Source organism: Pinus tabuliformis, chromosome 1_2, assembly GCF_031772625.1.
Source record: "Pinus tabuliformis cultivar Carrire ecotype Pingquan chromosome 1_2, CPIR1, whole genome shotgun sequence".
NCBI classification, from domain to species: domain Eukaryota; kingdom Viridiplantae; phylum Streptophyta; class Pinopsida; order Pinales; family Pinaceae; genus Pinus; species Pinus tabuliformis.
Genome location: NC_142298.1, coordinates 626,477,163 through 626,549,251, shown reverse-complemented (window position 1 = coordinate 626,549,251; position 72,089 = coordinate 626,477,163). Strand labels below are relative to the sequence as shown.

At 40.6% G+C, this 72,089-nt stretch overlaps 2 pseudogenes; both read right to left on the bottom strand.

The window, feature by feature from the left end:
- Positions 1 to 12,933: 12,933 nt before the first annotated feature.
- LOC149207188 (cation-chloride cotransporter 1-like) lies at positions 12,934 to 65,139 on the bottom strand (annotated as a pseudogene).
- A 303-nt stretch (positions 65,140 to 65,442) lies between these two features.
- On the bottom strand, positions 65,443 to 67,354 carry LOC149207187 (cation-chloride cotransporter 1 pseudogene; annotated as a pseudogene).
- Positions 67,355 to 72,089: the final 4,735 nt, after the last annotated feature.

Sequence of the window (72,089 nt, the reverse complement as noted above, 5' to 3'; positions counted from 1 at the left end):
AAAAATTAAAGATAACAAATTGAATACTTTACACACAAAATTGAAGGTATGGGCTATCAGAAGAAGTTCCATAACAACTAACTTTATCCAGTTTGAAGCCTTACCTTTTCTACTAGAACAAAAATCATATAAATCTTGAAAGCTTCATGTGAATGTACCTTCATCCATGTTATCATCCTTAGAAAAAAACATTAGAGATTGAATCTTATTATTATAAATAGGGCTTGATAAGTAAGATGCTTCCAACCAATCATAGATTCGGTCATGAAATCGAAAACAATCCTCTTGAAAACCCTGAAATCCTTGAGAAAATGAATTTTCAATTAGTGGCACAGAATCAAGTGGAGAATCTTGTAAGGGAAATTAAATATGATCATGTTTAGAAGGCTTATCAATATCATGAAGGCCTGACATAACCATCAACAATAATTGAATTTCTTCAACTACTTGACAAGTATATGAAAAATAAAATAATGAGTCATAGGAATTTATGGCCTTGATGGAATTAACAAATGTAAGATAATTTTCATCATATACACCAGTGGGAGTATGATTAGATGAAATACAAGTATTGAGGCCAACATTATGATCAGATGGGCCAGTTAATGCATTGAACTATCCCTTATTCAAACATGGGGATGGATTGATTTGAGCCTCTTCACAAATTATTTGAATAATAGAATCATTCTCCTCAGTGATGGAATACAAAAAATCACTACCTTATATCCGACTAGTAGAGTTAAATGTGAATTCCAATATATGAAATATGAGAAACCAATTAGGATACAATGGATTAACATGTGTTGAATTAGATTCAACCTTTATATCGACTTGAGACATTAATTTTTCAAGAAGAGGAATTCGATTCACCAGATAGCTAAAGCACACTAACACTAAAGAGGATATCTTGTGCTTGAATGAAAATTATTAGCATTACAATATTCTTAATAAATACAACGAGGTGATTATTTGCAGAAGCATATAATAGATATGCATCCTTCAGGTGATGGTAATCTTTGTCATGATAATCAAAATGATCATCTTCATTGGTTTGTGTATCCCTGAAAGGTATACATTCCAATCCTGGATTTGATATGAGATATTTTCATGATGATGAATCAACCAAAGATAACTCTCTATTTGATTAGAAACAAGATCTTGAAAGTTAGGAAAATTAACTTAGATACTATGAAAACCTTTCAAGAAGGAGTTTACATCTAGTGAAACAATGTGAAGATGAGAATTATGTGAGAAAATCCATATCTGACCTAATGTGAGGACCTCATCAAGATTACAAGAACCTAAAATAACCATCAACAAAATTTGAAGTGCCTTGACTCGCTGACAAGTATCTGAACTTTGAGATGTTAAATAATTACATTTTGAGACATGAGTCAGAATGCAAATTATATGTAGATAGCTACTATCATTAAGTCAACAAGATCACTATTATCAAGATGGAATCCATCTACATCACTAGTTTGATCATATTTTTCTTCCTCACGAAACTGATTACCTAAGTTGCAAGATTCTTCTAACTGCAAATCTAGAGACGTATAAATTAGAGAAATATCATGAGAAACCTAATTTGAAGAGTTGTGCTCGTGCAAAATAGGAGATTGCAACAAATGGAATGCATGTGCAATGATTTGATTGTTCTCTTCTTCATCATGGATGACCTCATTTCCTTGTGTCAATTCAATATTCTACTCATCACATTGTAGATTCAAAGAGAATGGAATGTCTTTATCATGAGTTAATTCATTACAAATAGTAGGACACAAGGGATAATGAGTTGAAGAAGAATTACTCACTGGAGAATCTTCCTGAGAAATCTAAATATTGGTTTATGTACCTAGGTAATCCTCACCACATACTTTAGCTGAATCATTGTTTTCAATATGATGGTTTCTTAGGGCTTCAGGTTCATTAAGATCTTTGATTTCATTTGATTCACTACCGAGATCACTAGATTCTATATTAGCCAAGAATGAAGGACTATCATCTTGACAAAGAGGACTTTGAAAAGGAGAAGAGAGGTCAAAATTATTTTCACCTTTCTGCTCCTCTACCTATGGAATACGACCATCTTGTACTTGATCAACATTTAGACCATCAAATTAAGAATTAAGAGTATTTGAAGTGCTAACTCGTGGTGGAGATTAATTAAGCGGTTCAAGGCATGAAGGATCATGAAATGTAGATGATAGAGGATGACAGGTATCCCATGAATTAATATCACTTTTAATGATATCATATTCAATATTTCATTTATGTACATTAATGTGATCTGGGGAAATCAAGGGAATAGTCTTAACCTTAGGTTTCTTGTGCGTAGAGTATCAACCAAGAAGATAAAATGAGGATGGGATGAATGGATCATCAATCTAATTTTCATACTTCACAACTTCAACAATAGTACCATAGACAACCTTTTTAGGTAACTAAAAGAGTAGAGGACAAGGGATAGAAGGAACAATAGGTTCCTCCTCTGATATTGGAGGTGTCTCATGATTAATAAAAGTTGGGAGAGCACTATTAACCAAGGATTCAAATTCAGATTGTTTCAAGGAGATTTATGCCAAGTGCTAAAAAAATTATTTGAAGAAATCCCAATCCATATCTTCTTCAATAAACTCATAACATAGGTGAAGAAATATATTAGAAAAATCCTTTATTGATTCATCAGAATTCATTCTAAGTTGATTAATTATTTTATAAAAATATCAGTAATCATACATTTCAAAGGCTTGATGAAGCTCCTTGAAGAGTTTTTTAAATGAACGAATAGATGAATATGGTAAAGTATGATACCACAGTTTTACTTGACCTTCAAGAGGACGATAAATAATTTACAAGCAAAATCTTCACAATTAATTTCATGAGATTCAAAAAACTTAAGAAAATGAGATGTATCTCCAACTATGGATATTTCATCCTCAGTATCTTAATTGAGACAAGTTGCAAAAATTTCCATGGGGATTGAAAGATTAAGATTGGATCTATTAGAAAAAAATCTGAAGAGCATGATTTGGGAATGAGCCATGCAAGATGGAAGATTCAAAATAGACTCAATGGGCTCAGCTTGTCATGTGGCCCTCTTTCTAGTGCCAATTGTTGATGGTGTTAAAAATATGCCAACCAAGGGTGTCTCCTCAATATGAAGTCCCAATTAAACCTCACGTCATTTGAAGTAGGATCCCTAACCAGAAATACAGTTGGTTGCCATTATCCTTAGGAAATTTCCTTGGATACAATTATCAACATAAGAAATTATACAAACAATCTTTGGATCAAGCAAGTAAGTTGACACTATGAGGCATCCAATTGCAATGTATATAAGGTACTTTCATGGTAAGCAAAGAGAGGGTGAACCTCTAGAAGAACGTAATAGTACTATCCTAAAAGGGACACACAAGAGCATGAAATAATCGTTGATTAACCTGCAAATTAGTTCACAATATAACAACGATGATGAAATAAAGTAACAATGCAAATTCAACGAGATGCATACAAAATCCAATGAAATGGTTCATTTCCATTAGTATTTTGTAACATAAAAATATACCACAAATAATGAAAGAATAGTCTCACAATAATTCATGACATATGCATGAAAGTGTGTCGACTCTGAGAGATTCATATATTAAGGGAAAGTACCAAGATACACAATTACGATTCTAGCACACTAGCCCCAATAATGGAACATTAAGTCACCACTTTCTCCTCCAAAGAAGAATATTCTCTCCTATGCCAAACTAGAGAAGCCAAGGTGAAAAGTTCAAAGTCCAAAGTAACTTTTTTTGAGCTATGAAGGTGTAGTTATAACAAATGAGGTGACTCTTCACTTCCCATGTGACTATTGATCTCCCTCATGACTCTTGAACCTCTACTGTGAATTTTCAAATTCCTAAATGAACTTTAAACTTCTAATGACTATAGCACTTTATAGTGACTTTTCACATTCCATGTGGGGCCCTTGGTTTTCCACACATTTTACATTTTCTCATTTTTTGAAAATACAATAATTAAATTCCATAAATTATTAGGCAAGATACATTGACACGTATGACTTTTTTATGACACTTGGAAAAGCCATTAATTGGCATTGATGAGATAGAACTTCATTGTGATGTGTCCAAGACAAGCCTTTCTCCTAGGTGCCATATTTGTATCTTCTTCATGAAGGATCTCCACTTTTTCTTTATCTTCTCCCTCTAAAGTATTTAGATGAGTGTAAGAACCTTCCAAGTTAGCATGAGTTGTTATATATGGTTTTTGGTCCACAATTCCTTCATGTTCTTCATGATGGTCCTCTGGTGCTTCTTCTCTGCAAGTGCTCTCTTGTAACCTCTCCTTAGCTTCCTCCTCGAGCATCATCCTATCATGTCAAGATAAAAATACTTACAAATGAAATTCACTCATGGCAAGACAACATTAGGCCCCAAAATCTCCTAGTCTATCTTGTTCCTTATGCAACATGTTGATCAAGCTGGGACAAAGTGAAGCACTAAGAAGGAGGCTTAGGTATTGCACAGTGTGGAGTTATAGGAGGTAGTGATGAAGGTCTTGTCGTTGTGACTATGTAATGCGTAGCAGCTAAGAGTCTGGAAGTGATAACTACACAGTTGAGGGATTAAATGATGCAATGAAGCAGGCTTTCTCACTAAGATTACTCAATGTGAAGTTCAAGGAATATTGATCCAAGTGATTTTGCAGTTGTGTAGGTGAAGGAGATAATGAGGCCTGACTATTGACTAATATTGCACAATGCATGGTGGAAGACTGACTAGGAGGGAGAATTTCGTAGTTTTTGGGTACAAGAGGCAGAGAGTGACCACTGTGATTTTGTAATGTGTAGTTTGTGGAGGTAGTGACTACACATTGCGTAGTTTTAAGAGGAAAGGATGCTTCACTATGACTTAAGACTATGTAGTGCACAATTCTAGGAAGAAGTTAGCAAGTTGCAAGGACAGTCAATACTCTAAAAAAATCCTAAGTGTGGGATCATTTAGACAAGAGAAATCAATACATGCAAACAAGTCTTGAAAGATGACCTCACACTCAGATAACATCAACACAAGCCAAAATAATGCTTAGTACCCAAAATCAACAAGCATACCATGAAATGACAACAAAGTGGCACTTATTTCTATGTGTGATAGTTGAAACGTAACTTTGGAACTCTTATAATACAAGTTACGATACAAGTGTATACTACATCTAGAAAGTGAGATAAGTTGTAGGAAAGTGTCTAGTGCAAATCGTTGTGATATATATGTGATCAGTTAATGTAAAAGAGTGTGATAGAGTTTCCTCTAATGATGTACTAAGAAGCAACAAATGTAGCAGTGAAAAAAAATCAAAAGTGACACTTGCAACAATACGAAAAAAGTGAAAACAACACATGCAAAAACTAGAAAAAGTGAAAGTGACACATGCTATAGTGAAGAAAAAAAATGGATACTTGATAAAGTAAAAGAAAGCAAAAAAAACATTCACGAAAGTGAAAGTGACTCTTTTGAAAGTGAAGGTGCACAAAAACGATAGTTGAGAAAACTCACTAGAATGATGATACAATTACAATTAGGAGAGAGAGAGATTGCCAATCGAGGCTACGCACTAATTGTCAACATGGATCAGATAGTTATTATTCTTATCAATTTCAAAAACATTGTCATCAGAAATTATGAAATTCTATGGATTTGTGCAATGCCTACCACTAAGAACTACACAATTAGTATCTCTAAGAACTTCGCAGTCACTATCTCTATGGACTGTGCAAGCATTATTTTCAAAGATTGTGCAAACACTAGTTCCAAGCACTATGCAAGCATCATCCTTGAGGACTATGTAATGTTTGTTATCAGATATAGACATTGATTGTTGAGCTTGCATAGGAAAGGTGTGTTTATGAATACATCAAGAACTATGAATGTGTAAGAAAGTGGTTTAGACATTTAGAATCTCATAAGAAGACTTAAAGACTTAGAAAAGCATCAACCACTCATGAAGAAACTATGATTAACTTGGAATGAGAGATATTAGGATCAAAATTAGGCTAAAAAAATAAAGTGAAAGAAAAAAATTGGAGGATATTTTTCATAGCGACAATAGGCCCTTAAGGCATCCCTTATCAGATCATCCCTCATTCCTCCTTGTTGCCCATATGCAATATCCAAATGGTTAAGGAAACATATATTTGTTGGCATCACAGTGTGCATGGTTCTAGCTAGATGATGTTTGCATTGGTTCATGAGGGTAGCTAGATCATGTTGGCATTGATGTCAACCCTTTGTAACCTAGTTGATGTATTGATGTAATCCGTGTAGTATGTTTGCATCCAATTGTGTAGGCATTGAGATGGTTGTGTTGGAATTTGATGTCAACCTTATGATGTTACACTCATGATGGTTAGATGATGGAGATCTATATGTGATGGAAATGATGGCTCAGGTGTCATTCATGGTGTTGAGTTGGCACATTATATGTGTTGGCATGTTAGGTCTTCATGCTTATGTTCATGGAGATGAATTGTTATAGTGATGGTTTTGCCTCATGTTGAAAATGATGGTGTTTAGATGCTACAGTGGTGTGCACATTTGTTGCAACTTGTATAGGTGTTTGAGGAGAGTGGAGGACTTGTTGGTAGTCTTGTCAAACCTTGTTTGCTGGTTTCTAGGTCCATTTGGTTGTGTCACTTGGGAGACACGTTTGGACTATTTGGAAAAGTGTCACAAGGCTTGGAAGTGATTTGGAGGCATGCACAAATGCTATAGAAGATGACCAAATAGGTGGAAGAGGTTAAGATCACAGTTTTTTATGTTTTTCCTTATAGTGTACCCCAGTTGCATGGAGATAAGATTATGCATGCAATTGAAAGGCCCAAGTCATTGGTTGATATTTTTGTGCATGCAGATGCACTCAAATTTTAAAAATCTTATCCATGCGAATGAAAGGAAAGATGAAAAATCCTTTGGATTCCTCGTGCAAATCAAATGAAAATTGGAGTGGAAATTCCAAGAGGTTTCTATATTAAGTTATAAAGGTAGAGAATGGTTTGAAACGGACTTTCAATAATGTGAACACCTTTAGTGCTAGTGATGATAGTTGATTGATTTGTCAAGTTTGTACACTTTTGATCCCTGCCCTAAGGTGAATTTCGCCCAACACATTTTATATACACCATTTTGGAGTTATGTTATGGTGGATGAAATTAGTAAGTGAGTGAGAAGGTTGCAAAGAAGTAAAGAATGATTCAGACCTTGGGTAGAGCACAAATACTTAAGTGTATTAGCTCTAATGGTAGTAGAATGAGGAGAACTATTTCCTGAAGCATATTATTGATGTAGAGTTTCAGATGTCACATAAAAGGTGCAGATAGCTACAGTATTGATGGAGAGCTTAGAATAGCTCCAAGTTTATGACTCTCACATTTCATTTGTAGGTTATGATAGTGCATTTGGAACATAGCCATTTTGTTATGATGCTGATTGTATTATGCATAAATTATAGTTTGGAGTGTGGGTTTGATATTTTGGTTGAGTGTGCAATTTTTTTTTCTTGTTGTTGATATTATTTATTTTTTGTTGGATGGATTGTGGCCACTATTTTTCTAGAGTGGAGAGAATATGATTATGGTAATTTTATTTGATTTGGTGATGATGTATTGCTTCTAGAGTTCATATTACAGAGCTAAATCGATTTGAGCATAAAGCCTTGGGATGAAGTATGAAAACAAATGAAACGAGGTCCGCATAGAGTAGAGGAGTAGTGACTTCATGGGTGTGGAGCAGTGATTGTGAAGTTTCAGTGAAAGGAACAATTTCTTGATCCAATGCTTGTTGGATAGTCGAATCAGAGTTGGGCGAGGATCATTGATTGTGGTGGCCTTCAGTGGATGGTAGTCCATAGATCTATGTGAGATCATAGTCTTTCGAGATGATCAATAGAAACGAGTCTCCTGGGTGATAGGAGTCAGCTAATTATATATGAGGTTGAGTCTCCTAGCTGATGCGAGTCAACAACCTATGTTAAAGACATATTTTGCTTAATAGAAGATTTAGAGTAGTGTAGCAACAACAAGGGTGGTTTTTTTATCGGTGAAGGGTTTTCCACCACATATTTTGTGTATCTTGTCTGATGGTTTTTTTGGTTGTTTTGATGGCTAGTTGTGTATAGTTTCTCTCATGGTTGTTGGATTTAGCTACTTACATTATTTATATCCTTGTGATGATATAATGTGTTACTGGTGAATATATGTGATTCAGTAGAGAAGTTTAAATTGGTGAAAATTTATAATAAGGCACACTTCTTATTCAACCCCCCACCCTCACTTCAGTAGTTCTCAAAGGTTTCCAACAATTGGTATTAAAGCAGGGATCTTGGTTACATCTTGAACATTGGAGAGTAGATATGGGGTTTGTTAGCAAAAATTTGAAAAAAATATCAGAATGATTGTCCTCATTGCTACAAATTATAAGGCATGGAACAAAAATGTTAAATCTCAATTATTTTCTAGTGGATATAATATTTTGAGATTAGTATGTGAAGGTTGTGGCAAGGATCGAATTGCAGATGAATTTTTAGTAGGATGCACAAGCTAGAGTCATAATCTACAAGAATCTTCATGATGGTGATTTGAAGAGGTTAGATTTGAAATATGCCAAGGAAGTGTGGGACAAGCTATAATTTTTATTTAGAGATGATACCAACAACAATATGTAGAATGAGAAAAAGAGAAATAATAAGAAGGGTTGTGATGCAGGAAAGTGTTCCCTCTGCGGACAAAGGCAACCCCTCTAGCCCTAGAGTGGTTCTAGTCACAAACAAGGATAGATCAACAATAGCTTTCCTTAAACAGTCATAGTTGGAGGCCTACCTCAACCGGTGGTAAATGGAGTTCCGTTGTGCTGCTCCGGCTTCTGTTTCCTTCTCCTAATGAGTAATCAACCTGAAACAATGCAAAGGAAATACAACAAAGCACGTAACCGGAACAACAATGATCTATTTACTCACAAAGTCAAGAAGTCATGAGCTATCTAGTACATTACATACAAGACATAGGAAAACATCATTGATTGCATTAATTATGAAATAAGAGTAAGCTTACAACCAAAGTCTTGACGTCACAAGCCTTCTCAGAAGGGTCCAGCCAGCATGTTCCCCAAGCATTCACTCTTTGAAGATGGATCTCCCAACATAAGTCTCTCTCACTCACAAGTTTTACACAAGATTAAAGGCACTTCACAACCTTCCTCAAGCTATCAACAATCCCACACTTGTCACACTCACACCAACTATCTAGCAAACTCACAAGCACTAACAGTACTATCAGCAATCACTCCAAAGACTAAGAACTCCAAAACCAGCAGCACATAGCAATGGTGGGAGTTTAAATAGGAGAAGGAGTCTCCATGAAAGGTGGAAAGATGAGCTTATCTCCAAGGAAGGTAGCACAAATGACGGAACAGCCATCCCAGAGAAAGGAGGGTTACATAAACTAGGCCAACAACCAGGTCTGGAGTCATCTGGAAGGCTGACTGTTGGAACAAATTCGCCCAATCTGGATCATCACGGGCACATAACTTGTCTTCCGCGCTGACATCACTATTGAATAACGTAGCTAGTCAAGTTATCGCGGAAGATTACAAGCGACAGTCACGCTGGCACATAAAATCAGACCATCGTGAGAATCACGTGTACTTCCACGATGGCAGTGCTTCTGGACTATTTTGGAGTGCCCTTCAGCACGTTTATTTAGCCAATAGATGCGATGAGGCAGAAACCTTTGGAAAAGTGGGTCATTTGGCAACATCAGAGAGCATTTATCTAATATGAGCATGAATGATTTTGGACCCATGACACAATAGGAAGACTAGAGTGAAGATAGTGACAAATTACTGTGTAACAGATGCCCCCTAAATTATGAAGCTCGAGAGAGAGGGAGGGATGAAATGCTTTACGAAACTGACTGAGCTGGAACATGATCTGGAAGAACTTGCACGCAAGTACAACTGATATCTCTGGTAATGAAGTACATGTAGTCTAGGGATGGGCGCAGCCATCCAAAAGACATACGAAATAGGTCTGTGGTATGGACGCAGCCATCCAGCTAATGAGACCATAATGGTGATAAAGGTATGGCCGCAGCCATCCACGAAGACTCAGGTATGGTTGTAGACATCCATCAATGAGTCATGTAATCATAAACCAATCCACGCAGCCCAAACATCTATAATCTAAGTTCGACGTCTTGAACCCACCTAAGCATAGTACAAATTCTAGCATGCGAATAGATGTGCTGAGGTCGAGCATGATATAAAATTGCTTGATTACTGGTTAATGATGAAAACCGTTAACAAGCGTGAGAGAAACTACCAATAATGCCAATGGCTCTCAAGGTACTGTCTAGCACAATCCACGAAGTGTGAAGAAGGAGCTGAAGTCGAACACTCGTGGAATCACCCAATCGACGACCAATGATGAAAGTCGACCGTCGGGTGTGAAGAACTTGCCATTGAGGCATGCAAGCTCTAAGGTACCAAAGGGGATCTCTAGATCAATCTCCTAGATAATGAGCTAATGTCGACAGGAGACGACCCATTGTAGGAAGGCCATAATGTTTCCCCCATCAACGACACGAGATAAGGAACAATTGGTAGATGGAAAAATAGAATATCAGAGGAGAAGGCGAGGGTGTAATCTACAGAAGGATTATACTCTTGAACATGTCGGTGACACGAATCTGAAGGGTGGCAGCATTCAGATACCAAGGGATCAGAGGCACAATGGAGATGGTGTCAATCAGATGGAATGAGGCTGAATGGTAACCCAAACCCGCAGAAGGCCAAATGACAATGTATGGATGTCCCAACCCGACAAGAAGCAAAAGTGTCGATGTTCAAGGGTGACTAGTTGCATAGACAATCAATGATAAACCTGTTGTTGAGTCCAACCTAGTAATATTTTAACGAGCCCTAGGAAGGAGAAGCTTGAGTCTTGTCATGGTGACGAGTCCAATGTCATCAGGGTTTAACAAGTCCGACATAGGTAAAACTCGGACTCTTTTTCATGTTTAGAGAGTTTGAAAAAGACACGGAAAAGAAAACTCCAGGGGGGTCCTTTTTAATATATTTGTGTCTCTCGAGCCCGAAAAAGTATAAAACAATACTCGAAAGAACCGCCTGACCATTACGATCGAGGAGTTATTTTCATAGGTAGTGACTTCGACCCAACAAAGTAGAAAAGCTGTCAGAAGCACGTCGTTTTGGAACCAATAACGAGCTTGAAACGACAAAGGCCCGACAATCTTTTCGTGTTTACACGGTCGGAAAAGAGCTTAAAGGCGATCGCCTCTTATTTCTTTTAACGAGTCCAGAGGAAAACTCAGCAATATTTTCATTTTTCAAGTCGGAAAAGAGCTGAAAGCAGACCTCCATTTTTATTCTCTTTAACTAGTCAAAAAGGGAAAAATACTCGACAATCTTTTCATCTTTTACGAGTCAAAAAAGAGCTTAAAGGAGACTCGTCCTAGAGGAACGAGTGGTATAAAGGGTAGCAACTGGTTCCGGCAATGGTGGAACTGCTCAAAACATGTAATGGTCAAGAGGCTGGCTAATAAAACCACTCATTGCTACGGTTCCTTAGGAAAGGAAAAACAACCAAGTGAAAGCATATGATCGGCCAAAGAGATGGTGGTAATGGAATGAAACAACCAAGGCTCATCTAGCAGAATTTAGTGGATAAAAATGGCAATCACGAGATGTAAATTGGGTATAGGTTCATTTTTACACAAGCTTGAACCATGGAGAACTCTGCTTGGATTCAGTTTCATGTTTACACAAGCTTGAAACGAAAAACTATGCATGTTATAAGTTCACATGCCCCCAGCATAATGATGCAAATCGAGGTACATTCCCCCCAAGCTTCATTGCATTCAACGAGGTGGATGGAATGAAGGTTCACTTTCGAGATCTTGGAAAGACTCGACTTGGAGAGGGAGATTGTTTCATTTGTTAATGAGGTCGACCCGGTAAAAGAACCATCCTCATAACCCTTGTTTCATTTTTAAACGAGCTTGACACAGGATCAGGAACTATGCTCGGGACTCCTTGTTTCATTTGTTAACGAGCTTGACACAAGATTAGGAACTATGCTCGTAACCCTTTTCACGGGCCATCCAAGAACCTGGCTCCCAAGAGGTCTTCACGGGATCGAAGAAACGCACTCTGGGAGGAACCCATGTCAGGATGCACCAATGATAGATCCGGTTCCAATGCCCCCAGTACATCTTGTATTAGACCAACTGCGTGGTCATCGACAAAGGCGGAGATGGAATGGGTAGCCACATAATTGACCTGTGGCAAAGAAGGCACTGCTTGAGAGAAAGCACCGAGAGGGGATGACAGCTGTGCAGGAGGCACTGGGGGACTAAAGAACGATAATTGATCTATGGTCACCATATATCCATCGTGTGGAAAATAAACCACATGGAAAAGGGAAGAAACAAGGGCCCCCATGGCATAAATATAATCACGGCCAAGGAGAAGACTGAAATTTGCACCTTGGACCACCATGGCGTCTATATAGACAGTTTTGCCCCCCAAAGTAACGGGAAACTTTAGGAGGATCCCTACAGGTTGACAGGGTTCTCCATCGAATTCCAACAGATTCTGTGTGACCGGCACAAGCTGTGGGGAACCCAAAGCTTACCAAGTAGTGGAAGGCATAAGACTGAAAGACGCACCCTCATCCATGATAGTGCCAGGTACTACCTTATCGTAGGCGTTTATTGTAATCTCGAAAGGCACATAGGATGGAAGGCGGAAAGTAGTCAAGTGACTCCAATTGAAAGTGACGGCCACACTACTTGGTGAGGGAATGGTATGATTGCCCCCGTGCCCTACAGGAACCAGAGAAGGACTCCCTAGATCAGCTGGGATCGGAGAGTCGGAACTCTGGAGAATCTGATGAGATGAGAAGAACATGAGCATGATGCTCTTCCGAGACAAAGTGATCAACAGGGGGTGAACCTAAGTCAGCACTCTTCCTGACCAATGGTTGGTCGGGAACAGGCGGAGCATAGCCAGGCTTAAAAGAAGGAGGACGGACAAGAGAAGAATTTGAGTCGATCTCTTTGTCAATGGAGGGAGGGTCTAAAGAAAGCTGTTGATAACCAACAGGCAATTAGGGTGAAGAAGCTGTAAGACTTTCCAAAACAGCGGAAGCTTTATCCAAGAGCGGACAAAGGTGAAGGGGATGAATGCCTTCACATAGCCTACAGGGGAATCAAATCTTCCCTTCCTTCTTACTATTGCCACTTGCTAGGATAGCATCGCCTTGAGGTTCAGAGGACGATGAGGGACAAACCGGATCATGAGACCATACTTCTAGGATCCTTGGAATGCCAGGACAATCACGAAGAAGATGGTCACCCTTGCATAACTTACAAGGAAACTTAACCTTCCGCGAAGTAGCAGAAGGTGGTTCGACTTGGGATGGACTCGGAGCAGTAACTGCACAGGTGGCCTTGGATTTATCGGACTTCTTCTTCTTCTTCGTCTTCTTCTTCTTCTTCTTAGGCTCCTGGTTACTAGATATGAAGTTTTCACCAGGCGAAGGAGGAGGAAGAAACAGGAGAAGAAGGCGTAGGCTCAACCTTGGATTCAACATGTCTTGGTTCAGATGAAGGAGACGATGGAATAGGAGTCATGACACTCGGAACCACTGAGGTTGAAAAAAGCCATACGGGCAAACCGATGGTTATCCCAAGCAACGATAGTGTTGCCATATATAGAGCACCGGTGTTTCCGAGAGAAGGAAATGGACCAAGATTTCCATCTGAGGGAAAAGCTAGGCTGGTAGACTCGGGGAACGTTGCCATCGAGAACGAGAAAGAACCCTACTCAAGCTAACGTAACCAAGATCTAACAAGGTAAATGTGTATCATGGCCGAATAAATTTTAAGACACAGGAACAAAACTTGACCTTTTCATCTTTAAAGAGTCGAGAAAAGGACAAAAGATGACTCTAGTCACCTTCGAATATTTAATGAGCCTGAAGTGACAAGTGCTCAGATGGACCTTTTCTTTTAGGGAGTCTGAAAAGGAACGAAAGTGACTACTCTGGAGAACTAGGCAAAAGGTTTACCAGACAAATCCATAAAACTGCATATACACCTTGGCAATCATATGAAAACCAAGGACTTTTCGTACGGCAGTCAATCTTCCCGAATGTTGTGTTCAGTGTGTTATGGCTTGTAAGGCGGTAGACACGGCTTCCTATGGATAAAGGATGACAACCTAGTGGGGTCTCCCCATATAGTCGACGGTACGTGGGAGCACAAATCCGTGCTAGACCACTATTGAGTCACCGAAGGAGGAATCACCCAACCTTGAGTGGAAACAAAAGTGACTAGGTTTAAAAACGCTGGAGCACGTCTCTAGCCTAGACCTCTAAATGTGTGTGTTATGTTCCAATGCGTTGTTAGATCTATTCAGTTCATTTTAAAGTTGATCTTGGATCATGTTTCAGTTTTCAAGCCTTACCGTATGTATATAACAAAACCTAGGATGCATCTAGAATGAATGAAATATCCTTTCTCTTTCAATGAACACCTACCTATGGGAGGGTAGAGAGATCATTCCCAAACCAAGAAAACCAAGGCAAAAAAACAGTCACTCAATGTAAGCAGACATCAAACGCTAAAGTGCACGGATACTGGCACAACGCAAGGTCCCAGATCTCACAAGGTAAAGATAATTGTATTAGAGGCAGAGCAAAATGCCTTCATTCCAAATTAAGTAGTAAAGCAGTCCCTAGTTTTAGACCCTGTGGACTGACTCAGTTGATCTTTATCTGGTACCATTTACAGTTCTTTCTGTCCCAGATGCATATGTGGTTTCCCAAGAAAAAGCACCAGTTTGGGCAATTAATTTAAGGGCAAAGCATAGCCCGTTCAAGAGCTAGCAGAAGCAAGGCAAGGGTTAGATCCATTCCAAAACCAATGATAGATTTAGCTTTATATCCATAGCCCATTTAAGATCCATTTAATGAGAGATTTAATCATTTGCTTTTCAATATTAAACTTGAAATGCAAATTAACTTTCACTTTCGCATGCTAAATGAAATACAATTTTTTGATTTTGATGCCTCTAATCTAAAAGAAACGAATAAGCAACAAACAAATGTGGAAAAACAGTTGATCCAAACAATTGTAATCTATGTCCGGGTAGTGAAGAGAAATCGAATCAATGCTGAGATTGGTCCAATAACAATCACTAAACAATCAACCAAAAGTAAGCAAAGGGGAAGGCTCAATCAAACCAACAGCAAGCAGCAAACGAATCTTTGCAAACAAGCAACCAAGAAAAATTGATCCAAAAGACTTGAAACAATGAAACTAGGTCACAAAGCAAGAAAAACAAGATTCATTCAACAAAGCTCACAAGAGAGTGCCTCAACCTCTAAACAGTGAAAAACAAGTTATCAAACAAGTGAGAACAGCAAGGGACTAGCAAGATTGATGGATTCAGGAGGCAGAATTGAAAAAATCAATTCTACAGCAATCAGCGCGGGCAATACACTAGCAATAAAGCACTGATAAAGAACAATATTGAGCAACAAAGCGATGTCATCGCGGAAGTACATGAATTTCCTGCGATGGTCCGATTTCAGAACTGTCACGACTGTTAAGTGTAATTACGTGATGAATAGGATACTACAAAAGCGGTGACGCAATGACAGCGCAACTATTAAATTAAAATCCGCAATGATGTTCAAAACAGTAACAGGCGAACCGAAAACTCCCAAACCAAAGACAATCAATCTTTAATCAAATAAAGGCATTTCCAAGATCAAGCCAGGTAACTCAGAAGACTGGTAACTAATCCCCAAAACTTCAAAAGAGACTAAAACAAAATCAAGACAAGAGTAAACAAGAAAAGAACAAAGGCCAGCTCCCTAGCGGAGTCACCAATTTGTGATGCAAGAAAGTGTTCCCTCTGCAGACAGAGGCAACCCCTCTAGCCCTAGAGTGGGTCTAGTCACAAACAAGGACATATCAACAATAGCTTTCCTTAAACAGTCATAGTTGGAGGCCTACCTCAACCGGTGGTTGATGGAGTTCCGTTGCACTGCTGCAGCTTCCGTTTCCTTCTCCTAATGAGTAATCAACCTAAAACAATGCAAAGGAAATACAACAAAGCACGTAACCAGAACAACAATGATCTATTTACTCACAAAGTCAAGAAGTCATGAGCTATCTAGTACATTACATACAAGACATAGGAAAACATCATTGATTGCATTAATTATGAAATAAGAGTAAGCTTACAACCAAAGCCTTGACGTCACAAGCCTTCTCAGAAGGGTCCAACCAGCATGTTCCTCAAGCATTCACTCTTTGAAGATGGATCTCCCAACATAAGTCTCTCTCACTCACAAGTTTTACACAAGATTAAAGGCACTTCACAACCTTCCTCAAGCTATCAAAAATCCCACACTTGTCACACTCACACCAGCTATCTAGCAAACCACAAGCACTAACAGTACTATCACCAATCACTCCAAAGACTAAGAACTCCAAAACCAATAGCACATAGCAATGGTGGGAGTTTAAATAGGAGAAGGAGTCTCCATGAAAGGTGGGAAGATGAGCTTATCTCCAAGGAAGGTAGCACAAATGATGGAATAGCCACGCCAGAGAAAGGAGGGTGACATAAACTAGGCCAACAACCAGGTCTGGAGTCATCTGGAAGGCTGACTGTTGGAACAAATTCGCCCAATATTGATCATCGCGGGCACATAACTTGTCTTTCACGCTGACATCGCTATTGAATAACGTAGCTAGTCAGGTCATCGCAGAAGATTACAATCGACAATCGCGCTGGCACATAAAATCGGACCATCGCAGGAATCACATGTACTTCCGTGATGGCAACGCTTCTGGACTGTTTTGGAGCGCCCTTCAACACGTTTATTTAGCCAATAGACGCGATGAGGCAGAAACCTTTGGAAAAGTGGGTCATTTGGCAACATCAGAGAGCATTTATCTAATATGAGTATGAATGATTTTGGACCCATGACACAGTAGGAAGACTAGGGTGAAGACAGTGACAAATTACTGTGTAACAAGGGCCTTAAAAAAAAGAACCTCAGCTACAAGAGTCTTATCCTACTAGCGCAAATGATTTAGCTGATGATGAGAAAAAGCATATAATATTGAATCAAAAGGTATAAATATTAATGGTTTTCTATTGAGTTATAATTTTGATGATTCATAATTTGATTATGCTGGAGTGCATAGTGAAGATGAGAATGTTATTAAGGGTCTTAGAGATGATATTTCTAGACTAACAATTGCATGCAAGAATCAAGAAAAATTGTTGCAAATTTGTTGGCTTGGGGGGTCCTGACCTAGGTTCAGAGTTAGTTGCGCCAACCAACAAAACCCTACACTACTGATCCTTTCAAGCAACACCCCACGTAGTGTAGGCTACAATCTCACCTGAAGCAGTATTTGGGGATGTAAGAACCAAATTTTTTCATCCAAAGACTAGTGTGATGTCTTCTAGAACCCTAGATCTACCTCATTGCAAATAGATAGAATTCTAGGGATTTTTACTATAACTAAGTTAAAGCTACCTTCAAACCTTTGCAAAGCTCCACGATTAGTCTTTGCAGACCTTAAACAGTTGATTCACCTACTTTCGTGCATCAAAAAGTAATCCTAGATTGGAGTTCGCATAGATCTACTTAATTCGTCAGAAAACATAAGAGAAATAGCTTCTAACTTCATGGAAGTAGATAACCATTCATTTTATATATTATTAAGATAGATTAACTGATGTCGTGTAGCATTCATTCAATATTTCATAAAACATATCATTAATCGACAACATATAACATAAATAGATGCAATGGAAATACTCAGTAGTTCTTCAAAAAGTTGTCTTTATTGATCTTCAATTCACTGATTATATACTCTTCTTACCCTGCGCACACAAATGCAAGGGTCCATGCACTCAGCTACGGACTCTACTCAGGCTTCCTGCACACTCAATTGTAGGAGCCTCCCTTTCTCTACCTAAGCGCAAGAAGTAGAGCCTTCCTGCCTTAGCTCTTGCTCAAGAAAACTAAAACTCTTCAACGTACCCAAATCTCTATCCAAAGTTATCTCTAAGACTCAGCTATTTATAGCTTTCCTAATACAATACCATGGCCCCCGGCTCATGGGTGGGTCTTCAAAACTGACTAAAAACAAGGGGCTAAGGCCCCTTTGACTCTATCTATTTGCATGCTCCACATCTACATTTCACTAAGACTTTACATCTCTTACAAAAAATGACTAGTTTATTCAATTCTACCCCTAGGGACCCCATCCCAACAGGCCCCCAGCACAAATATCATGACTCGCCCTCGAGTCACTCATCTAGTTGTTCCACTTTCTGACGAAGTTCGTTGAATGCCTTGGTTAATTCCTGAAGCTCCTCGATACTCCATTCTGCTGCTTGTTGTACCTCCTGGACCAGTTACTCAGTGGTTGTCCCCTCTACTGCAAGTTGCGTAGTCTTATGGGTCTGTTGTATGGCCTTCAGCTTCTCATCAATGTTATGTGAAATTTGGCTGGCCTCCTCTGTCCAGGGCTGAAGTCGATCTCGTAGCAAGGACTCCTTTTTTTGCAACTCTTGGATCTATATCAACATCGCCTTTCCTTCCTATAAGTGCATGAAGTGTTGGACTAGCTCCAACGTTTGCATCATTGTATTGATCTCATCATATTGGTGTTGCGCTTCCCTGATCTATGTGCTCAACTATTCCAACGTAGGATCCTCCTGCAGTGTATCCCATAATACCATTTCCTTAGTGAATAGATGGTCGCAACCCTGAACTACAACATCCAGTTGACCCATGAACTCTCTTATAGTTGCGCCTCTTTGTTCCTGAACTTCTGGTGGTGTGGTTGGTTGAAGTTTGAGCTTGAGTTTGGATATATGCATCTGGAAGTCAAAAGTGCCTCGCCCAACCTCATCTTTGGCATCACGCACCACGGCAGCTAACTTCCTAACTTTGGTTTTGACCTGTGCATCATCCAGGATATGCAATTCTAGAACTATTTGACAGACCTTCTCAATTACTGTCTCTAGGTGTGTGCTTTGCACTTACATCTCCTCTTTCTCCTTCAATGCCTGTGTCTTTTCCTCGTACATCTATACATTATTGAATTTTCATTCACTAAGGACCGCAAGGGCGCGCTACTCCCAGATCTACAACTCATCTAAGACCCCCTGATGCAATGCATGGAGGGTTGAGAGTGGCAGTGCAACCATATTGATTCCCAGATCCTTGATCTTTTTTAGCATGGTGTGGTCATCCTGGTTATATTTTTGCAAGGATCCTTCGGGTAAGGGAATGACCCTTATGTCCATGGTCCGCTCTACTTCTGTAACACTCACACTCATTTGGTTCTCGCTTGCTTGCACCACGCTCACTTGATTCTAGCTCGCTTGCACCACGCTCGCTTTCCCCACACTCGCCTGGATCCGACTGGCCTGGATGGGAAGCTCACGCAGATCCTTCTAGACACTGCCTAGTGTCTACATATATTGTTGTTCAAAGTGTGTCCATAGTTCAGATGTGGTATTGCAAACCTTATTGTCGACCTCATCTAAATCTTAACATGAGAGGGTCCACCTGCGATTTCTTATCTGACTTCCGCTTCTTTTGCAAACCTGTGGCTACCTCTTTGGTCTACTTCTAGAATTTAAAATGGGTGGACACCTCTTCACCCCCATTGTCATGCTGTGCAGATAGCTCTTGTTCATCAGTGTGTTGCACGGGTGATTTGTTACTTGTTTTTGTATCATATGTTTCTTTCTCGGCCCGCTCTTTAGCAACATGCTCCTTCACAACCCACTCTTTCTCCGTAGCTTCCTTAGCAGCAACTTCTTATTTCTTCTGTTGGGTAGCCTTCTCCCTTGTAGCTACCTATTCTTGTTCTTTCTTCTTTTTCATTGCAAAATTCTATGCGGAGGAGATTTCTCCTACCTTGCTTGTTCATACATCCAACTAAGTAGGCTCACGCCATTCTTCTAGCCATCCATCAACAACCTCCTCGACATCCGTGTCATCCACCAAGTATGGCATCTTGTACCAATTCTCTTGAGGGTCCTTCCTCGTGTGGACCCAGACATTGTGAAATTCTGCCTTAAATTTTGCGAAGGCCCTCAGCTTCCAATGAGGCTCATCATTGGGTAAAATATATGGACCTTAAAACACCTCCAAGCTTACTAAAATCAACTCTTCTCATAATTCCGTAAAATTTTTAATTGTATTTTTCTTAATGAGATGAGTAAAAGTAAGATGTTATGTCTAGTGGTCTAATGTGCATTGATTGCAAGTTTTTGGGAGCAAATTATGGCTAATTAAGGTGCAGGAAATTGAATGAGAGAAGAAGGAGAGATTATAGGAGATGGATATTCCTCATTAAATCCTCACTCATTCGAAGATCCCTCAATCAAATAACACGAGCTCGGAGTTGCAAGTAGTAGAGTCATGAGGATCATTGGCAGCTGAGCCAGTGATATTTAAGAATCAGTTTATCTTAAGATTGGGAGCCAAGCCTCCCTAGATTTAAGGAAGTTGTTGGAAACTTTAGTTGTATAAATAAGGAGGCCTAGAGGCTCATTAGGATTCGGATTTTTTATGCAACATAGCTAAGCACTTTCGAGTTGAAGGATTGTGACAAAACGTTGTTATGTATTTTTTGATATGTTAATTAAAATGAGAATCCCCTTGATCCAGCATTTAGTTTACTCACAGGGATGAAGCTCTTGGGTTAAGGCCCAACCCTGGTAGGAAATCTTCCTCTTACTGTACTTGTATGCTTAGGTTATTTCATAGATTACTTGTTGAATTGATTTTGGCATTGTTACATTACAAGTATTGGTGAATTTGATTAGCTTGCTTCCATTTGTGGATAGATTTAACAGTAGCTTTAGAGAGATAAGGAAATTAAAAAAAAAATAAAATTGAAAATAGGTGGATCTTACGTCTTTCCTCCCTTCAGGGACCATGGTTTGAGGAAAAACTCCCATTCAGCCCAAAAGGAAGAATTTTGGTTTCTTATGAAATTTATGGTTTTTCTGCTAATTAGGTCAGCATCTTTCAGTTTTAGAAGATAGGTTGCAGTTGTCATTTCTGATATCTTAAGATTTTTATTAGATTTCATGGTGCTTTCATAATAGGCTTCAAGAATTTCCATGCATGAACTAGGCAAATAAATGATGAAATTTTGTTTTACCATGTTGATGTAAACCTTTATTGCTTTGACATGATTTATGGATAAATTCCAACAACGATGTGTATGTTGCAGGACTTTCAATATTTCAGGAAGACCTCATATCATCAGTCTTAGCCAAACGATACCCACCCATGATTGCCAAAGGCCACTAATTTCACAATCTGAGTTATCATTTCAAAAGGACAACTTTCCATGCTTGTTAAGCAAATCCAATCATCATACAACTTTGGTTTGAGTTCTGATTGAGTCCCAACCACTTCTTTGTCTTATTCCTTCCATCGCTCACCTTCCCTCAGCTCCATACCACTGTCCAAATCACTCCTTAAGATTTTGACCTGTTCCTGTAAGAAAACAAGGGATCCTGTAGGTGAATTAGGACATCCTGTAGGACGACCTGTAGTGGCTTGTTTTGAGACTGATTTGTGAGATATTCATCACGAAAGCTAGGGGAAGACCCCTGCTTTCCTCCCAAGCCATTTGAATTATTAAAACCATCTCTCTCCACACCTAACCCACTTGCCATACAATCAAGAAGGATTGGCATTGACGTTTTTATAAAAAAAGACAAAAAGAAAAAGGTTGTTATGCTTATTCATGTGCACAACAATTAAGTGTTTGATTAGATCATATTGAATGCTTAGGTTAGTTGTGTGTTTTAGGCATCTATTTCAATCTTTCATTAATGCAGTAGGTAGCATTTCAATCTTCTCAATTAGGGTAAAATTATCCTTTCTCAATTGGTAATCAAACTTCTTCTAAATCAATAGAAGGCTGGTTTGAGAAGCCCTAGTGGTTTATCTCCCAGCTCAGCAGTGAGAAAGAGTGGACCCATTGCATCTATTTGTGTATACAACACTATCACCTCCAAGTTTGTATGAACGCTGGGTTTATGAAGTAAAGTTGGTATCCCCAGGAGTTGCAGCATTCTTGCTGCAATACTGGTGCTCATCACTTTTTAGTCGTTGCCGAGGAGGTGTCTAAGTAGATGTGATTTCTGCTTTCTTTCTTCCATTTATTATCTCTTTCATTTTGCTATTAGTTTCATTTTTGCAAGATATTTGTAAGTTGGTTTTCTTTCCTTTCCATTCTGCAAGTGATTTCATTCAGCAGTTAGTTTCAATTCAGTTTGTCTTTTCTATTTTGCAATTAGTCTTAAAGCTTGAAAAAAACAAAACAAAACACTTCTTTCATGCCTCATAGGAATAGGGATAACTTAGGAAAATTTCTACCAAATACCCCCACCACTTCAAATAGCCAACCTTCCCTCTTCTTCGGTGGCTATGAATTAGAGGATCCCTTAGGCGAGCAACCAGAGATTTTTGAAGAACCTATAGGGGAAGAAGAAGAACCCATTCCAATTGACATAATGGCTGAAAATAGAAATGAAAGGGGATATAGAGAAAGAACTGAGGGTGCTTTTCCCATCAGAGAAACCAATGCAGATGCTAAGATGAAAAACATAAGCCCCTCTGCTCTTCCTCACTTCCATGGCCTAACCTCAGAAGATCCAGATACTTTCTTCTTTGAATTTGTTGTCATATGCAGAACTTATGTTTACACCACTGATGATTAGAATTTGAAATTATTCCCATCCACTCTCAAGGATGTATCTCTACATTGGTTCATGGGTTTACCTAGGGATATTATCACCACCTGGGCTCAGATGCAGCAAGCTTTCAACAACAAGTATAGGGACTACTGTAGGTCCAAAGATACCAAAGAGGAAATTTTTAGAATGACCTTGGGGCATGATGATTCCTTACAGGATTATGAGGAAATATTCCAACTTAGCTATAAAAGGTCCAGGTGCATACTTGATCCTGAGTCACTTAATCTAGTTCTACTCAGGGGGGTCAGGGAAGATCTCCTAGATACCCTAAAGCTACTATCAGGAGGGTACATTTACAAGCTACCCTATGAAGATATCAAGACATTTTTAAGAACCATTCTAGGTTAGCTAGAAAAAAGGTAGTGTTAGTCAGAAAGTGGCCAACTCATCCTCTTCCAACACATCTATAAAAGTGAAATCGGAAACATGTTGGAAAATTTTAAGAGTGAAATGCTGCAAAACCTTTCCCTACATATGGAGATTATGCAAATCAAGAGGAATCAGGAGGAAGCAGAGAGAGCATTAGCCATCTTCTACCCTAGACGCACAAGGAGGCACCCTAGCAATGAATTTCCATTAAACCTTACAGAAATTTGCTCTGTTTGTGAAGAAAACCACTCCACAAACAAGTGTTCTTCCCTACCTGGACTAAAAGTTATGTATCAGGGAAGTGCAGGGGTGATTGAACAGCTCTGCTACATAAATCAAAGGAGGCCTCATGGGCCTCGACCATAATAGGGAATGCAAGGGTCATCCTATGCATATTACAACCCTAACCAAAACACATCCATTCCCTCTTGGGGCCCCCCTACTCATCCCTCCTGGTTTACACATTGTCCCTAGTATTTTTCACCTCAGTACCTTTGTCAGCCAACCAACTAGCCATTTTATCCATATACTCCTCCACAACCTTAGTGGAATGCACCACCCCAGGGGTGGAGGCCCCCATACAACAATGCTCCAACTTTATTACCTTCACCTCCTACTCAACCGCGAATTTTACACCCTACTCCACCTAAATAACCTCAGATGCCTACCCAACCAAACCTGAACCTGAACAATAGACAGGCACAACAGGTCTACAGTGGAGAGACATCCTACCCTGCTTATGCTGTGGAAATTTAGGAAATCAACCTTAGGTCTGGGAGAGTGATCCTGGACAAACAACCTCCATATCCACTTAGGGAGAGTGAGTGGGAAAGAGAGGAAAGTATGCCTAGAGTGAATCCACCACCCTTTCCTGAAAGATTAACTCATCTAGTCTAGCATACCCCAGAAGAGAATGAACTTCTAGGTGAATTGAAAAATCTATGTGTCAAAATCCCACTTCTCTAAGCTATTAAGGATGTGCCTATTTACAAAAAACTGATTAAAGAGAAGTGTTTCAAACATCCAGGGAAATGAAAAAGAGACACCCATACCATTAATGTCATTGGACAATTGTCCGACTTAATGTTGGGGCTAGTAATTTGCCCAAAGTAATTAGACCCTAGAAGCCCTGTAGTAGATGTGCACATCAATGGAACCATTGTCCCACATACCTTGATTTATCTTGCGGTTGTCATTAATGTAATGAATAAGGACACCATGCTCAAGCTAAATCTCTAGGGTTCATTAAGGAAGACCACAACAGTCTTGCAGCTTGCAGACCGACCCACAGTAGCCCCTGATGGGATTGTTGAGGATATGATGGTCTCAATTGACTCCTAGGAGTACCCTACAAACTTCTTATTTTTCCATCCTAAGACCAAATTTAATGGTTATCCTCTCATACTTGTGAGACCTTGGTTAGCCACGGTCGATACCTACATCATTTATAGGGCTGGAAACATGACTATCAAAAATGGGAATCTATCCAAGCAATTGGTCGTGTATCCTCTTGCTCAGCCATCTTTAGAACATGAATTACCTTTATGGATGGAAGAGGAGGAAGAAGATGAATTCTACTCTGCCCAACTCTATACCCTAAAAACTGCCATGGGAAGAGGACAGCCTGATGAAGATGATTTGATTGAACACATTCTCAAAAATCCAACTCCCAACACCATGTCTCTGGAGGAAATAGTGAAGGAAACCAAGAAAAACCATCGAATTGATCTATGCTTAGCTGACTCAAACCCTACTCGTGTCAAGGCAATAGAATTTGGCCCTAAAAGAACACTAAAAATCAACCCCTCTCTTTTTGTACACAAAGAAGAAGAGTTATGTAATATGCTAAGAGATCATTTGGATTCCTTTGCTTGGAATTACAAAGAAATGAAGGGAGTGCACCCCTCGGTGTGTACTCACCACATTTATATCAAAGAAGGTTGCAAACTAGTCTGACAACCCCAAAGGAGAATGAATCCAGCTCTCAAGGATATAGTCAAAGAAGAGTTGCAAAAGCTGCTGGAACCGGGATTCATCTATCCTTTCTCAAATAGTGAGTGGGTGTCACCTTTGGTGTTGGTTCCAAAGAAAAATGGAAAGTGGAGGATTTGTGTTGATTACAAAGAGTTAAACAAAGAAACAAAGAAGGACCATTTTCCTCTACCTTTCATTGACCAAGTGTTAGATGGCCCGGTAGGGAAAAAGTTTTTCTCTTTCTTAGATGGGTTCAGCGGTTACAATCAAATCTAGATTAGCCTAGAGGACCAGGATAAAGCCACCTTCACCTGTCGTTGGGGTACTTTCTCTTATAGGGTCCTTCCTTTTCGTCTATGCAATGCCCCTGCCACTTTCCAGAGGTAAGTCCTGAGTATATTTGCAGAGCTAGTCCATGATGCAGTATAAATTTATATGGATGACTTTACACCCTGTAGGTGTGATTTCCAGGAGGCTCTCTCTAACCTGGGTAAGGTGTTGAGCAAATGCATTGAAATGAACTTATCCCTTAGTCCCGAAAAATGTGAGTTCTTGATGACTGCAGGGACTGTTCTAGGTCACTAAATATCCCAAGAAGGACCGCAGGTAGACCAAAATAAGATATCCATCATTAAAAGGGTCCCGAATCCGCAAAAACATAGGAATGTGAGAAGTTTTTTAGGTTTATCCAGATACTATAGGAGATTTATAAAATATTTCAGCAAGTTAGCTTCTCCTTTATTTGAGTTATTGGCCAAAGACTCCAAATTTTTATGGTCAAAAAGAAGTCAAAAGGCCTTGAACACCCTAAAGGACAAGTTGACTACTACACCTATTCTCCGAGGCCCAAATTGGGCTCTTCCTTTCCATATAAATGTTGATGCCTCTCACAAATCCATAGGAGAATCTCTAGGTGAAATAGATGACAGGCTACCTTATGACATTTACTTCATCAGTAAGAATCTATCGAAAGTCGAGCTGAACTACATAGTGACTAAAAAAGAGCTCCTATATGTTGTGCATTAATTGAATAAATTTAGGCATTACATTACGGGTTACCAAACATTTGTACATACTAACCAAGCTACAATTAAATACTTGATGAATAAACTTGATGTAAATGCCCAGATTATTATATGGTTACTTTTATTGCAAGAGTTTCATTTAACTATTATTGATAAGCCTGGCAAGGAGAATATTGTTGCAGATTTTTTATCCAGATTGACTTTCGCTACAGGGGAGGAAGGAATGGTGGATGATCAGTTACAAATGAAAATTTATTTGCCATTTTAGTTCTCTGTCCATGGTTTGCTAACATAGAAAACTACTTGGTGTTTGCACGATTTTCACTAAAGTTGTCCTCTAAGGAAAATAGCAGGATCATAAGAAAGAGCGCCCCATTCACTTGGATTGGGGGCAATCTTTTAGGTCCGGATCAAATTCTAAGAAGATGTGTCAGGGAGGAGGAAGTCTTTGACATCCTTCTGGCCTATCATGATGGGCCTTGTGGAGGTCACTTTGCAGCCAAAAGAACAGCATTCAAGGTATTACAAGCTGGTTATTACTGGCCCACTCTTCACCAAGATGTGAGGAGGTATACCAGTCAGTGTGATCGGTGCCAAAGGATGGGGAAACCTACCCCAAGGGATGAGATGCCTCTACAACCTCAAGTGAATTTCGAGCCATTTGACAAGTGGGGCATGGATTTCATCGGTCCCATTGACCCTCCATCCAAACAGAAGCAGTATATCATTATGTGCACTGAATAGTTAACCAAGTGGGCTAAAGCCAAAGCCATCAAAGCAGCAACAAAAGAAAAGTGGCTTAATTCTTAAGGGAAAATGTGTTTTATAAGTTTGGGTACCCTAGATAATTGGTCACTGATCAAGGCAGTCAATTTACATCTCACATGATTGAAAATTTGTTAAGTCAGCCCAAGATCAAGCACAGAACATCCACTCCTTACCACCCACTAGCTAATGGGAAAGTGGAGGTAACCAACAGAGCATTGGAAGGCATTCTAACCAAGGTTATTAGCACCAGAAGAAAGTATTGGGCAAATAGATTAGTTGAGGACACCTAGGCCTACAATACCACCTAGAAGACCACCACTAGCTTCACTCCTTATGAGCTGGTCTATGGGAAGAAAACCTTGTTGTTCATTGAATTTGAATAAAAGACCTTAAGGATGGCAGCACAACTGAATCTAAATATCACCAGGGCACAACAAGAAAGATTGCTCTAGCTAAATGGGTTAAATGAATTTAGGATGCAGGCCCTGCTACACATAGAGGTAACTCAAGTTTAAAGGAAAATTTGGCATGACAAGAATATAAAAGACAAACAGTTTCAAGAAGGTGATTGGGCTTTGCTGTATGATTCTCAGTACAAGGATTTTAAAGGCAATTTAAGGACTAGATGGTTAGGGCCTTACGTAATAGAAAAGTGTCATGATAATGGTTTCGTACAGATAAGAACCATTGATGCAGAGGTTATCCCTTTGCTTGTCAATGGGTATAGATTAAAGATCTACAAAAATCCCTTGTCAAGGAAAGAATTCATCAATAGCATTAGCAAGACAGTGATGGTGGTAGAGCAAGTCTCAGCTTCCACCCCACCAAGTCCATATATATATATATATATATATATATATATATATATATATATATATATATATATATATATATATCTATATATATATATATATATATATATATATATATATATATATATATATATATATATATATATATATATATATCTATCTATCTATCTATCTATCTATCTATATATATATATATATATATATATATATATATATATATATATATATATATATATATATATACATATACATATACATATACATATACATATATATATATATATATATCTATATCTATATCTATATCTATATCTATATAATAAAATTAATTAATTAATTAAAATAAATAAATTAAAAATTAAAAAAAAAAATGCTTCCACCCTACCAAGTCCCTGAAATAAATAAATAAATAAATAATAATAATTAAAATAAATAAATTAAAAGTTAATAATAATAATAATAAATTAAATTAAATAAATAAAAAGAAACTTAGGTGAAAACCTCCATGAGGCACCTTAGTCCCACTGTTGGGTTGAAAACCTCTTGAGGCGGCCCAAGGGTGTTAAAAAATAAAAAATAAAAATAAAAAGATCTTTGGGTGAAAACCGCTTTTGAGGCACCCAGGGCAGGCAACTAGGATGAAAACCTCCTTGGAGGTAGACTAGTTGTTTTACAAAAAAAATTAAAAAATAAAAAAGAGAGAAAAAAGAGAAAAGATACAAAAGATGGAAATTTTGTTTTGCAAGTCAACAAGAGGAGGATAAGCACAGCATGAGAAGGATAGCAGGACCTACAAGAGCCATGTTTTAATCCACCCATCTCATATCTTCCACTATTCACCTAGTCTTCCATTTATAAACCCCTCCAGCTCATCTCACACAAACTCTATGTTTTCTACAGGATTCCCTGTAATCCTACAGGAGTTTCCTATAGGAATGACAGTGACCTTGAAAACCACAAGAAGGGCAGTCTGAGAGCAAGGTGATGACACAAGCTTGTGTCTGGATGAAAAACCATTTACTTCACCACACCATATCCATTCCTTTCATCATCGTGTCGCCCCTGCATCCATCAAAGAAATCGATTCAAAAAAAATATATAGATTATAAAAGAAAGAAAGAAAGAAAAAAAGGAAAAGAAAAACAGAAGAGAAAGAAAAGAGGGAAAGAGGAACCATACCCAAAGGAAACATCCCTCACCTACCATTCCCTACCACCCTTCTCCACTCATTTCAACATCCCTTATGCTTCAGAGTTGAGGAAAAATATGAAAGTTTAAGGGAGAGGCAGCTACAGGACATCCTATAGACATCTTGTAGGAAATCCTGTAGCAGCCTATCCCACAAAGGAAACCACAGAGATTGCAACCATCTTCAGAACTAGGACTACAAGGATGAAGAAGCTCCTCCAGAGCTCAGTAGCAGCAAGAAGATCACCAGCAACAAGGTCCAGCACCTGCACATCAAAAGGAACAAAGCATCAAAAGAGGCAAATACACAGTGAAAATATGCAGATTGAAAAGCACAGCAAAGAGGCACCACTCTCCAACATGCATCATCAATGAAGCACCTTACCCACAGGTATGTCATCTTACTCATGCTCTCTCATTAGTACAATATGATCAAAACTATAGGATTATGCAAGAGTTGATTTTATAAGTAAAGGTGGCTAGTTAACTTGGCCACCTTCGGCCAGTCGATGAGAAGAAAAGAGTTAGACCACTCCACACGTGGAAAAAGTCAAATCAAAAGAAAAGGGAATAAAGCCAAAAATGGTTAAGTTACAAAGGATAGGAGTGGGAGATAATTACAAGGTAAGGTGGAATGATGGACTGATATTGGGACCAATGATCCAAAAGGATGTGCTCGTACTTAGCTAGCCAGCAAACCACCCCACACGATCATCCATAAATGGAAATAAAACATTGATTCCCATACGAAGAAATCAAAGGAAAATTCGAGGATTCCTCGAACGAAGAGATTGCTCTCAGCCTTCCTGAAATAGAACCTATAGAAAACAGTCAACATCTACAGTGCAAGAAACCTATAGGAAGCCTACAGGATATAGAGGAATCAGCCTACATATCTATCATTGGGCACTAAGGGAGGAAAAATCAAGGGTTATTCTCACCAGAACATAGCAAAGTGAGGTAGGAGCCATACCTTCCATATTTTCCATTTGAAGAAAAAGGAAATCCTCAATTTGGTTAGGAATTTGCAGTGCATCTCAGGATAGAAGGACTGTATTGCATGTCACTAAAAGTTAAAATTCAAAAATTCCTCACCTACCATAATTCTTGAACTATATCCACACAAGCCTCTACAATTACCAGGGAAAGATGACAGGAGGTTTCAACAAGAGAGAACCCACAAACACAGCAAGGATCCACCAGCATCCTCCTGTGGTGGAAATTTTCACAAGGCATCAATGGATGGGGTTCTTTGAGAGGATGAGAGGATATGATGATGATGTGGCCATAGGATACCAATGCCACTGCTGTGGTGAAGGTTTTATCAATAACAACTACCCCTGAGGTTATAATTAGAATCACTACACTCCCCCTAGGGTTACCATGGAGAAAAGAAGACAAGGGTAACAACACCCTTGCAAAGAAAAGCTTCTTTTTGGAAGGAGAATAACCAATAGAGGAAAAAAATGGGGTTAAAAGGGAGAGCATTCCATACCCTTGGAATGAAGTTAGTTACCACCTCATCAAATATATTTCATGTGAAGGAGATACAATGTAGTGTATGGATACCACTTCAGACTCCTCCAAGAACTGAGATTTGGAGAGAACACACCTCCTTATAACAGATTGAGTATACCCTAATTTCTTCTACAATCCATGATAGACATGAGAATCAAAGCATGGGAGGGAAAACATCAGCAACTAGCCCATCATGGGTTGATCAAACTCATCCTTGAAGATGCTCTACAAAACTTAAGATTCCCTATTGCATGGACAACATTTACAGACATGCAGGAAGAAGTAGAAGTTCAAGCTATTGAATATGGCATAAGCCCTATTGCTAGTGAGGGAGAAAAAGAAACATAGGAGGAAAATGAACAAGAAACAGAGGAAAATGAACAGGAAATAGAGGAGGAAACAAAAGAAGAAACAAATGAGCAGAGTGAAGAAATAGAGGAAGAAAAAGAAGAGGAAGGAGGAGACAAAGAAGAGGATGAGAAATAAAATGGAAAACAAGAAAAAGGATAGAATAATGAATAGAGGTCTAGATCTCAAGACAGAGAGGAAGAATAATCACCAAGGGTGTCTCCAGAGCCTACAGAGAAAGAGGTAGCAACTACTCTTACTGTCCTAAGTACACTTATCAAATCAAAGGGGAAAAGGCAAAGACAAACCCCAATGTACTTTAGGACAAGAAAGAGCACTAGGATTAGACAAGAAATACCTCAAACCCCCACCAAAACTCCAATTTTCGTTGATTTTTCACTAAAGCAACAAGAGAAGGAATCCTCTCTAAAGAAAAATGAAGGAGAAGGATCATCAAAACAATATTCTCTCAAGTCTCCAATCACCTATGTTAGGAGTCATGTCACAAGGTCAACCTCATGAAAGGGAAAAGGTCTCCTACAGGAGACACAGGTAGACCTGTATGAAGCATAGGCCACCCTACAGGAAACTTTTTCACACCTATAGGAAACACAGAAAAGAGACCAGGAAGGAATTACTCAACAAGAAACAAAGGAATAAGGCAAAGAAATGAGAGAACCTAGCCCACAGCCAAACCTCAGCTCCTACTGCAGGTTCATTGAAAGAGGTAGGGTGATACCATAGAATTTTTCCATTCCCCTATTCTTTGAACTTGAAAAAGAAAGGGCAATGACACATATGGATGAAAATTGCTAAATCAAAATGGGTAGAGGATGTAGGCCACATGGAGGAGAGATTGCAGGAGATGGGCAGAGAACTGAGCAGCATTAGAGACAGAGAAGCAATGATGAAATCTCAGTTAGAGATTGAGAACACATGGCTAAGGAAGTAGCTACAAGAAAGGGAAATCCAATTGGAAACTATGGCTAGTTTGTCCATGGAAGAAATCCAGTGCAGGACGTCAGCAAATTCTTATGCTTTGTACCTCAAGGAACAATGGTTACAATTCCAGATAAAGACCCTAACACAAATAGGAACTATTCCCTTCCAAGGCTATAGACAATTCATTGATATTTGTGATCAAATCACCTTGGAATATAGAGCAAAAATATATGAGTTTTACCTACACAATTTGGCATTGACAGATTTAAATGTGTGGGATCCAAATCCAAATCTAGGGGACTTGTAATTGATGGCCTAAGCATCATGGATGAATCATAAGGAGGTAAGAGCTACATAGATGAAAAATGTAATCACAAGAGAAGAGACAGAACCCCTTATGATCAGAGCAGAACAATCTAACCCAATGGATGTCATCAACTGATCCGGATTTAAACAGGAACGCAACACATTACAGAGATAACCATATACACAAATATGCAGCGGAAATAATACTTCGTTTCATTAATGGAAAATACTGAAATATGCTTACAAACAAAAATGGAAATGAACTAGCTAGGGCGATGGTAGCTTATCTCTGAGAAGAGATGTGATGGCTACATGCCTCTGAACTGTGTTACAATGAGGCTCGAAGGCCTATTTATTGTTGAGAAACAATGGAAAAACCCTTAACATTCCAAAACCTAACCCTAGGAGATGAAACGCCAAACTGTGGGCCCCGTTTGGGGGTAAGTTGGTACATCAACTTCCCGGGGTCATAACTTTGGCATATGATCTCCGTTTGACGCGTACAATAGCTCATTAGAAAGATCTATCCGAGCACTATCATTGTTGGAACGGGCAACACCAGTCCATCCCATGGACTCGTGTTGCCCTCGGATTCCCCAAAAAACGTCGTTTAGGGCCTCAAAACGGCTCCGGAAGTTCAGGACCCGAAAAACTGCTAAAAATAGTAAATTGGGCTACAATTAAGGAAACTGAAAATGCTGAGAAAGACAATGGTGGGGGTCCAGGTGGATTTGGCAGGTGGCCACCAATATCCACCTGGATCATTCCTCCCCCCTTAGGAAGCAATGGTCTCCATTGCGTTGAGCTCCTCCATGAGATGAGGAAACTTCTGCTGAACTTGTTCCCTGGTGAGCCACTTGCCCTGCTGAAGGAGTTGGCCCGCTTTGACAACTCGATATAGTTGGATATTCTGTTGGCGAGTGTTCTTGATCTGTGTGTCCATGATCCGATCAGTTGCAGCTTGTTCCATGCAATCTGGATTTAATTCTGTGGGTTTGAGCTGTTCTGCAATGTCGGATGTGTCTAGCAATGGTGGAAAGTATGGCCGAAGGCGGTCCACATTGAATACTGGGTGCAGGCCAAGGAATGGGGGAATGCTGAGCTCAAATGCATTGTCTCCCATAGCCTTAGTAATGGTGTAAGGACCATATCGGAGTGGTCTCAATTTCCGATAGGCTCCAGTAAGGCGTTCCTTTTGCAAATGCAACCAGACTTTGTCGCCCACCTGAAACTTGTGTGGCACCCAATGTTGATCATGTCGCTGCTTGTACTTGGCATTTGATTTCTCAAGAATGTCATGGACCTGCTGGCGAATATGTTGGATGCGCTCAATGAAGCTGGTGGCCTTATCTGTTTCGGACTGGACATGAGCTGAATTCATGTGAGTAGCTGCAAGTGGCATGGCCACATCAATGGGGCATAGTGGCTGGAATCCCAAACCCACCTGAAAAGGGCTATGGCCAGTGGAGCTGTGAAGAGCTCGGTTGTAGCTGTGCTGAACGTAGGGGAGGCTCTCGTCCCATGTGCGTGGATGCTTTGAGTTATACATGCGCAGAATGTGCACAATCATCCTATTGACAACCTCTGTCTGGCCATCAGTTTGAGGATGGAAGGCTGTGGACTTCGTGAGTTTGGTGTCTAGCATTGACCAGAGACTGGACCAAAAGGTGCTGAGAAACTGACTGTCCCGATCTGAGATGATAGACTGTGGGATCCCAAAGTGCACCCACACTCGTTCAAAGAAAAGTTTAGCAGTGGCTTCTGCTGTGATATTCTTCTTGCAGGCCATCATAATGGCCATCTTTGAGAATCTGTCGACGACCACAAAAACACAGTCATTTCCATGCTTAGTGGAAGGAAGGCCTGACATGTAATCCATGGAGATGGATTCCCAAGGTCGACTAGGGGTAGGCAACGGGGTATAGAGGCCTTGCTTCTTAATGGTCGGTTTGGCAATGGCACAAGCAGTACATGATCGGATGTACTTCCCAACATCCTGTCGAAGATTCAGCCAATAGAAATAGTTTTGCAGTACTGCCACTGTTTTCTCGACCCCGAAATGCCCAGCAGCCCGACTGTAGTGTGCTTCCCAAATCATCTTGGCACGCTCGCTTGAAGGAACACAAAGGTGACCGAGGTGGCATAATAGGGCATCCTGGAGGTGAAAATCTGCAACCTGCCGACCCTCCAAGAGTGTCTGGTATGTGTGGCCGAATTTTGGGTCGCTTTTGTAGAGAAGTGGCCAATCCGAAGTCTCGTGCCCGCAAGAGTTGAGCACGGTGGTTAGCGCCGCGATCGGTGGTCGACTGAGGCAATCTGCAACATTATTGGTGCTGCCCTTTTTATACTTGATATTCAAGTGAAACTGTTGCAGGTATGTAGACCACTTCTGATGGCGATCATTCTGCAATTTCCCTTGGGTCTGTATGAACTGTAGAGGTCGGTGGTCTGTGTGGATGACCGTTTCCTTCCCCAAAATGTAATGCTTCCATTGTCGGCAGGCCTGTACAATGGAATACATCTCTTTATCATAAGTGGGGTACTTCCGGACCGTGTCTGAAAGTGTTTCACTGTGATATGCCACTGGATGTCCATGTTGAGTAAGGACTGCCCCAATAGCATAGTCAGAGGCATCTATCTCGACCTCAAATGGTTGTTGTAAATCTGGTAACGCGAGCACTGGTGCCGTGCAGAGGCGATCCTTCAACTCCCTGAATGCCTTCTGTTGAGATTCAGACCAAAAGAATTTTGCTTTCGCCCCGCCCTTGGTGACTTGACTCAAGGGCCAAGAAATATGAGAAAATCCCAACACGAACCTGCGGTAGAAGTTGGCAAGACCTAGAAAGCTGCGGAGCTCTGTTAGAGTGGTTGGAGAGGGCCAATTCCGAATGACTTGGACCTTGGCTGGATCGACATGCACCCCCTGTTCATCAATGATGTATCCCAGATACTGAACCTCGGTCATGCCAAAAGTGCATTTCTCCAAATTGGCACATAGCTTGTGTTGCCGCAGTGTTTGGAGAACCTGTCGGATGTGGTGGAGGTGCTCTTCCCAACTCTGGCTGAAGATCAGAATGTCATCCAAGTATACTACTACAAAGGAGTTGGTGAATGGCCGCAAGATGTCATCCATTAGCCTCATAAAGGTTGCAGGAGCATTCGTCAATCCGAAAGGCATGACCAACCATTCGAAGAGGCCCTCCTTGGATTTGAAGGCAGTCTTCCACACATCTGAGGGTTCAATTGGTACCTGGTGATATCCTGACTTTAGATCGATCTTGCTAAAATATTTCGCCCCCTTTAGTTGGTCTAGGAGGTCATCAATCCGCGGGATCGGGTACCTATTACGGACAGTGATCTTGTTCAGCGCCCGATAGTCAATACAGAGTCTCCACGTCCCATCCTTCTTCTGTACCAACACTATCGGGCTCCCACAGGGCGAAGAACTCGGACGGATGTGACCTTTCTGCAGGAGCTCCTGAATCTGCCTCTTGATTTCATTATTCTCCAGAACGGAGTGCCGATAAATTGGTCCATTGGGTAGCGGCGCACCTGGGGTCAGATCGATGGGGTGCTTGACTTGACAGTGCAGAGGAACCCCTGCCGGGGAGGTGAAGATGTCTTCGTACTCCTCCACAATCTTGTCCATCTGTAGCTGCCGTGCAGAGGGACCCCGTTTGGAGGTCGCGGCCACTATCTTCTTCTTCCCTTGAGGGCGTATCATCAGGAAAACAAATTTCCTGGTTTTGGAAATGATATTACTGCATTGTTTTGCAGTAATCAAAGAGATGGCGACAGGTGGTGCTACCTCTGGTATCCTGAACAACTTATTTCCCAATGTAATAATAACAGCACGGGGCCTTGATTCATACACAGCATGTCGCTTCCACAAGTATGGCTGTCCTAGTAATACATCACAAACTTCAATGGGATCAATGTCACACAATACATCATCCGTGAAGGGCTTGATGTTGTATGGAAGGCGACACTGCTGGCTCACGCGGAGATCTCGCCCTTGGTGAAGCCACCCAATGGTGTATGGTTGTGGATGTGCTGTGGTCGGTAAGCCCAACTGCTTCACGACCTCTGCCGAAATGAGGTTCTTTTGACTCCCGCTATCAACAATGAACTGTATCGGGGAGCCCTTTACCCACATCTGGGAGTGGAAGAGACGCTCCTCCTCCTCTGGATCTTCGGGTTCATTTTTCTGGATCTTTGCGGTAGCAACAGTGGCGCTGGGATCCGCATCAATGATCTGCTTCCCTTTTTCATACCCCTTATCGGGTTCTGACTCAGAGTCGGAACATGCATCTGATTCTGAAACCTTTAGCTCAGCCACCAGTGACTGCTTGGCCCGACACTCACTTGTGTTGTGAGTGGAGCTCTTATGGAACTCGCACCATTTTCCAGTGTCCTTTCTCGGCTTCGCGGCGTTGCTCTTTGCTTGCAGCTTCGGCTGGTTGTCTTGGGCTGTCCCGCCTTGGCTTTGTCCTTTGTTCTGTGGTTTAGGGGCACCTTTCCCTTGCTTTGGATTCGCAAATCCAAAGTCTCGCTTCTTTTGTTTAAACTTCTGCTCGACCTTGACGGCATACCGGTATGCTGCGCCGAGCGAGGGGATGTTTAGGAACTGTATTTCTTCCTAGATGTACTTGTGCAGGCAGCCACGGTATTTGAGTATCAAATGTTGCTCCGAATCCTTGATACCCAACTTTGTGCGAAGGGTATGGAAAAGATTGGTGAACTCCGGCACGTCTTGGTCCCTTCCCTGCCGCAGCGTGGTCCACTTTATGTATTCATCCTCATAGCTTCCGACAGGGTAGTACTGCTCCTTGATGGCATCCCAGAATGAATCCCAGGTGGGTGCGGCTGAAAATAGTGAGCCAGTACTTTCATCCTTCTGCTCACAGTAGGTTTCCCACCAGTCCTTGACGTGGGGGGCTGCTTTGAGAAGAGCAAAAACAATCTTTTCCCGACTCGAAAATTCATGAACAGAAAAATAACCCTCTAGCAGATTTAACCATTTATCTACGGCATCGGCGTCTATCTAACCCTCGAATATGGGGATTTCAAAATTAACTTGTACCTTAAAGGGTGTGGCGTTTCTAGAGGAGCTGCTGGAAGCCGATGCGTCGCTTCTGGGTAGCCGCTGAAGGATCTGCGCAAAGCTGTCCATCATCGCGTTCCGTTGTCGCTCGAGCGCTTCTTCGAGCAAGATTTTGAAGGGATCTCCTGCTGCCTCGTCTTTCTTCTCGCCCGCCATGGGAGGCCGTCGGGATTTGCGAGGCTGGTCTTGCAAAGTTTCAACCAGTTCAAGCCCTAACTCCTTATATCCCGACCTTGTTGGGGACATGCAAAGAAAAACAGAGAAAAAGCAGACCGCTCTGATACCACTGATCCGGATTTAAACAGGAACGCAACACATTACAGAGATAACCATATACACAAATATGCAGCGGAAATAATACTTCGTTTCATTAATGGAAAATACTGAAATATGCCTACAAACAGAAATGGAAATGAACTAGCTAGGGCGATGGTAGCTTATCTCTGAGAAGAGATGTGATGGCTACATGCCTCTAAACTGTGTTACAATGAGGCTCGAAGGCCTATTTATTGTTGAGAAACAATGGAAAATCCCTTACATTCCAAAACCTAACCCTAGGAGATGAAACACCAAACTGTGGGCCCCGTTTGGGGGTAAGTTGGTACATCAACTTCCCGGGGTCATAACTTTGGCATATGATCTCCGTTTGACGCGTACAATAGCTCATTAGAAAGATCTATCCGAGCACTATCATTGTTGGAACGGGCAACACCAGTCCATTCCATGGACTCGTGTTGCCCCCGGATTCCCCAAAAAACGTCGTTTAGGGCCTCAAAACGGCTCCGGAAGTTCAGGACCCGAAAAACTGCTAAAAATAGTAAATTGGGCTACAATTAAGGAAACTGAAAATGCTGAGAAAGACAATGGTGGGGGTCCAGGTGGATTTGGCAGGTGGCCACCAATATCCACCTAGATCATCAACACCCACAACCTCATTGCAAATGATCCCAAGCTTGCACCAAGGTACCTTGCTATACAAGAACAAGCAGTCACACACTTTGAAGCCATGTTCAGATTGCTAGGAGATGATAGCCAGCAAGACTTCCAAAGGATATGGAACACCTTGCCTTACAGCCTAAAAATTAAAGAATATCATTCTCCTGACAGAATGAGAGAGGCACTAAATAGAACCAAAATGTATAAGCAGACACTCAAAGACTCAAAGTCAATTGGATTGGCTTAAGGCTCAATCCACCATTACTTTTGGGAATGTTTGAAGGAAGGAAAGAATAAGAAGAAAGAAAGCAGTGGGAAGAGATAGAGAAGAAGGCAAGGTTTTATTCACAAGAGGAAGAGACTACAACAAAAACATGGGATGTCAAGGAAGCCACCAAAGCAATGAAGGACATGGACATAGATTGAGTTGCTCAAAGGATGTGAAACACTTTTAGTAGGGGGTGATGATGAGCTCATCATTGGGTAAAATATATGGACCTTAATACGCCTCCAAGCTTACTAAAATCAACTATTCTCATAATTCCTTACATGTTTTAATTGTATTTTCCTTAATGAGATGAGTAAAAGTAAGATGTTAATCCTAGTGGTCTAATGTGCATTGATTGCAGGTTTTTGGGAGAAAATTATGGCTAATTAAGGTGCAGGAACTCGAATGAGACAAGAAGGATAGATTATAGGAGATGGATCTTTCTCATTAAATCCTCACTCATTCAAATATCCCTCAATCAAATCACATCAGCTCAGAGTTGTAGGCAGTCGAGTCATTACGATCATTGGCAGCCAAGCCAATGATAGTTAAGAACCAATTTATATTGAGATTGGGAGCCAAGCCTCCCTAGATTTAAGGAATTTGTTGGAAACTTCAGTTGTATAAATAAGGAGGCCTAGAACCTCATTAGGATTCAGATTTTTTATGCAACATAGCTAAGCACTTTCGAGTTGAAGGATTGTGACAAAACATTGTTATGTATTTTTTTATATGTTAATGAAAATGAGCATTCCCTTGATCCAGCATTGAGTTGACTCAGAGGGCTGAAGCTCTTGGGTTAGGGCCCAACCCTAGCAGCATATGTTCCTCTTACTGTACTTGTATTCTTAGATTATTTCATAGATTACTTGTTGAATTGATTTTGGCATTGTTACATTGCAAGTATTGGTGAATTTGATTAGTTTGCTTCCATTTGTGCATAGCTTTAACAGTAGATTTAGAGAGATAAGGAAATATAAAAAAAGGTTGATAACAGGTGGATCTTACCTCTTTCCTCCCTTCAGGGACCATGGTTTGAGGAAAAACTCCCATTCAGCCCAAAAAGACAGAATTATGGTTTCTTATGAAATTTAGGGTTTTTCTACTAATTAGGTCAGCATCTTTCAGTTTTAGAAGATAGGTTGTAGTTGTCATTTTTGATATCTTAATATTTGTATTAGATTTCATGGTGCTTTCATAATAGGCTTCAAGCATTTCCATGCATGAACTAGGCAAATAAATGATGAAATTTTGTTTTACTATGTTGATGTAAACCTTTCTTGTTTTGACATGATTTATGGATAAATGCCAACAATGATGTGTATGTTGTAGGAGTTTCAGTATTGCAGGAAGACCTTATATCATCAGTATCATCCAAACCATACCCACCCATGATCTCCAAAGGCCACTAAGTTCACAATCCAAGTTATTATTTCACAAGAACAACTTGCTATGCTTGTTGAGAAAATCCAACCATCATACAACTTCAGTTTGAGTTCTGAGTGAGTCCCAACCATTTCCTTGCCTTATTCCTTCCATCACTCACCTTCCCTAAGATCCATACCATTGTTCAAATCACTCCTTATGATGTTGTCTTGTTCCTGTAGGAACCCAGGGGATCCTGTAGGTGAATTAGGACATCCTGTAGGACGACCTATAGTGGCCTATTTTGAGCCCTATTTGTGAGAAATGAATTACAAAAGCTAGGAGAAGACCCATGCTTGCCTCCTAACACATCTGACCCATCACAACCATCTCTCTCCACACCTAACCCACCTACCATACAATCAAGAAGGATTAGCATCCATGTTTCCACAAAAAATACAAAAAGAAAAAGGTTGTTATGCTTATTCATGTGCACAACATTTAAGTGTTTAATTATATCATATTTCATGTTTAGGTTAGTTAGGATTTCACATGTGTTAAATTAGAATTCTTCTAAAGTAAGGTATATTACAAATAGCTAGATGAGTTGTGTGTTTTAGGCATATATTTCAGTCTTTCATTACTACAGTAGGTAGTATTTCAATCTTCTCAATTAGGGTAAAATTATCCTTTTTCAATTGGTAATCAAACTTCTTCTAAATCAATAGAAGGCTAGTTTGAGAAGCCCTAGTGGTCTATCGCCCAGCTCAGCAGTGACAAAGAGTGGACCCATTGCATCTATTTGTGTATACATCACTGTCACCTCCAAGTTTGTACAAACCTCGGGTTGATGAAGTAAAGATGGTAGCCCTAGGAGTTGTAGCATTCTTGCTGCAATACTGGTGCTCATCAAATGCTCAAATAGGGTGGGAGATAACCTTGGCCTCTAGTTCACAGCCATGTGGATTTCCATCTCCATGAAGACCCAAAAAACCTTGGATTTTGTACTATGTTCCACATCTTTTGTCTACCACAGCGTAGCGAACTTTGCTGCCTCGGGGAGGGTCTCATTCAATGGAGGGAATCGACTATCCTTTGGAAGCCTCCATGCCACCAAAACAATTTGATCCAGGTGGATATTGGTGGCCACCTGCCAAGTCCACCTGGGCCCCCACCATTGTTTCTCTCAGCATTTTCAGTTTCCTTAATTGTAGCAAAACTTACTATTTTTAGCAGTTTTTTGGGTCCTAAACTTCTGGAGCTATTTTGAGGCCCTAAACGATGTTTTTTGGGATAGATATTTCTAACGAGCTATTGTACGCATCAAACGGAGATCGTATGCCAAAGTTACGACCCCGGGAAGTTGATGTACCAATTTACCCAAATGGGGCCCACAGTTTGGCGTTTCATCTCCTAGGGTTAGGTTTTGGAATGTTAAGGGTTTTCCATTGTTTCTCAACAATAAATAGGCCTTCGAGCCTCATTGTAACACAGTTCAGAGGCATGTAGCCACCACATCTCTTCTCAGAGATAAGCTACCATCGCCCTAGCTGGTTTATTTCCATTTCTGGTTGTAAGAATATTTCAGTATTTTCCATTAATGAAATGAAGTATTATTTCCGCTGCATCTTTGTGTATATGGTTATCTCTGTAATTTGTTGCTTTCCTGTTTAAATCCAGATTAGTGGTATTAGAGCGGTCTGCTTTTTCTCTGTTTTTCTTTGCATGTCCCCAACAAGGTCGGGATATAAGGAGTTAGGGCTTGAACTGGTTGAACCTTTGCGAGACCAGCCTCGCAAATCCCGATGGCCTCCCATGGCGGATGAGAAGAAAGATGAGGGGGCAGGAGATCCCACCAATATCTTGCTCGAAGAAGCCCTCGAGCGACAACGGAACGCGATGATGGACAGCTTTGCCCAGATACTTCAGCGGCTACCCAGAAGTGACGCATCGGCTTCCAGCAGCTACTCTGGAAATGCCACGCCCTTTAAGGTACAAGTTAATTTTTAAATCCCCATATTCGAGGGTTAGATAGACGCAGATGCCGTAGATAAATGGTTAAATCTGCTAGAGGGTTATTTTTCTGTTCATGAATTTTCGAGTCGGGAAAAGATTGTTTTCGCTCTTCTCAAAGCAGCCCCCCACGTCAAGGATTGGTGGGAAACCTACTGCGAGCAGAAGGATGAAAGTACTGGCTCACTATTTTCAGCTGCACCCACCTGGAATTCATTTCGGGATGCCATCAAGGAGCAGTACTACCCTGTAGGAAGCTATGAGGATGAATACATAAAGTGGACCACGCTACGGCAGGGAAAGGACCAAGATGTGCCGGAGTTCACCAATCTTTTCCATACCCTTCGCACAAAGTTGGGTACCAAGGATTCGGAGCAACATTTGATACTCAAATACCGTGGCTGCCTGCACAAGTACATCCAGGAAGAAATACAATTCCTGAACATCTCCTCGCTCGGCGCAGCATACCGATATGCCATCAAGGTCGAGCAGAAGTTTAAACAAAAGAAGCGAGACTTTGGATCTGCGAATCCAAAGGAGGGGAAAGGTGCCCCTAAACCACAGAACAAAGGACAAAGCCAAGGCGGGATAGCCCAAGACAACCCACCGAAGCTGCAAGCAAAGAACAACGCCGCGAAGCCGAAAAAGGACACTGGAAAATGGTGTGAGTTCCATAAGAGCTCCACTCACAACACAAGTGAGTGTTGGGCCAAGCAGTCACTGGTGGCTGAGCTAAAGGTTTCAGAATCAGATGCAGGTTCCGACTCTGAGTCAGAACCCGATAAGGGGAATGAAAAAGGGAAGCAGATCATTGATGCGGATCCCAATGCCACTGTTGCTACCGCCAAGATCCAGAAAAATGAACCCGAAGATCCAGAGGAGGAGGACCGTCTCTTCCACTCCCAGATGTGGGTAAAGGGCTCCCCGATACAGTTCATTGTTGATAGCGGGAGTCAAAAGAACCTCATTTCGGCAGAGGTCGTGAAGCGGTTGGGCTTACCGACCACAGCACATCCACAACCATACACCATTGGGTGGCTTCACCAAGGACGAGATCTTCACGTGAGCCAGCAGTGTCGCCTTCCATACAACATCAACCCCTTCACAGATGAGGTATTATGTGACATTGCTCCCCTTCAAGTTTGTGATGTATTATTAGGACAGCCATACTTGTGGAAGCGACATGCTATGTATGAATCAAGGCCCCGTGCTGTTATTATTACATTGGGAAATAAGTTGTACAGGATACCAGAGGTAGCACCACCTACCTCCATCTCTTTGATTACTGCAAAACAATGCAGTAAGATCATTTCCAAAACCAGGAAATTTGTTTTCCTGATGATACGCCCTCAAGGAAAGAAGAAGATGGTGGCCGCGGCCTCTAGACAGGATCCCTCTGCACGACAACTAAAGATGGACAAGGTTGTGGAGGAATACGAGGACATCTTCACCTCCCCTGCAGGGGTTCCTCTGCACTATCAGGTCAAGCACTCCATCGATCTGACCCCAGGTGCGCCGCTACCCAATGGACCAATTTATCAGCGCTCCGTTCTGGAGAACAATGAAATCAAGAGGCAGATTCAGGAGCTCCTACAGAAAGGTCACATCCATCCGAGTTCATCGCTTTGTGGGAGCCTGATCATGTTGGTACAGAAGAAGGATGGGACGTGCAGACTCTGTATTGACTATCGGGTGCTGAACAAGATCACTGTCCGTAATAGGTATCCGATCCCGTGGATTGATGACCTCCTGGACCAACTAAAGGGGGTGAAATATTTCAGCAAGATCGATATGAAGTCAGGATATCACCAGGTACCAATCGAACCCTCTGATGTGTGGAAGACTGCCTTCAAATCCAAGGAGGGCCTTTTCAAATGGTTGGTTATGCCTTTCAGATTGACGAATGCTCCTGCAACCTTCATGAGGCTAATGGATGACATCTTGCGGCCATTCACCAACTCCTTTGTAGTAGTATACTTGGATGACATTCTGATCTTCAGCCAGAGTTGGGAAGAGCACCTGCACCACATCCAACAGGTTCTCCAAACACTGTGGCAACACAAGCTATGTGCCAATTTGGAGAAATGCACTTTTGGCATGACCCAGGTTCAGTATCTAGGATACATCATTGATGAACAGGGGGTGCATGTCGATCCAGCCAAGATCCAAGTCATTCAGGATTGGCCATCTCCAACCACTCTAACAGAGCTCTGCAGCTTTCTAGGTCTTGCCAACTTTTACCGCAGGTTCGTGTTGGGGTTTTCTCGTATTACTTGGCCCTTGAGTCAAGTCACCAAGGGAGGGGCGAAAGCAAAATTCTTTTGGTCTGAATCTCAACAGAAGGCATTCATGGAGTTGAAGGATCGCCTCTGCACGGCACCAGTGCTCACGTTACCAGATTTACAACAACCATTTGAGGTCGAGACAGATGCCTCTGACTATGCTATTGGGGCAGTCCTTACTCAACATGGACATCCAGTGGCATATCACAGTGAAACACTTTCAGACACAGTCCGGAAGTACCCCACTTATGATAAAGAGATGTATTCCATTGTACAGGCCTGCTGACAATGGAAGCATTACATTTTGGGGAAGGAAACGGTCATCCACACAGACCACCGACCCCTGCAGTTCATACAGACCCAAGGAAAATTGTAGAATGATCGCATCAGAAGTGGTCTACATACCTGCAACAGTTCCACTTGAATATCAAGTATAAGAAGGGCAGCACCAATAATGTTGCAGATTGTCTCAGTCGACCACCGATCATGGCGTTAACCACCGTGCTCAACTCTTGTGGGCACGAGACTTCTAATTGGCCACTTCTCTACAAAAGCGACCCAGAATTCGGCCACACATACCAGACACTCTTGTAGGGTCGGCATGTTCCAGATTTTCACCTCCAGGATGCCCTATTATGCCACCTGGGTCACCTTTGTGTTCCTTCAAGCGAGCGTGCCAAGATGATTTGGGAAGCACACTACAGTTGGGCTACTGGGCATTTCGGGGTCGAGAAAACAGTGGCAGTACTGCAAAATTATTTCTATTGGTCGAATCTTCGACAGGATGTTGGGAAGTACATCAGATCATGTACTGCCTGTGCCATTGCCAAACCGACCATTAAGAAGCACGGCCTCTATACCCCATTGCCTACCCCTAGTCGACCTTGGGAATCCATCTCCATGGATTACATGTCAGGCCTTCCTTCCACTAAGCATGGAAATGACTGTGTTTTTGTGGTCGTCGACAGGTTCTCGAAGATGGCCATTATGGCGGCCTGCAAGAAGAATATCACAGCAGAAGCCACTGCTAAACTCTTCTTTGAACGAGTGTGGGTGCACTTTGGGATCCCACAGTCAATCATCTCAGATCGAGACAATCGGTTTCTCAGCACATTTTGGTCCAGTCTCTAGTCAATGCTGGACACCAAACTCACGAAGTCCACAGCCTTCCATCCTCAAACTGATGGCCAGACAGATGTTGTCAATAGGATGATTGTGCACATTCTGTGCATGTATAACTCAAAGCATCCACGCACATGGGACGAGAGCCTCCCCTATGTTCAGCACAGCTACAACCGAGCTCTTCACAGCTCCACTCGCCATATCCCTTTTTAGGTGGGCTTGGGATTCCAGCCACTATGCCCCATTGATGTGGCCATGCCACTTGCAGCTACTCACATAAATTCAGCTCATGTCCAGTCCGAAACAGATAAGGCCACCAGCTTCATTGAGTGCATCCAACATATTCGCCAGCAGGTCCATGACATTCTTGAGAAATCAAATGCCAAGTACAAGCAGCGACATGATCAACATCAGGTGCCACACAAGTTTCAGGTGGGCTACAAAGACTGGTTGCATTTGCAAAAGGAACGCCTTATGGGAGCCTATCGGAAATTGAGACCACTCCGATATGGTCCTTACACCATTACTAAGGCTATGGTAGACAATGCATTTGAGCTCAGCATTCCCCCATTCCTTGGCTTGCACCCAGTGTTCAATGTGGACTGCCTTCGGCCATACTTTCCACCATTGCTAGACACATCCGACATTGCAGAACAGCTCAAACCCACAGAATTAAATCCAGAATGCATGGAACAAGCTGCAACTGATCGGATCATGGACACACAGATCAAGAACACTCGGCAACAGAATATCCAACTGTATCAAGTTGTCAAAGCAGGCCAACTCCTTCAGCAGGGCAAGTGGCTCACCAAGGAACAAGTTCAGCAAAAGTTTCCTCATCTCTTGGAGGAACTCAACGCAATGGGGACCATTGCTTCCTAAGGGGGGAGGAATGATCGAGGTGGATATTGGTGGCCACCTGCCAAGTCCACCTGGACCCCCACCATTGTTTCTCTCAGCATTTTCAGTTTCCTTAATTGTAGCACAACTTACTATTTTTAGCAGTTTTTCGGATCCTGAACTTCTGGAGCCGTTTTGAGGCCCTAAACGACATTTTTTGGGAAATCTGGGGGCAACATGGGTCCATGGACCGATGTTGCCCTTCCCAAAGTGGTAGTGCTCGGATAGATATTTCTAACGAGCTATTGTACGTGTCAAACGGAGATCGTATGCCAAAGTTACGATCCCGGGAAGTTGATGTACCAATTTACCCAAACGGGGCCCACAGTTTGGCGTTTCATCTCCTAGGGTTAGGTTTTGGAATGTTAAGGGTTTTCCATTGTTTCTCAACAATAAATAGGCCTTCGAGCCTCATTGTAACACAGTTCAGAGGCATGTAGCCACCACATCTCTTCTCAGAGATAAGCTACCATCGCCCTAGCTGGTTTATTTCCATTTCTGGTTGTAAGCATATTTCAGTATTTTCCATTAATGAAATGAAGTATTATTTCCTCTGCATCTTTGTGTATATGGTTATCTCTGTAATTTGTTGCGTTCCTGTTTAAATCTGGATCACAATTAGCAATAAGGGCCAAGCATAGTGGAACAGATGGCTCTTCTCTTGTGCCTCATGACAGTTTGGAAATAATTCCTTACAGATATATTGGGTCAAGTTATACTGGACCCCATTTTCACACCATGCGGCTAATGATATGATCGGTGCAGGCACTTCATCCGCACGGCTAATGATATTACCAGTGTAGGCACTTCATCCACGCGACACTTCCTCATTATCTTGTCTGCGAGGATCTGCACGGAAAACTGTACCATCTTTTCTATTATGGAGCGATAGAATATCGTGCTTTCCCTTTACCACCCCGTACTCGGTCTTTATGTGGTCTGCAAACTGTTTTTCTAGGGATTTTCTGACAAACTCCTTTGTCAAGTCCACTCCTTTATATGGAAGCTTAGTAATTCTATGGATTAACATATCCGTGATGGGGATAAGCTCACCTAGCCATAAACACCCATCATGCACTAAGGTCAGCAACTGGCACACACATTGTGTATTGATATTGGATCAGTGAAAATGAGGGACAAATAACATGTGTAAGAGCCTTGCTAGTTGAACTCTGTGAATCCATTTCATTGCTTCCAACTTTGTGACCCCTGTGTCTTCATAGTATATGTAATTCATATACTGATCTGTCGCTAAATGTGGAAATTTATCCTAGTCAACGAGGTCCCAATCTTCCATCTTGAGCACTGGTATACATGCTAAGAGCGTACCCTCAAAGTGAACTTCATCTAAGAGCAGTGACGTAGGAATTGAATATTTGCTAGAATTGGGGTCTTTGATCACCTTCTTCTTCCCTCTTCGCAGAGGCACATATACTGGAAGCATAGTGATTGGTTCCGCGTCCTCGGCATCTAATTCCTCAATTCCCTATCAGAGTTCCTCTTCATTTAGGTCTAGAGGCACAAACGGTTGCTTCTTCTTATCCATTTTTCTCTTCTGCACACCGCCTGCAGATGTTTTCAGGGTGAGTGGTGCACTAGTTTGACGATCAGCTTCTTTTGCTTTGCCTTAGAGGCAGACTGTTTAGGCCTAGGTGACCTTGGCGCCATAGGTATTGTTGGTGTATCTTCAATTCCCGTATTTTCCAGAGCTGGGGTCTCAGATACCATGGCCTCAGACTCATAGGCTCATATCTCTTTTCCACCAAAACTTGGTGTAGAGTATCAAAATACTAGACTAGCTCGGGATGCTTGAACAAACTCTCCCATTCTTCTTGGTGCATGCAAGAAATTCTTAAGCAACAAAGTGTTTCTTTGTAGACCAACAAGACATATTTATAGTGATATTTGGATTCAAATCCGACCGTTCCCTCCATAATTTGGTCATAAATGCACCCTTGGCAGCAGATTTTCAAATATTTTTACCTTAATTTCCACCTACCCAATCCTCCTAACAGGCTTTTCTCAGTCCTATCAGCCACAGTGACTCCAACGGCTATTTTTGGGTGTGGCTACACAACACCCTCCTCCATGGTGCAATGTTTAGAGCACAGCTTCAATTGGTGCTCCTTCATCAATCTTCATGCCGCCTACTCACTGCCTTGTCCTCCAAATCAGACAGTGTAGTTTATAGTCCCGCACTCCCTTGCAACTGCCTGGAGCACTAAGATTGTCCTGTTGCCATATAATCATTATGCAGGATCCCCCATATACAATTTCAACCTGCCTCCATTCACTCTTCTCGAGAATGGCTCCACATTCAGCTTCGTAAGATGAACTATGCCACCGTCTATAATTTCCTTGACAATATATGTTCCTAACCAATGCATCTGGAATTTACCTAGAAATTTAGTGAGCTTACTATCATATAACAACACAAGATCATTTACCTTGAATCTGCGAAGCTTGATATGGCGATCATGCCATGCTTTTTCTCATTCCTTTTGTACTTATTGGTGGAATCCTGCCAAAAATATATCTTCCTCTAACTCCATTAGTTGCGCGATCCGTTCCTCCAAAGCCTCGTGATCCATCATATCTGTCAAAGCCATTATGTGTTGGCTAGGCATAATATACTCCATGGGCATCACCGCTTTGACCCCATAGACCAATTTGAATGACGTTTGTCTTGTCAACCTTTTACAAGTTGTCCTATAGGCCCATAGTACTATAGGTATGTGCACATCCTAGTCATTCTATTGCGTGTTACATACCTTTTTCAACGCATTATCCAAGATTTTTTTTAAAGATTCAATAGTCCCATTTGCCTGCAGGTGATATGGTGCACTCTTCTAATGGTAGACATGGAATTCATCTGTCAACGCACTAATTGTTTCATTCAGAAAGTGTGTTCCTCTATCACTCATCAAAAATTTTGGGCATCCAAACCTTGTTAAGATGTGTTCAAACAAGAATTTTGTTGTTTTTTTCCCTAAACAATCCTTAATTGGTTGTGCTTCTACCCATCTGGTCAAATACTCTGTCACGGTGATAATGTAGCGTGCACCCATTTTCTTTCCAGGTGGTTGAATTGGCCAAATAAAGTCGATCACCCATTTCTCAAATTCTTGTAAAGAGACCTAAGGATGTAGTGGTAGTTCGTCCCTTCACAATGGTCTGCCAGTCCTTTGGCATGCAGCGCATGCCTTACAGTATGCTTTGGAGTCCTTGTGAAATGTTGGCCACCATAATCCTGTGACCAAAACCTTTTGCGTGGTTGTTTTCTTGGCATAATGACCTCCCGCATCTCCCCCATGAGCTTCAGCAAGAATATTGTCACGCTCAAAATCTGGCACATATCTCCACAATATTTCATCTACCCCCATTTTGTACAAATGTCCTGCAATGACCAAAAAATTAGCTGCATGAACTACTAATTCTTTCTTCTGCTGATTTGTATATCCTTCAGGCGCCATCCCTGTAGTTAAGAAGTGAATAATGTCAGCAAAATGGTCATCAGCTACACGTACCACAAAGATCTGCGCATCTGGAAACCCTTCCTCCAAATTATTGGGTTCTTCGCCTATTTCAATTCTCGACAAATGGTCTGGTCCATCATTCAACCTTCCCGACTTCACAACTACTTCAAAATAATACTCCTAAAATAACAACAACCACATGCAAATATTTACCCCCAACACAGGCTTTTTGACCAGGTACTTTAAGGTAGAATGATCTGTATACATCTTGAAATGTCCCCCTAACAAATAATGCTTGAATTTTTGCAGCGTGTAGACCATGGCCAACCCCTCGTGCTCTGTCGTGGAATATTTTTTCTCAGTCTTTGACATCTTCATACTTTCGAAGGCTATAGGATGGTCCAATTCTCCTTCGCCGACCTATGTTAGTACAGCACCCAGCGCAATGCAAGAAGCATCCACGTGTACATGAAACTCTTGCTTCCAGTAGGGAAAAACCAATAGTGGCACAATCACCATCTTTTCTTTTAACACATCTAAGTTGCACTGACATTCCTCATCCCAATAGAATGTCGCATCCTTTTTTAGTAGTTTTTCCATGGGCATGGTAATTTGAGCATAGGATTTAATGAATTTTCTATAATATCCCATATGTCCTAGCGTCGCGCATAACTGCTTGACATTTCTAGGGGCTTCCAAGTTCACAATTACAGCAATCCTTGAAGGGTCCACCATCAACCCTTGCTTACAAACTACATGACCCAGCAAGATCCCAAAAGGAACACAAAATATACATTTTTTCAAATTCAATGCAATCTAGTGTCTTCGACATGTATCCAACATCAAGTGCAAACTTTCTACATGGCGTTTAACCAATCCAAACACAGTCCAATCATCAAAGTATACCTCCATAAACTTGTGAATGAATCTTTGAACGCTACTATGACTATGCGAGAAAATATTGCAAGCGCGTTCTTTAAACCAAAAGGCATAACAGTGTACTAAAATCAACCCCACTCCATCGTGAAGGTTTTTTTGCTTCTATCCTCTGGCACGATCTTGATTTGATGATACCCGAAAAACCCGTCAGTAAAGGAATAGGCCTCCTACCCTCTGACCTTGTCTAATACTTCATTTGTAAACGGCGTCGGAAATGGATCATGAAAACATGCATCATTAAGCTTCTGCAAATCTATGCATATCCTTATTTCTCCCTTTTGTTTCTTCTCTTGGACTACAATTCAGCTCACCCAATCAAACTCTTCAACAGGTTCTATAATGTCTGCCTCCAGCATTTTATCTAGCTCTTAGAGAACCTTTTCCTTATACTTTGGATTAAGGTGATAATTTATTTGTTTGACAGGCCTCAATTTTAGCTTCAATGTGATCCTCATAATGCCCAAATCACCAAGTATACCCTTTAAATCCGAAAACTTAGTGGGGAAGAAATCTTGGTATTTGTGACGTAATTCAGCAACTTCGTCTACTGTACCTTCGTCCCAATAGTCTCCAATCTTTGCAAACTCCAGTTCTTCTTTAGTGCCAATGTTTACTTGTCTTGTTTTTAAAGGTGTGTAGATGTTTGGGTTCTCTACTTGTGGTCCTTCTACTGTGTGATTCCCTTCTGTCTCTGAAATGTTGATATTCCTCAGGTCTTCTTCCTCCTCTTTAGCGGTCACATTATAGCATTCCAATGCATGGCACAGCTGGGTGCTCCAATCTGGTTGGGTCCATTCCATAGGTTCCTTCGGTGTCTTGAAGATAACCGCTTTAATTTCTTGAAGTGCTTCATCGATGCTTGCAAACCCATCCTCAAAGCTGAAAGTCAATAAGAACCCTTCCTTCAATACATCCCATTCCACAGTGCCATGGTAGAGCTCTATTTCGAGATACCAGTTCAGGGGGATTGTATCCAAGGTATGACAAAATATATGTACCCATTCTGGCTGTGGTTCTATCCCCCATGCCTTAGTCCACTTTTCCAAGTGATCGTGCGGATCATCCTTCCCATTATACTTCTCAGTCATTCTTGTATTAGCATGCCCAAATCGTAACTTCATCATTCTCATGTAATCTTGCCATCCAGCAAAACTATCCTTATGCGTACCCCACCATCGTGTGGGCGTAGCACGCAACACCAACTCCAATGCTTGAAAATGGTGGTCTTCAGGGACTTCACACTAAAATTCATCTAGAAAAATATCTACGTCAATCAAACAATCATAATAAGGTAACTTTCTTACCTCCGATGAAAATCATCGTAGCGACTTCGTCATCATATTGCATTGCAGTGTAGATACCATGTAAGTGATTTTGTCAATTCTATAATTCTTCATCCAAGTCAGAAGTGCAGGAACTCTTCTGGTCCCATGTGATCCGTCCATCCATCGTTAGATTAATCCAATCCTAATCTTGTGTTGTTATCTTGTAGATTTGATCCAGCTCATCGTCACTTTCTACGTAATTACAAACTGGTTGAGTATAGTGTGCCCCTTCCGCAGGATCCAATGGCACTATAACCCTTAATGACTTTCTTTCAAATGAAATTGTCCTCTTCTTCAAATTAATGAACCCATTCATATCAATAGCCCTAGTGATTCCTAGGAGCACAGGGTAGGGATTACTGTCATCAATAATTTTGATAACTTCAAAGTTTGCTAATGCACTCACACCTTCAATATCAACCGTTACTCCATATAATCATCCCATAGGGATGATTTTCTTCACCATATTGAGCTGAATTGGAGACCACTACAGTGCAGGTCTCCCCATTCTTTCCCATGTTTGTTTCAGTAAAACATTTGCATCGAATCCCAGATCAAAAATGACTTGGTCCATTTCATAATTGCTTATCTACGTTGTTAGCCGCATCTCACGTCTTGTTTGAGCCTTATTCTTACCAATATTTCTAACTGTGTGTTTCTCCGTAGAAGTCTTTTCCTTATTGGCGCACTTGTCTATTAAGTCTTACAATCCTTCCACAGTGTTTCTATTGCACAGTAACTTCATATAAGTCTCCAAAAATGTAGTGAGTACGGAAGGATCAACCTCTTGTGTCACACTAATCTTTGGTGTCTTGTCTTGGCTTCTTGAGGTGGAGGCCTCAGTGAAGCTGTTCTTTGCTTCCATGAATGTTCCCTTAGCATGATTAAGGTCAAAGGTGACTTATTTCTTAGGTACTTTGTGGACCCATCTATCTTCTCCAAGATGCTTACCCTTATCTGCACCAGTCGTCATACTGCTTCATAGTACAATATTAATGCTCTGATCCTCTTCACGGGGCTCATCAATCATCATTTTTAAATTCTATGTAGGCTACTAAGGTTGTGTTTTCCTCTCTTGAATTTAGCTATTAACACCAGACATTCTTCTATGGCATGGTCGAATTGTCTATAGTATTGACACGAAGGGGTTGTAGGATTTGGGCAATCTCGCGCGAAGTGCCCTAGCTATCCACAGTTGTAGAAGATAATTTGTCCACGACCTCTACCAGGTCCTCCTCCTCCTCCTCGTCCTAGGCCTTAAAAAACACCACGCGCTCTTCCTGTGCCTTTACCTAGAGGTCGAGTTTCTACTTGCATAAGGTAAGTAGGGGTTCTTTACATCATCAGCTCATAGCTTCAACAATGGCGCTCATCATGGCCCACAGATTTACAGAAATTATAGAGAAACTGATGGGGTGTCTTAACCAAATTCTGAAGTAAGTGGCAGTTATCCATCATATGTTTCCTAGTGACTTGACAAATGGCACACCATAGTGCAGCTCCCGTGCTTGGTCTGGAAGGGGATTTTAGCTTTAATGGGGCTGGCCCTCCTCCTATAATATAATTAGCATATACTGGACAATGATATTTATCATGCCCATGGCCCTTTCACTTCAAGCACCAAACCTCTACACGCACTTCTAGCTTAGTCTCCTTTTCCTTCTTCAAACTCTGTAATTCTAGGTATAGCCTCGCTAACTACAAGTGAATCTGTTATACCCCTAGGTTCATATCCTAAATAGGTAATGTGTGCAGCCTCATCGTGATCTCCAAGGCTTTTGCCTACGTTGCTATCTTTTGCTGTCACATATCAATTCTTAAATGCGGCAAAAGCAATGCGATAAACCAGTCATGATGCTGGCTATCTGAGATGTGCATGTTAGCTTGTCTAATCTAGCACTTCACCCTATGATCAAAGTCCCAAGGTGTCTACTCAAATCTCATTAGGATCTCCTTAAATTCAATAACTAACTACGCCTCATATTTAGGCTTACTAAATTCTTTGTTCAAAGCTATCTGAGTCTCTGCTAACAATGCATGAGGATTGTCAGCACAATACTTAATGTACCAGGTTAGCGCGTGACCCTAGAAGTAGGTAACCAAATGTGTCTTCTTTATTTTATCATCGGTGATTTGCTGCATTGTCCATATAGCATTCGCAACAAACCAAAACTACTTTAGATCATCACTTCCTATGCCCTTGAAGATCGGCATCTTCATTGCATTTGCCATGTTGAATGGTGGCGGTGGAGGTGGAGGTGTGGGTGAAGGTGTATGCGTTGGAGGTGGAGGTGGAGGTAGAGTGGATGGATGATTTTTTCTAGGAATACCCTGAGATATTAGTTGAACAGCACTTCGCGGCGTAGTCTGTACCACCCCTTCGTCATCACTTGAAGGAGGTCCAATCAATGGGCTATACTCTAGACCTAATTCTTCACGATTTCTAAAGAATATTCCACTTCACGTAGCTCCAAACATCAAGGTAATGGCATTATCCACTTTTCACGCAACAACATCTTAATCCAAGTATTCAATGACCTGACATACTTACCTCACGATCCTTTAAATAAATTTCATTTTGCTTCGCTATAGCTAATTGATGTGTCTACTGCAAATTCAGTAACAAATCCTCCCAGAATTTGATCAATCCAGTGATTGACAGCCTGCACGATCTTGTTATCGAATGTCTCTAGTCTTCGCACCAATTTTGGTGTCCACACTATAGGACTATCGAGCTTCCACCTTCCTTGATTGTCTGCCAATTTAGCTAACCACTCATATAATTCAATTGGAAAAGTACTAAAGAAAATTTTGTGTACCTCTGTATACAAATACCTATTCAACCAATCCTCCTTCAACAGGCACAGATTCCTGTTTTCTTGAGCTGCAAATTCATGAATCTTCTGATCTAACCACTTTTCAATCTCTTTCTTAGTTAGATTCCAATGATACGACATCGCACATCTCTTTTAAGTAGATCCTGGTCCCAGCAACGGAACCATTTGTTGGCTTGGGGGATCTTATCCCAGGTTCAGAGTTAGTTGTGCCAACCAACAAAACCCTACAATTTTGGCCCTTTTGGCAACACCCCATGTAGTGCAAGCTGTAGTCTCACCCGAAGTAGTATTGGGGATGCAAGAACCAAGTTTCTACATCTAGAGACTAGTGTGATGTCTTGTAGTGCCTTAGATCTATCTCCGAGCATATCGATAGCCTTCTAGGGCTCATTACTGTAACTAAGTTAAATTTGCCTTCAGACCTTCGCAAAGGTCCACGATCAGTGTTTCCAGACCTTAAACAGTTGATTCACCTAATTTCGCGCATCAAAAAGTAATCCTAGATTGGAGTTCGCATAGAACTACTTATTTCGTCAAAAAAATAAGAGAAATAGCTTATAACTTCGCAAAAGTGGATAAACATTCATTTCATAGATTATTAAGACATATTCAGTGAAGTTGCGTGGAATTCATTCAATATTTCAGAAAACATATCATTAATCAGCAACATATAACATAAATAGATTCAATGGAAATACTAAGTAGTTCTTAAAAAAATGTCTTTATTGATCTTCAATTCACTAATTACATACTCTTCTTACCCTGTGCACATAGTTGCAGGGGTACACGCATTCAATTGCAAACTCTACCCAAGCTTCCTGCACACTCAGCTGCAGGAGCCTCCCTTTATCTACCTAAGTAAAAGAAGCAAAGCCTTCCTGCCTTAGCTCTTGCTCAAGACAACTAAAACTCTTCAATGTACCCAAATATCTATCCAAAATTATCTCTAAGACTCGCTAAGACTCAACTATTTATAACTTTCATAATACAATACCATGGCCCCCGACTCATGGGTGGGTCTTCAAAACTGACCAAAAAACAAGGGGCTAAGGCCCCTTGACTCTATCTATCTGTCCGCTCCGCGTCCACATTTCGCGGAAACTTTACATCTTTTACAAAAAATGACTAGTTTATTCAATTCTACCCCTGGGGACCCCATCCCAACAAGATCTATGATGCTAAGGATGCCAAGCTCAATGAAGAGATTAGTAGCTTAAAGATAAAATTGGAAGAATAAAAAAAAGTTGAGGAAGGCATGATGAAATAGTACGAAGAAACAGAAAATGAATGTGAGAGATTAGAAGCTGAAGTGGTATCCTTGAGAAAGCAGAAATATGGAGAAGATAATTGTAGCCTTGGATGATTTACTTCAAATCCAAAGATCACCATTGGATAAACATGGTCTTGGATTTCAAATGGGTGAGTACAGTTTGCCTACAGGTAAAATCACTAAAGAAGAACCCAAGAATCCTATAGCAAACAATACCCGCAACAAGAGTGTGAACTGATGAGGCTCATCAATAGGTAAACTATATGGGTCATAATGCCACTCTCCAACTTATTAAATTGACTTTTCTCACATTTATTTACATATTTTGTTATATTTTTCTTAGTGAGAAGAGTAAAGGTGAGTTACTATGTCATGTGGCCTAATGTGTGTTAAATGCAGGAATTGGAGCAGTTTTGGGTTGACTTAAGTGTAGGAATTCGAGTAAGAAAGAAAGAGATATTTTAGGATTTGGTCTCCCTCCTTAACTCCTCAAATAATTCGAAGATTCCTCCACCATATCTCATCATCTCGGTGTCACTGGAAGCCAAGCAAACCAAGTTCATTGGAAACCAAGCTAATGACAGTCAAGGAAAATTTATTCTCGAGTTAGGGAGCCAAGTATCCCTATTTTCTAGGGAGTTGTTTGTAGCTCCAGTTTTATATAAATAAGAGATCCAAGGGACTCATTAGGATTTGATTTTTTGTTGTAGCCAAGAGGCTATTTTGAGCTAAAACACTTTGACTTTTGTTGTTATAATGTACTTGACATTTTTATGATCATGAGAAATTATGTTTTGATCTAGCATTGAGTTGACTCAAAGGACTAAATATATTGGGTTAGGGCCCAACCCTAGCAGCAAAAGTTCCTCTTTTTGTAGTTTTACTCTTAGCTTAGAATGATAGTTAGCTGGGGAAGATTTTTTTTTTTATTATTAGCTTAACAAGTACTTAAATTGTTGTTCAACCTTGTTTCCATTAGTTTGAAAAGGTATATTAGTGTTGCAGTTTAGTGGATAAATTATACCAGAAAAGCTGGTGACAGTGATCCCTATATCATCTCCCTCATGGGATCATGACTAAGTGACCCCAATCTCATAGCCCCAAAAACAGAGTTGTCTTTTGATCATTGCATAGGTTAGGTTTCATTCTTAGCTAGATCATTGTTTATGATTTCTTGGAACCACCTGCAGTTGTTATCTTGCTTTCTTAAGTTTTTTGTAGCTTAAAGAGCATTCCATATCATAGATCAAGTCCTTAATAATAGATAGATCAACTTCCTCAAATTCAATTCATCTTTTCCATGTGGACATGTAGTGATGCATAAATGAAAAGAGAAACAGGTTTTGTTGCAGGGATTGTTGATCTGTGGGAAGGGACTCATCCAACCAACTTCACCTAAGCCTTCTCCACCTTTTGCCGATGCATACTAGCCCTTATTCCAAACCTTTGTTTTCTAGCCACGATGAGTAGCCACCTTAGGCAAATCCAACCTTCTTAGAGTGTTGGGCTTAGCCTTGGCAAATGTGCACCTTCCCTACACCTTCACAACTTTCATACACCCCTCCAACACCTCATCTCACTATGATTTCCATCCAAAACCCTTCAACTAACTTCCTGTAGCATTTCAGGACATCCTATAGTAGCTAGAGGATCTCCTCTAGCAACCTGTTTTGACCCTATTTTGACCAGAAATGATAGGATGGCCTAGTATAGGAGTAGGATAACGCCTCATCTTGGATTCCATGTCCATGAATTCCACCTAGACCAGCCTTCCCATTCCTTTCCCTCCTGCAAGAAAAAATAACATTGGCCTTTATATTTCTGAAGTTAGAACTTAAAGACGCACCTTCTTTATAGATGTAAATGAGATAGTTAATGCATGCATGTGTGAATTTTGAGATGATAGAGTAACTTTCCATTTCTATGCAGTCCTAATAGTTAGATGATCAATTCCAAGGTTAGCATAATTTCCTTTTTACAATGTGATTTGTGTCATTCTAGAGCTAGATGATTAATGGCATTACATAGCATTTACCATTTGGCATCTTTCATTTCCTGAATAAACAAGCATTTACTTTCCTGCATTAGAACTAGCTTTACATTCACTATCAGTGGTCAGACTCCTTTTAGTCAATAGAGGGCTGGTCTCGAACCCTAATGGTTAATCACCCTAGTTGAGAAGTGACATGAGTAGAATGATGCATCTGATATGTATATAGCATTTTCACCTCCAATTTTGTACGAAACCCCGGGTTGATAAAGTAAATTTGGTAGCATTAGGAGTTGCACCATCATTGCTGCAATACTGAGGCTCTCCAAATTAGACATAAATTAAGGCCCATCTAACCTTTCTTAGGCACATGAAGGCTATATTAAGCCTCTCCTTCTACACTTAATAAATTTTTTTAGCTTTAATATGTTCATTAGGAAGGTTTATGGATAATTGCATATTTGTGCCTAATATTATTTATTTTTGTAGAATATTGTGAGAATATTAGCCAGATTATGGGGATTTGGAGTGTTAGCGCTTGAGATTTCACCCTAGGCTGAGGAAGGTAAACCTTCAAGGCTACATCAAACCATTTCACCTCGTAGCTAGCCCTACGGGGTATGAGAAGGCTCTCTCTGGTCAAACTCGGTAGATCTCTCAATAGGATGAGCTGACCCAATTAGGAACACTGATATTAGGCTAGTAAACTGATTATAAAGTTGATTTGGGGTTTTTTAATGGAATGACGGGGCTTTTCTGGGCTGCATGGGCAAAATCACAGCTTGAAACAGAGAAATCCAATGAACCACACAGATTATTGACTGAGGCAAGGTAGGCAAGAAACTTAACACCAAATCTAAATTTTAAACGGGATGGCAAGACTGGTGAGGAGCTGACAAGGGCATAGGAGATGAATCCTTGCCAAACAGAGGAAAACATTAAACATGAACAAATTTATGGGAGGAGCATATAATCCTATGAATTCCTGCCTAAACACTTCATTTGCTCATTTAGACATGATCATGAAATGAAAAGAAACATAACGGTTTACATATGTAACAGAAGAAAAAACTCATGCTAAATTTCGTACCACAAGAATCTTAGACACCAGAGCTGCATAATTTCATTAAAAATCTCTGCTAAAAAACTGTACACTGCAAAGCTCTCTGCTTCTCCAGCAGCTCCCAGCGCTAAAAAAAAACTCTCTCTTTTCGCTCCTGACTCCTATGAATTTTTTTTTTATTAGAATAAATACAATGCTGTTGAGGACAAACAAATCGACCCCAAAATCAGCGATTTGTTTTACCATTATTTAATAAATAAAACTAAAAGAAACAATCAACGCTTCCTGAAGAGAGAATAGCGCTCTTTCCACTGAAATCTGTTGAATCTGGTGAATAGGTGGCATTACAGATGTCACTCCCTTTGCTAAAAATACACGGCAACCGAAATCTTGTTCTCTGCTGTGATGAATAACTTTGATTTTCTACTCGGCTCCGTTTGAATAGCGTTGCCATAGCTGTCTTGTACACATTAAGAGTTTTTGAGAGAATTGATTCAAGAACTCCAGGCTTACATTCTAAGTACAATCCTCCGCACCTCTGGATTTCCTAATCTCGTTTTTGTTTGCCCCTCGAACTTTGGTTTTGGAACTTTGACTGAAACTACACCTGTCAACCCCTCCTTCACATGTTCACCACTCAGATTCTCATCTTTCTCCTTGATAAGTTTTGACTTCCTTCCAAGGATATTAAAAGTTCTTTTCAATGCAGATTTCACACCATCCATGTGATCACTATCCCACAACATATGCTGGGGAGTATATCATGAACGCATACAAGGCTGCACACATTCCACAAGTGCAGATCAATGTCGCAATCCACATTAGCAGAAATGTGATGACTAATTTCTAGTGCACACTCTCAATATTGTCTGCTGCGCCAACCCCTAGGATCGCCCCAATAATAATATGTTCAGTGGGAAGTGGTAACCCTGTCCTATCTGCAATTAAGACAGTCATGAGTGCAAAAAAAATGTGCAATAAACCTCTGGAAGGAGTTATATATGTAATATGACCCCCAAAGCACCTTACAAGCCTCCATCCGACAATAGCAAAACCAATGCTGGCCGCAAAGCCTCCCATTGCGAGGATCCAGACATTGGTATGCTTATCAACCAACTGCTGCCTTTTATAAATCTTGACAGTTGCAAGATATGGATTCAAGATGCTGGGGAGCTCATTTGAACCATGTGAAAACCTGCTATAAGAATCTGTAGAAAGCAAAATAATCTTTCAGCATTTATGTCAAAAGTCTCCGCCAAAGCATGCCGCACTAATGTGTTCTGATTGTACTGGATTTTATGTCTAAACGTCAATACACTGAATCTAGATAGAAATTTAAATATTTTCTGCCGAGAGGATAACTTGCGCTTTTGATCTAATCGACTAAATGATGTTCTGCGAGAATCTTGTGCTAACAGCTGTCTCAGAGGCACCCTTGGTCGTGCCATATTGTTTCTGATATTCACTAGGCCATTCGTCTAATCCTTTGACTATAACTACTGTTTTGTTTGCCATAGCGCAGTCATTAATAATGCTGACAAAAGAGTCTGAAATACTGTTAGCGCTTCCCTCTCTCCAAATTTCAGGATATCTCATGCAAACTATGTTTGGCTTCAGATTAGTGAGACCCATTGTCTGCACGATACCTTTAAATCCTTGAGATATATTCTTTGCAATAATAATTTCAGACATTCCTTCACAATTTTTGTAATCAATATATTTGGTTAGAAGTCGACTAGCTTGTCAAGCTTCCTCAACTTTGTCTCTGTAATTACCCTCCAATATAGATACAAAAGTTGACATTCCACGTCCCTTTTTCCACATACAATTGGCAAAGTCAGGCAACTTTGGATGGCAAGGAACATCAGGTGGTAGAATTCCCCGAGGCTTACAAAAAATCAATGGGATAGGATACCAGTTTTTTGGGTGGACTTGATTCCCTCCAAGAGAACGAAGACTGCGCAGTGCTAATTGAAAATAAGCACTCTTGAAACCATCACCCCAATCACCTGCCTTTCCCCGTATACTGACATAATAGTAAATTAAGTTTGCTAGTACCAGAGATATAATTATAAACGTCCAGGATATGAGGAACATTGTCACTAAACATAGAAGAACACCCGCTAGAGAGAAGCTCCAATGGTGGAACTTCCATCGAGGTCACCAGCTTGGAACATCTAATAAATCAAGTAGAAAGCATGAAAGATTGACCCCTCCATAACACAGGTGAAATAACATCCAGACTTCCAATGATAACACAAGCAAAACAGATTAGTGATGTGAAAAGAGTTTCTTGATGTGGTTCCCCACCATCAGGAGTCTTAAAATAGTTTAGTATGGGTAGTATATCATCATTGGAAATTGCAGCAAGGAGCCTAGGCGCTCCTATAAGGCTTTGTAAAGCTGCTCCAAGTGTAGACAGAATGACTCCAATTTGCACAACAGCGGGATCTGGCCACGCAACTGTTGCAGTCAACAGCCTGTTAGTGAGAAGTTCTTTCCTGGTGGCAACAGCTCCAAACATAAAAACAGAAACCAAATAAAGAATGGTCGTAGATCCTATAGCTGCCAATGTGCCAACTGGTATAGACCTCTGGGTATCTTTTAAAGATGCTGAACGGTTTGAACCTGCCATAATCCCTGTCACTGCTAAAAAAAAAACAAAAGCCCAAGTAAAGCCTCCATGTTCCAGTAAATGATGCCATCTGGAGCAGGAATTCCGGCCCGATTGGTATGCTGGTATTCAGGACCCCAATTTCTTTTAAAAGTGCTCAATCTTAAGCCAGTGATCTCAGAAGAAAGATTGCGATGAGAAACTGAAAGGATGCCAATGAAAATTAGAAACACCGACAACAAAACGGGCACTAAGAATGCTGGAGCAACTCTGTTGATTATTTTTACCCCACCAAACACAACAAGGCATAGAACAACAGTGACAAGAACTCCATAGACTTGAAGATCATGTAAATTCAGACTGCTTAAAACCTCAATCTGTGGACTAGGTCCTGATGGGGATAGAGCATCTATCATTGCTTGCATGCGAGTTTTGATATCAGCAACTTTCCCAGCCACACCTAAAATACATAAAACAGCACATCTCTTTGGAAATTTTGAAGCAGTTAAAGCAATATGTGTAACAACCTCAAGTACCTTCTGTTGAACCTATACATTCTTTTCACTCCAGCCAGGAAGTGCACATACTAAAGGACCAATGAATATTTCACAAGTAAGCTCTGTACCAAGGGTTCCATTGTAGAGAACCTCTGTGCCATGATCGTTGAAACCATATAAAGATAAAACTTGACCAAATTCATCAACAGTAAAGTCTGATGTATGCTTTGTTTTCTTTTGTTTGTGCTTTTGCAGGGATAGGAGCTTGAAATCACTGCCTTTTGAAGAGCTGGAGCATGAATTACATAATCTTAAAACCACACATTAATGATTTCTTCTTCAAAGCCCTGTTTTGAAGAAGAATCAATCTCTGACATGAGACGGAGTCTAACATCGGCTCCACTTGGGATGGCAGCTGCAGCTTCCTGGAGGTGCCAAGAACCGCAGAACTTTGGGAGAGCAGACAGTGCCTCCACCCATTGGGCAATGGAGTCATCATCAACACAACTCTTGACCTATTTTCAAACTGAAACTGAACTCAAACAAACTAAAAGCCAACTGAAACAAGATGCTGCCCTTATGGCTGCTTATTTATTTACAAAGCCTACCCTACTTTGTTGTACAAACACTAGATCAAGTAATACTAAAATACCAAATTAACCATTCAAGTAAACCTGAAAATGAAGCCGCTTGAGAATGCTTCCGCCAGAACACAGATGCAGTTGTTGGCAGCCTTTCATGCACATATTGATCCTAGTCACAGAGAAGACAGTCTGATCTGTCAATCAAACTGAAAAACACGTCCATATATGCTGCAATAGGATCACGGAAACCGGACTCTGTTGGCTGCCCCAACTCTGCAACACACACTTCCAGCTGCACACTGTCAATATAAACATCTGTAGGCACGTCTATGATTTCTTGTTGCGAAGGAGGAAGGATTTCCAAGAACTTTTTAGGGTCTTGGAAATCATAAGACTGAATCTGCTCATCGAGACACTGAATTTCCTTTTCGATTCTTTCAACAAGTAACTCACAGACGCTAGGATGAAAATTCGGAGATTTCAAACATTGAAAGAAAAAACTGAAGATTTCTTCATTAAGTTCAATATCCACTAACCATTCTCTAAATTCGTTTAGAGCTTCACACAGGGTAGAGTTTGCCACATACTCTACCATTGCATGAGTGAATCAGCAGGCACTGGAATGTCTGGATCGAATTGGAGTCGCCAGGTGAATGGTTCAGCCTGCATTAGTATCTGACTGCTGTCCACCATCAGCATCAGATCTGAAATTTGATTGCACGTATCGGGACAAAACAATCAACAAGTTGAATGTTCTCCCCAGTATGGTCGCCACTATGTTAGTGCTTGAGATTTCACCCTAGGCTGAGGAAGGTAAACCTTCAAGGCTACATCAAACCATTTCACCTCGTAGCTAGCCCTACGGGGTATGAGAAGGCTCTCTCTAGTCAAACTCGGTAGATCTCTCAATAGGATGAGCTGACCCAATTAGGAACACTGATATTAGGCTAGTAAACTGATTATAAAGTTGATTTGGGGTTTTTTAATGGAATGACGGGGCTTTTCTGGGCTGCATGGGCAAAATAACAGCTTGAAACAGAGAAATCCAATGAACCACACAGATTATTGACTGAGGCAAGGTAGGCAAGAAACTTAACACCAAATCTAAATTTTAAACGGGATGGCAAGACTGGTGAGGAGCTGACAAGGGCATAGGAGATGAATCCTTGCCAAACAGAGGAAAACATTAAACATGAACAAATTTATAGGAGGAGCATATAATCCTATGAATTCCTGCCTAAACACTTCATTTGCTCATTTAGACATGATCATGAAATGAAAAGAAACATAACGGTTTACATATGTAACAGAAGAAAAAACTCATGCTAAATTTCGTACCACAAGAATCTTAGACACCAGAGCTGCATAATTTCATTAAAAATCTCTGCTAAAAAACTGTACACTGCAAAGCTCTCTGCTTCTCCAGCAGCTCCCAGCGCTAAAAAAAAACTCTCTCTTTTCGCTCCTGACTCCTATGAATTTTTTTTTTATTAGAATAAATACAATGCTGTTGAGGACAAACAAATCGACCCCAAAATCAGCGATTTGTTTTACCATTATTTAATAAATAAAACTAAAAGAAACAATCAGCGCTTCCTGAAGAGAGAATAGCGCTCTTTCCACTGAAATCTGTTGAATCTGGTGAATAGGTGGCATTACAGATGTCACTCCCTTTGCTAAAAATATACGGCAACCAAAATCTTGTTCTCTGCTGTGATGAATAACTTTGATTTTCTACTCGGCTCCGTTTGAATAGCGCTGCCATAGCTGTCTTGTACACATTAAGAGTTTTTGAGAGAATTGATTCAAGAACTCCAGGCTTACATTCTAAGTACAATCCTCCGCACCTCTGGATTTCCTAATCTCGTTTTTGTTTGCCCCTCGAACTTTGGTTTTGGAACTTTGACTGAAACTACACCTGTCAACCCCTCCTTCACATGTTCACCACTCAGATTCTCATCTTTCTCCTTGATAAGTTTTGACTTCCTTCCAAGGATATTAAAAGTTCTTTTCAATGCAGATTTCACACCATCCATGTGATCACTATCCCACAACATATGCTGGGGAGTATATCATGAACGCATACAAGGCTGCACACATTCCGCAAGTGCAGATCAATGTCGCAATCCACATTAGCAGAAATGTGATGACTAATTTCCAGTGCACACTCTCAATATTGTCTGCTGCGCCAACCCCTAGGATGGCCCCAATAATAATATGTTCAGTGGGAAGTGGTAACCCTGTCCTATCTGCAATTAAGACAGTCATGAGTGCAAAAAAATTGTGCAATAAACCTCTGGAAGGAGTTATATATGTAATATGACCCCCAAAGCACCTTACAAGCCTCCATCCGACAATAGCAAAACCAATGCTGGCCGTAAAGCCTCCCATTGCGAGGATCCAGACATTGGTATGCTTATCAACCAACTGCTGCCTTTTATAAATCTTGACAGTTGCAAGATATGGATTCAAGATGCTGGGGAGCTCATTTGAACCATGTGAAAACCTGCTATAAGAATCTGTAGAAAGCAAAATAATCTTTCAGCATTTATGTCAAAAGTCTCCGCCAAAGCATGCCGCACTAATGTGTTCTGATTGTACTGGATTTTATGTCTAAACGTCAATACACTGAATCTAGATAGAAATTTAAATATTTTCTGCCGAGAGGATAACTTGCGCTTTTGATCTAATCGACTAAATGATGTTCTGCGAGAATGTTGTGCTAACAGCTCTCTCAGAGGCACCCTTGGTCGTGCCATATTGTTTCTGATATTCACTAGGCCATTCATCTAATCCTTTGACTATAACTACTGCTTTGTTTGCAATAGCGCAGTCATTAATAATGCTGACAAAAGAGTCTGGAATATTGTTAGCGCTTCCCTCTCTCCAAATTTCAGGATATCTCATGCAAACTATGTTTGGCTTCAGATTAGCAAGACCCATTGTCTGCACGATACCTCTAAATCCTTGAGATATATTCTTTGCAATAATAACTTCAGACATTCCTTCACAATTTTTGTAATCAATATATTTGGTTAGAAGTCGACTAGCTTGTCGAGCTTCCTCAACTTTGTCTCTGTAATTACCCTCCAATATAGATACAAAAATTGACATTCCACGTCCCTTTTTCCGCATACAATTGGCAAAGTCAGCCAACTTTGGATGGCAAGGAACATCAGGTGGTAGAATTCCCCGAGGCTTACAAAAAATCAATGGGATAGGATACCAGTTTTTTGGGTGGACTTGATTCCCTCCAAGAGAACGAAGACTGCGCAGTGCTAATTGAAAATAAGCACTCTTGAAACCATCACCCCAATCACCTGCCTTTCCCCGTATACTGACATAATAGTAAATTAAGTTTGCTAGTACCAGAGATATAATTGTAAACGTCCAGGATATGAGGAACATTGTCACTAAACATAGAAGAGCACCCGCTAGAGAGAAGCTTCAATGGTGGAACTTCCATCGAGGTCGCCAGCTCGGAGCATCTAATAAATCAAGTAGAAAGCATGAAAGATTGACCCCTCCATAACACAGGAGGAAAAACATAGTGATCACAGGTGAAATAACATCCAGACTTCCAATGATAACACAAGCAGAACAGATTAGTGATGTGAAAAGAGTTGCTTGATGTGGTTCCCCACCATCAGGAGTCTTAAAATAGTTTAGTATGGGTAGTATATCATCATTGGCAATTGCAGCAAGGAGCCTAGGAGCTCCTGTAAGGCTTTGTAAAGCTGCTCCAAGTGTAGACAGAATGACTCCAATTTGCACAACAGCGGGATCTGGCCATGCAACTGTTGCAGTCAACAGCCTGTTAGTGAGAAGTTCTTTCCTGGTGGCAACAGCTCCAAACATAAAAACAGAAACCAAATAAAGAATGGTCGTAGATCCTATAGCTGCCAATGTGCCAACTGGTATAGACCTCTGGGTATCTTTTAAAGATGCTGAACGGTTTGAACCTGCCATAATCCCTGTCACTGCTAAAAAAAAACAAAAGCCCAAGTAAAGCCTCCATGTTCCAGTAAATGATGCCATCTGGAGCAGGACTTCCAGCCCGATTGATATGCTGGTATTCAGGACCCCAATTTCTTTTAAAAGTGCTCAATCTTAAGCCAGTGATCTCAGAAGAAATATTGCGATGAGAAACTGAAAGGATGCCAATGAAAATTAGAAACACCGACAACAAAACGGGCACTAAGAATGCTGGAGCAACTCTGTTGATTATTTTTACCCCACCAAACACAACAAGGCATAGAACAACAGTGACAAGAACTCCATAGACTTGAAGATCATGTAAATTCAGACTGCTTAAAACCTCAATCTGTGGACTAGGTCCTGATGGGGATAGAGCATCTATCATTGCTTGCATGCGAGTTTTGATATCAGCAACTTTCCCAGCCACACCTAAAATACATAAAACAACACATCTCTTTGGAAACTTTGAAGCAGTTAAAGCAATATGTGTAACAACCTCAAGTACCTTCTGTTGAACCTGCACATTCTTTTCACTCCAGCCAGGAAGTGCACATACTAAACGGACCAATGAATATTTCACAAGTAAGCTCTGTACCAAGGGTGCCATTGTAGAGAACCTCTGTGCCATGATAGTTGAAACCATATGAAGATAAAACTTGACCAAATTCATCAACAGTAAAGTCTGATGTATGCTTTGTTTTCTTTTGTTTGTGCTTTTGCAGGGATAGGAGCTTGAAATCACTGCCTTTTGAAGAGCTGGAGCATGAATTACATAATCTTAAAACCACACATTAATGATTTCTTCTTCAAAACCCTGTTTTGAAGAAGAATCAATCTCTGACATGAGACGGAGTCTAACATGGAGGAAGAGATAATTTAGGGACTTGCTCCCTACTACAGTAGGATCAATATTGGATAATAAATCACAAGATATTCTAAAATTATTGCACAAGTTTTGGAGCTCCAATGATTGAGAAAATCTAGGAATGTGTTCCCTGTCATTTAATGCAAATTCCTAGTGTTGGGAACTAGATCCACTATTTGAGGGATTTTGGAGGGAAAAGCTTCCTCCTTTCATGGGGAATGCCTCCTAATAATTTTTTATAAGTACCAAGTCGAATTTTCCTCTAGGGGTTGATTTTTATTAGTCTTGTTGTAGAGAGAACTCATATTTTTGCAGCCCCACTTTCATTTCTTGCGGGGATGTAACTGAATTGATGGAAATAATTAAGATTGGTTACATTTTCAGCCTCTATATATTGGTATCCTTCATAGCACTTTATGTTTCCTTGGGATTGGCTATCCCAGGAGCCTCAAAGCCCTTTTGTATCATTTACTTTTCTTCCTTTCACTTCTTATTCACATGCATCTCTTGTTCTTGTCTTTTTATATTTTTGCATTTAGTATTGATGATTTCTTGTTGCAGGATTGGTTTAAATGGTTGACGTGAGTTATTTTGCGAGATCAAAATCATTATTTCATCCTTCTAACAGCTTTTGAAGGTTATATTAGTCATTGACCTACTTGAATTAGTTTGCTTATTCCCAAATCTAAATTTTTGAAAGTCCCTTGTGGAAAATAGTAGTAAATTTTTGCTATTTTTTATAACATGCTAATGAGATTCAATCAAGTTGATTCCACTTGAATTAGATCAAAAAAATAATCCAGTTAATAAAAAAATTTACCCCATTGCATTCGCACTTGCTTAGGTTAGGCATTTGATAGATTAACTAGCTCACCAGTTCTCGAATTTCTAGATTTTAGACTATTAATTTTCTGTTATTTTTAGCATGTGTTAACAGGGGTATGTTTGAGTGACTACACTTGGAATGGAAACCCAAGAAATATTATTCAATAAAAAAAAAAATCCTCGTCCAATTTGGATTTGATTTTCTTGGTCATTTGGTGAATTATATCTTCCTGTAGCAAACTTGTTTCCTATAGCACTCTTCCAGCACGTATATGTTTGCCCAAATTTGCTAAAAATGGTTGGATTTTGTCCCTTAGGGTTTAATCATGACCCCTAGGCTCTAAATCAATATTTTAGGAGGAATAAACACCACTTAGGACTTGTCGTTTTACCCATGCAAAAAATCTCAACGAATTGGGTTAATGGACAAATTTATGAATTGGATAATACAATAATGATTTTCTTGATTGCCACATCCAATGAACTCTGTCAATGGATCTAAAATCTTTGAAATGTAATGATTGATATTTATTTAATGATATTTACTTTATGCAATTAGAATAGTTTTTCCTTCCTTGTATTTTCTTTCTTGCAATAGGTTAAGGTTTCCATTTCGAGCATTTCCATTTCTGCAACTAGTTAGGATTTGATTTCATTACATGCACTCCATTACATCATGACAACAAAGGAAGGACACATTTTTGTCTCACATATAGTGTTGATACCTCTTAAATTTTTGCGAACCCTAGGTTGATAATTAAATTTGGTAGCCTTGGGAGTTGCAGCATTCTTGTTGAAATACTAAGGCTCATCACTTAAAAAAAAAAAACATCAGAGGACATGTCCTCCCTTGCCCAACCATTCACTACTCCATCAAATCCTTTCCATCATTCTCCAACTCCTACACCACTACCCAGCTTCCCTCTGAGAAAAAAATCATTGAAAAAGCAATAAAAAGCAGCTACAGGATCTCCTATAGCAGCTACAGGATCTCTTGTAGCACCCTATGCCATCACTGCAACCAACCTGAGCTTTAATTTTTCTTCCCAACCAGAGAAAAAGGGAAGCACCATCATCCCTAAATACCTTGTTTCTCCTACATAAATCTGCACCGTAAGCAACAGTAAAGATATATCAAGCACCTGACACATGGACCAACAAGCAGTCAGCTATACAAGCAAGAAGAAATACATGGGAAGGGAGAAAATGGAATCTTCCCTGAGCAATAGCATAGAAGGCTAATCCTCCAACATGCATCGATCAACAAAGATAGGCATAGGTATGGAAACTCACCCAACTCTTCCCCGAGTATGATATGATGGAAAATGTATAAATGTCGAAAAAGATATTTTTATAAGCTGGAGGTGGCCAGTTAACTTGGCCACCCTCAGCTCGTGATCAAAAGTGAACTTCCAGTCAACATGCCACATCAGAGTGTCAAATCAATGGGAATCAGTTAAAAAGGTGGTTGATTCAGTTATGTGGGAGTGGGTGATAATTACGAGGAGCAAGTGCATGATCACCAACAGTGGGCCAATGGTCCCAATTAGGAAATCTCGTACCACTACCAACCAACACAGCACTCCAAGCCTTGACCATAAATGGCATAAAAACCCAAAATTTCATGCACTTGTTGCTCATTTCGAAATCAAAGAGATAGGGACTAGCTTGGGAAGCCATCGGAAATCTGAACCCTTCTCTGGCCATCCTATAGGAAACAAAGCTACAGGAAGCTACATGAAACTCAGAAACCTATAGGAAGCACTGGAATCCCATAGGAAGTTTGCAAGGGGGTGCCATCAATTATCATATTCCCAAATATCATAGTAAGAAGTAAGTGGTCCATCTCTCATTTTTTCATGCTTTGATAAACAAATAAAAAAATAAAACAAAATAAACAAACAAAAAAACAAAAACAAAAAACTCTGCAATCTTCTAGTAATTACAGTGAGCTTCAGAATTAAACAGAGTTTGGGGGCATTTTAGGAAATTTTGTGGTTTTAATAAATGGTATAATTTGTCGTCCTCCACTAAAAGGCTTAAGTTCTCAACCACCCTGAAACCTATACTAAAGCTCACCTACAAACCCTCCTGCATATAGATATAACTAGAGAAGAGAAATGGGAGGGGGATTCAATGGAAGAGAACCCACAGATACTTCAAGGATTCACCTTCATCTCCTTGTGCTAGAGATCTTTAGGAGGAACCACTGTTTAGGCTTCTTTGAGTTTCTCAAGGGATATGATGATGATATAGCCTATGAATTTTCCATGGCACTAAACCCTCAAGCAAGAACAAGTTCTACCACTATGGTGAGAGGGTTTTCCATTACAATCAACCCTGATGTGATCAGCAAAGTGACCACACTTCCTATAGGGATACAATGGAGAAAAGAGGACAAGGATAGCAGCACTTTTGCTAAGAAAAACTTCTTCCTAAATGATGAACAACTAATTGAAGACAAAAATGGGGTCAGAAGGGAGATCCTTCCCTATCCCTAGGATGAGGTGAGCTTCCACATCCTTAAGTACATTTCTTGTGAAGGAAGATTAAGTGTAGTCTATAGTTACCAATTCAGACTCCCCCATGAATTCAGATTTAGAGATAGATTACCCATAAACAAGAGTCTCAATGGAACTTATTTCCTTTTACAGTCCATTATAAATATGAGTGAGAAGGTGAAAGAAGGGAAACATCAACAGTTGGCATGCCATGGTCTCATCAAGCTAATAATGGAAGATGTCTTAAACCAATTGAGAAATATTTTTCTCTGCTCGGCATTTAGGGACATGGATAGAGAAGCATTCCTTGAAGCCTAATCCCTTGAACATGGTGGGACTCCTACCTCTAGTTCTGAAGAGGAAGAAGAGGAAGAGGAAGAAGATGAAGAAGAAGAAGCATAAGAAAAAGAGGAAGAAGAGATAAACAAAATAGAGGAAGAATAAAAGGAAGAAGAAGAAGCAGAAGAAGAAGAATAAAAAGAAGAAGAGGAGGAGTAGAAGGCAGAGACCAGCAGTGAGAAAAATACTACAGAAGAGGATATATCTCCAAGATAGTATTTTGAACCCATTGAAAAGGAGGTAGCTACTACCTTGGCTACCTTAAGCACACCCATCAAGTCCAAGAGGAAAAGGTAGAGGCATACTCCCATCTATTTTAGAACAAGGAGAAGCACCAGGATCAAGAAGTGGAGGCCACAAACACCTACAGAAAATCTCATCATAATTGAATAATCTTCGAACAAGAAAGAGGAGCTAGGTTCCCTAGGAATGAAGGAGGGAGGCAGAGTAATACCACAAAAAATTGCAATCCCTCTCTTCTCTGAGCTTGAAAAATAAAGGGAAAGGACACATCACTAGATGAAAATTGCTAAGTCAAAGAAAGTAGAAGATGTGGACCATATGGAAGAAAAGCTCCTAGAGATGGGAAGGGAGTTGAATGAATTGAGAGACATAGAACACACCATAAGAACACAATTACATACAGAAAACACATGGCTGAGGAGGAATTTGCAAGAAAAGGAGAGCCATTTGGCCACCATGGAAAGCCTCTCCAAGGAGGCACTTCAATGCAGGCTACCACCTAAATCATATGGAATATACCTCAAATGTCAGTGGATGTAGTTTCAAATCAAGACATTGGCACAATAAGGGACCATGCCATTCCAAGATTA